The sequence below is a fragment of the Myotis myotis genome, unplaced genomic scaffold (genome assembly GCF_014108235.1).
Source record: "Myotis myotis isolate mMyoMyo1 unplaced genomic scaffold, mMyoMyo1.p scaffold_m19_p_2, whole genome shotgun sequence".
In the NCBI taxonomy this organism is placed as follows: domain Eukaryota; kingdom Metazoa; phylum Chordata; class Mammalia; order Chiroptera; family Vespertilionidae; genus Myotis; species Myotis myotis.
The window spans coordinates 74,790,528-74,862,616 of record NW_023416324.1 but is presented as its reverse complement, the minus strand read 5'-3'; the positions used below and the strand labels follow the sequence as shown (position 1 = coordinate 74,862,616).

At 40.2% G+C, this 72,089-nt stretch overlaps 1 long non-coding RNA gene and 1 pseudogene across 1 annotated transcript; both read left to right on the top strand.

The window, feature by feature from the left end:
- The first annotated feature begins 28,041 nt into the window (after positions 1-28,041).
- LOC118676780 lies at positions 28,042-58,414 on the top strand. Its single transcript, XR_004974220.1, has 3 exons — positions 28,042-28,162; positions 48,804-48,920; positions 57,639-58,414. It is a non-coding gene; the product is annotated as an uncharacterized LOC118676780 (long non-coding RNA).
- A 6,295-nt stretch (positions 58,415-64,709) lies between these two features.
- Positions 64,710-67,846, top strand: LOC118675565 (annotated as a pseudogene).
- The last annotated feature ends 4,243 nt before the right edge of the window (positions 67,847-72,089 follow it).

Sequence of the window (72,089 nt, the reverse complement as noted above, 5' to 3'; positions counted from 1 at the left end):
AGTCTGTAGATTGGTCCAGGGGAGGATACAATGGGCTGGGTCCTGCTTGTCTCCAGTCCCCAGCTTCCTGTTGCACTGTAGTTGACCTGAAGCTAGCAACTGATATGACATCATCTTGGGTGTTGCTGCACATTTTTCTTTTTTTCAGGAGATATGCAATAAATTATTTTTCCTTTTCAAAACACAAAAGAAAGAGTATTTTGGCTTTGCTTTGTAGACTCTAGAGGTATGTCTGGTGGTTGCTGATGAGTGAAGTACTGTCCTCCTATTTATTTCCTTCCAAGGAGGTGTCTGTTGAAACAATGTACATTTCAATCATCTTTATTATAGAACGGTCTGAAAAAACCTTTAGGGCAAGTCAGGAAAGCCCCCCAAAGCAACATCTCAGCCCCTGAAAGACAGGCCTAACCAGATACCAGCAGTTCTGTAGTTTTAGAGATTTCTCTAGTGATAATGAGAGATCTCACAGAATATTAAAGCATTAGGACTGTATGTGACAAGAAGTGAGTGAAATCCTCCAGGTATTTATTGTTTTCCTTCTCCAAGTACATCGATCTTAGCAGGGCAGCGGCGTAGTGCAGGATCCCTTTGCTTAATGATAAATGAAGTTGCAAAGTTCAGGTCAGCCTGGGAATTTGGGGCTCCCAGACCCTTTGTTCTTTGCCATTTCCTGGCCCCTCAGCATCGTTTTCAATATTTTGCCATCAAAGATCTCTGCTAAGAAGGCTATTAATAATTTGCGTTTCAGATGCTTTGGTAACATTTTTTTTTTTTTCTGGACTCTGGCAGTGGGATTGAATACTTTTCTAGAACGTTGGCCAGGTGCCTCTCATACCTTGCATTGTCTCATGAGCTGCTAAACTTTGCCAGTCTTCCCATATGCTCCTTCTTCACCCCTGCCAGGAGTTTTGTCCACTTAGAGATAAGCCAGTTGGACTTAAATGCCCCAAAGTAATCATAAGCAACGAAACCTGCATTTTGCTTGGATTTTGAAATTCATGCCCCCTTTCTAGTTCTGACTCTTCAGCTGCTTCCTCACAGATATTGAAAGCAAAATGATTTTTCGTTACCATATTTATTTCTGAAGTAATATACTGTATTTTATCCTTACACCACCTGTTCCAAGAGGAGTTAATAGCCTATTTGTGGCTTACATAGTCACACAAAAAAGAGAGGGGAGGGAGAAAAAAAGGCTGTTTTTTGGGGGGCGTGGTTAGGGATAGAGAAGAGGAATGCTCAGTAGGAGTGAGGTTTTGGGGTTTTGATTAGAACTTTGGTAGGAGAGTGTCTGCTGACTTTGACTTCTAGTTCATCAGCTGTTGGCATCCTATCCAGGCTGGAGTGGGCAGGAGGCAGGCCTGTTTCTGATTCCCCTTTCAGAAGTGGAGTTTATTGCTGATGGAAGAACACTGCATAATTATTGGCTTTTATGATGGTCATTTTGAAACAGTGGTTTGCAAACTTCTTTAAACAGAGGAAATTTTATGTATGGTAAAACTTTCAAATCAGTTTTCACTCAGTGCTCTTTTACCAAGGAAACATTTACATAATATGATAACGATGATAAGAATACACTTTCCATGTTTGATTGTGTCTATCCCCAGGGACTTCAACAACTCATATAAATCACTGACTTCTAACCCTTTGCCTCCAACCTCTGGACTCTTCTAAAACTGACACGTGTTTTCACAGCACTGTTTCACGTCTCCATCTAGCTGTCCAAGAGGTACATCACATTAAACACAAACATGTTCAAAACGAATCCATCCTCTCCTTTTCCTAATTCTTCCTCTTGTATTTTCTGTCTTTAGAATGTGTCCAGATTAGAGGCTGAGATTTACCCTGACTCCTTCTTCACATTCAATTGGATCACTAAGTCTTTTTGGTTGTATCTGCTAAGTATCCCAGTACTCTGTCCTCCCCTCTCTATTTCCTTGGCTAATGTGCTAGTTCATTCTCATCCTTTCTTGCTAGATAATGACAATGAAAACTACCTGTCTCCAGCATTAAACTTTATAAGGAAACTTCTAATCCCTTCTGTTTCCTGCCTCAAATCCTCCACGGTGTACAAAACTCTTCCCAAATTGGCCTTTCTAAGTCTGTCTCCCACCTTTTCCTTCCTCATCCTATGTTTCAGGTGACATAAGTTCTAGTGTTATTAGGAAATAATGCTCTTTCATATTCTGTCTGTGCATGGATCCATCATCCTTTTATTGGTTCCTCCTCTTCTCACTTCCTCCTGGAAACCGTCCTACTTACAAAAAAAGGTAGCCCAAATGTCTTCTCTGTGAAGCCTCTGTCAATATCCCTTTGTCTTTGGCCTCTTTGTTATAGCAGATGTCATCTTAAATTGGAATTGTTTATATGTCTTCCTTTCTACTGAACTAGGTATTTCTCAAGAACAATGACTATGTAATGTTTGGCACTCAATAGATAGTTAAATATTTGTTGCAAGAATGTAAGCTGAGGATGGAGGCTATGGGTGTTAAACTTTTATTTCTTTTCATGTGGATCATTGTGGAAATGCATATTTTATGTGTATTAATAATACACTTTTTACTTATTGGCATATTTTCCTTTAAAATAGCCAAATTGATATCTTGCTGGAGATGAGAGCATGATTTGGAATTAGGAAATTCATCAGCGCTGACATAATATACTTTAAATATGCCATACTCAACTCCTCCTTCATTTGACAGACTATGTCAGCCCTACCCTCTGTTCTTACTGTGTCAAACTTTATTTCCTCGAGGATTAAAATTCTCCTAAATGTCTTAAGCGTGTAAAAGCCATTCACATTTCAGGAACTGCGATCCTTTCAATCATAGAATGTCTGAACTTACTTGAGGGTAGGAGGACCCTGAACACACTGGATCAGATCAAGACATATAGGATCACAACATTGATTTAATTTTGTTTCTTAGCAAGGAAGCTTTAAATGGACATTGCTGTTAATAACAAATTACAAGATGATTAAGGGAAAGCTAGGATGAAAGAAATTCTATTGATAATATTAATACTTTTTAGTGACTTATGAGCAGCTAATTAAAGAATAGTCATTTCTTTGGAATGGGCTTGTAGTTTCAGAGTATGGCTCAAGTGGTTTCTGAATGCTCCATACCAGTACTAGGAATATATACAGTGGGCATAGTCTAGGTCTAACTTGTGATTCCTAATTACTGAGTAATTCTAGAGACTTAACTCTCTCCTGATTTTAATGTACAAGAGACTTTATTATAGATCATTTAAAAATTTTCAAAATTATAAAATATATATACATGATCTAGTTTAAGAGTATATATATTTAATTTTACTTTCCAAACATTTGGAGATAATTGCTATTATTGATTTTTAGCTTAATTGCATTATAATCGGAGAATATACATAGTATGATTGCAATCTTTGAAAATTGAGTTGTTGTATTTTTTACGGCCTATGGTATGGTCTCTCTTGTTGAATATTTAATTTACTCCCAAAGAATGTGTGCTTTGCTGGTGTTGGATGGAGCATTCTCTATATGTCAGCTAGATCCAGTCACTTGACATGTTATTCAGTTATTTGCTATCCTTATTGATTTTCTGTCTACCAGCTTGACCCGTTACTGAGAGGGGGAAGTATTGGTGTCTCCAACTATAATTACCAAGTTATCTACTGCTTTTACATTTGTCTCCTTTGCTTTGTGTGTTTTAAGTTCTGTTGTTAGGTGCATATACATGTATGATTTTTATGTCTTCTTGATGAATTAATTATTTTATTATTATGTGGTATTTAATCTTTATTTCTGGTAATTTTCTTTGTTCTGAAGTCTACTTTGCCTAATAGTAATGTAGTCATTCACTCCATTTTTCTTTTCTTTCTTTCTTTTTTTTAAAAAAAACTTTTTATTTTGAGGTAATTGTAGATTCACATGATGTTGTAGGAATAAACTATTTACCTAATTTCTCTTGATGGTAACCTTTTACAGACTATAACACAACCAGGAAATTGACATTGATACAAATAACTGATTTTTTTCAGATTTCTTAAGTTTTATATGTTACTTGTGTGTATATTTAGTTAAATGTGGTTGTATGACATATGTAAGTTTGTGTATTTACCACCACAGTTAAGATACAGAGCAGTTCCATGATCAAAAGTATCCCTCAGGTTGGCCTTTTATAACCACACTTCTTCCCCTCCCCCAGGTCCTGAAACCTAGGAACCGCTACTCTGTTTCCCATTTCTAAAATCCCCACTTCAAGAATGTTACATAAATTGAATCATAGAGCATATAACTTCTGGGAATTGGCTCTCAGCATAATTCCCTGGAGATTCATTCAGTTTGTTGTTTTTATCAACAGTTTGTTCAGTTTTATTGCTGAGTAGTATTCCAATGTATCCTATCTAATAAAAGAGAAACATGGTAATTAGCGTACAACCTCTACCCTTCCCATTGGCTAATCAGGGCAATATGCAAATTAATTGCCAGCCAAGATGGCGGCCGGCAGCCAGGCAGCTTGAAACTAACATGAGGCTTGCTTGCTTCAGTGACGGAGGACTCCAACGTTCCCTGCCTGCTGCTGCAGGCCTCTGAGCTGCAACTCTAAGCAACTATGTTACAAATATAGAAGCTAAACAAAACCCCAGAAACCTGCTTTAGTCTGCTGGGCTTCAGCCAGCAGGATCGCAACATTGTTTCAAATACAGAAGGTAAACAAAGGCCAGAAACCTGCTTTCAGCAGCGGAGGCCTAAGAGCTGGAGCCAAGCCTCAAAGCTAAAGCTGGCCCAGAATAAAAAAGAAAAAAAAGAAAAAAAGGAGCAGTTGGGAGCTTCAGTCCCCCGCCAGCCTGAAAACAGCCCTCAGCCCCTCACCCAGACTGGCCAGGCACCCCAGTGGGGACCCCCACCCTGAAGGGTGTGTGACCAGCTGCAAACAGCCATCATTCCCTCACCCAGGCTGGCCAGGCACCCCAGTGGGGACCCCCACCCTGATCCAGGACACCCTTTAGGGCAAACCAGCCAGCACCCACCCATGCACCAGGCCTCTATCCTATATAGTAAAAGGGTAATATGCCTCCCAGCACCGGGATCAGTGGAGCTGAGAGGCCTCCTGGCACTGGGATCAGTGTGACATGGGGCAGCGCCCAAACCCCCTGATCGCCCTGCGGCTCTGTGTGTGACAGGGGGCGGGGCCACAACCTCCCTATCCTCCCTGCTCTATTCATGACAGGGGAAGGCGCCCCAACCCTCTGATCAGCCCTGCTCTGTGCCTGATAGGGGGGAGCTTCCCAACCCCCTGATCACTCTGTGGTTCTGTGTGTGACAGGCTGCGGTGCCCCAACCCCCTGATCAGTCCTGCTCTGTGTGTGATAGGGGGCAGCACCCCAACCCCCTCATCGGCCCTGCTCTGTGTGTGATGGGGTAGAGCCATAACCTCCCATCAGCCCTGCCCTGAGTGTGAGAGTGGCGGCGCCCCAACCCCCCTGATCGGCCCTGCTCTGTGGGTGATAGAGGGTGGCGCCCCAACCCCCACCCCACGGTCCCTGCTCTGTGTGTGATGGGGGAGAGCCATAACCTCCCCATTGGCCCTGCCCTGAGTGTGACAGTGGCAGCGCCCCAACCCCCTGATCCGCCCTGCTCTGTGTGTGTCAGGGGGCGGTGCCCCAACTCCCCTATTGGCCCTACTATGTGAGTGATAGGGGAGAGCTCCTCAACCCCCTGATTGGCCCTGCTCTGTGCGTGACAGGGGGTGGCGCCGCAACCTCCCCATCGACCCTGCCTTGAGTGTGACAGGGGGCGGTGCCCCAACCCCCCAATCGGCCCTACCCTGAGCGTCACTGAGGGTGGCATCGCAACCTCCCAATCCTCCCTGCTCTGTGCATGACAGGGGGCAGTGCCCCAACTCCCCAATCGGCCCTGCTCTGAGCCCGACCAGGGGCTGCACCTAGGGATTGGGCCTGCCCTCTGCCACCCGGGAGCAGGCCTAAGCCAGCAGGTCGTTATCTCCCGAGGGGTCCCAGACTGCGAGAGGGCACAGGCCGGGCTGAGGGACCCGCCCCCCCCCAAGTGCACAAATTTTTGTGCACTGGGCCTCTAGTAATTTTATAAGAAACTAAACTGTTTAGTGTTTTCCAGAGTGGCTGTATCATTTCATATTCCCACCACCGACATACAAATGATCCAGTGTCTCTACATTTTTTTTCAGAATTTGATGTTGTCACTATGTGTTATCTTAACCATTGTGATAAGTATGTTGTGATATCTCATTGTGGTTTTAGTTTGGATTTCCCTGATGGCTAATGACAGTGAAGATCTTTGCTTGTACTTATTTGCTATCTGCATATCCTCTTTAGTGAAATGTGTCTTCCTGTCTTTTGCTTATTATATGATTGGTTTTGCTTGCTTTTACAGTTTTCTTTTTTGTTTGCATTGTATTTTTTCAGCCTTTTACTTATATAAATATAGTGGAAGTGAATCTCTCATAGATAGCATATAGTTGAGCCATTTTAAACATCTAATCTGACAATCTCTGAATTTTAATTGTTGTGTTTAGACCCTGTACATTTAGTGTAGTTATTTTTTTTTTTTTTTTTTTTTTTTTTTTAAATTAAATCTTTATTGTTCAGATTATTACATTTGTTCCTCTTTTTTCCCCCCCATAGCTCCCCTCCTGCCAATTCCCGCCCCACCCTCCGCCCTCACTCCCCACCCACTGTCCTCATCCATAGGTGCACGATTTTTGTCCAGTCTCTTCCCGCATCTCCCACACCCCTTTCTCCCCCAGGAATAATCAGTCCATTCCCTTTCTATGTCCCTGATTCTATTTGTAATCAACAGTTCATTCTGTTCATCAGATTATTTATTCACTTGATTCTTAGATTCACTTGTTGATAGATGCATATTTGTTGTTCATAATTTGTATCTTTACCTTTTTCTTCCTCTTCCTCTTCTTAAAGGATACCTTTCAGCATTTCATATAATCCTGGTTTGGTGGTGATGAACTCCTTTAGCTTTTCCTTATCTGTGAAGCTCTTTATCTGACCTTCAATTCTGAATGATAGCTTTGCTGGATAAAGTAATCTTGGTTGTAGGTTCTTGGTATTCATCACTTTGAATATTTCTTGCCACTCCCTTCTGGCCTGCAAAGTTTCTGTTGAGAAATCAGCTGACAGTCGTATGGGTATTCCCTTGTAGGTAACTGAGTTTCTTTCTCTTGCTGTTTTTAAGATTCTCTCTTTATCTTTTGCTCTTGGCATTTTAATTATGATGTGTCTTGGTGTGGTCCTCTTTGGATTCCTTTTGTTTGGGGTTCTCCGCGCTTCTTGGACCTGTAAGTCCATTTCTTTCACCAGGTGGGGGAAGTTTTCTGTCATTATTTCTTCAAATAGGTTTTCAATATCTTGCTCTCTCTCATCTTCTGGCACCCCTATAATTCTGATGTTGGTACGCTTGAAGCTGTCCCAGAGGCTCCTTATACTATGCTCGCATTTTTGGATTCTTTTTTCATTTTGCTTTTCCGGTTGGGTGTTTTTTGCTTCCTCGCATTTCAAATCATTGACTTGATTCTTGCGCTCCTCTGGTCTGCTGTCGGGAGTCTGTATAATATTCGTTATTTCAGTCCGTGTATGCTTAATTTCTAGTTGGTTCCCCAATATAAGATCGAGGGTCTTATTAGTTTTCTTGTAGATCTCATTAAGTTTATCGGCGGCTTCTAAACAGTTCTTGAGAGACCTTAAAAGTGTGGTTCTGAACTCTATATCTTCCATTGACAATTTTGTCCTGTTTCTTTGTCTCCGCATTTTGTTATGCTTCCTTGGTGCACCCCCTAGTGGTCTTTGTTCGCAGTCTTATAGTTAAATCTTGATTGTTGTAGTTAATTCCAGGGAGGGTTTGACCTCCAGGCCAAGTGGCTATGAGAATCAGCTGTGTCAGCAGTGAGAGAACTTCTGTCCTCTAGGGAGGTGCTAATCTGGCGTTTGCCTGAGGCTATCCGGCAAATGCCTGTGTGCAGGGCTTGGGCGGGGCGGGTCGCACAGGATCAACAGGGTGGGCCGGAGAGAGCAGTTATGGCGGCTCTCAGTCCTGTCCCCAGGGGCTCTGCCTCTCTGAGTCCCAGCACCCGCTGCAAAGCTCAGAGAGAAAGCTGCACTCACTCTGACCGAAGCCAGACAGTCCCGCTTCTCCCGTTTGAGTCTGGGTCCCTAAAGACTCGCCTGGATCAGGAGCTCAGAGTCTGCGACTCCCTCCTGATTGAAAACGCCAACCGCGCCCTCCGCCGCCAGCCCACTCCGCGCACTCCGCACCTCAGAATTTGACTTCAGCACTGTGCCTCCTCTGAGTGTCCGTATGCGTTTCTCTTTCCTCCTAGTTGTAGGACTTCCACTCAGCCAGTGTTCCTGTGGTTCTGGGTGATGTCCCTTCCGTTTTTTGGTTTCACTTTTGAAGTAGTTGTTCAGAGCAGCAAACTCCGGCGTTAACCTATGCCGCCATCTTGGTTCTCCTTAGTGTAGTTATTGATGTATTGATATTTAGGCTTACACTTCCATTTTTTTATTTTTTGTTATTGTTTATTAATCCGCACCTGAGGATATTTTTTACATTGCTTTTCAGAGAGATTGGAAAGGTGGGAGGGAGGAGAGAGGGAGGAGAAACAGTGATGTGAGAGACACATCTATTGGTTCCCTCCCACACTCACCCCTACTGACAGGTGTGGGGAGCAAAACTGCAACCCCAGGTACATGCCCTTGATTGGGAATCAAACCCGTGACCCTTTGGTGTGCAGTCTGATGCTCTAACCCCACTGACCAGGGTTCCATTATTTCTTTTTTGTTTGCTCCCTATTTTGTTGTTGTTGTTTCTTTTCTTATTTATTTTTACTTTTCCCTGTTATATTTTGGATTATTTGAATATTTTTAGTATTCCATATTAATTAATTGTATTTTTTTGTGCAGCATTTTTGGTGGTTGCTCCATGGATTACAAAAACACATATTTAACTTTTAAACATATACTTATCACTTCATTTGCAATGTGGAACCCTTATCCTATAGGTCCCTTTCCACTTCCTCCTTGATGCCATTGTTATCTTATGTGTAAGGTCTACATGCATTGAAATCCCAACAGGGACATTTTGCTTTCAACCAAATTGTTCAAGAGGGGAATAGTCCATTATATTTATCCAAATATTTACAATTTGTGTTGTTTTTCCTGTGTTCTTTTTTTTTAAATCTTCACCTGAGGAGGATATTTTTTCCATTGATTTTTAAGGAGATTGGAAGAGAGGGGGGAGGGGAGAGAGAGAGAGAGAGAGAGAGAGAGAGAGAGATTGAGAGAGAGACATTGAGGTGAGAGAGACACATTGATTGGTTGCCTCTTGCACATGTTCCGGCTAGGGCTGGGGATGAACCTATAAGCCAGGTATGTGCCCTTGGCTGTGAATTGAACCCATGACCCTTTGTCCACAGCTGACATTCTAACCACTGAGATAAACCAGCCAGGGTCCTTTGTTCTTATTAATCATGTTTCCCTCTAGTATGTTTTCTTTCTTTAGTATTTCTTTTAGAGCAGGTCTGCTGTGGATTTTTAAAGTTTCCCTTCATGTGAGAATATCTTGATTTCATTCTTATTACTATAGATGTTTTTACTAGATATAAAATTTGACTTTACAGTTGTTTTACTTATAAAAACCTTTTGTGCTACTTCTTTCTTGCATTGATGAGTTGTATGAGATATCTGCAATTATTCTAGTCATTGTTTCCCTATATATAACCTATCATTTTATGTGGCAAATTTGAAGGTTATTTCTTTTTGTTGTTTTTTTAAATAGTGATAAAATAGACATAACAAATTTACCATTTTAGCCATTTTAAAGTGTACCGTTCAGTGGCATTGGTTACAGCTGCAAAGTTGTGCAGTCATTACTACTCTCTTATTCCACACCCCAAATGGAATCTCTTTAGTCTTTAACAGTTTGTCTTAGCATGAATTTGGGGGATTTACTTTGTTTAAAGTTTGCTCAATTCTTGAATCTGTAAGTTTATTCTTTTCCCAAGAGTTGGCACATTTTTCACTCTTGTTTCTTTAAATATATTTGCAACACACATTTTTTTTTACCCCCTATATCTTCCAGGGACTTCGATGACAAGAATACTTGACCTTCTGTTATTGAATCACATGTCTCTGAATCTTCATTCGTTTGTCAAACTGTTTTTGTTTTTTCTGTATTGTTCAGATTAGATAATTTCTAATGATTTATCTGTAAGTCCACTGATATTTTTCATCTGCCATCTCCAGGTTGCTCTTGTGTTTATCCAATGAACTTTTAATTTTGATTATTGTAATTTCCAGTTCTAGTATTTCCACTTGTTTCTACTTTATTTTCTATTTCTTTGCTGGGACTTTTATTATAATATTTGTTTCAATAATGTTCATGATTGGCCATTACAGCATTTATATACTTGCTGTCTTAAAGTCTTTGTCATGTAATTTCAACATCTGTATTATGTTGGCATGGTGTCTGTTGACTATCTTTTCATGTGTGAATTGAATTTCTCATGGTTCTTGGTATGTTGAGTAATTTTGGAATCTATTCTGGATATTTTGAGGATTACATTATGAGACTTGAGTTGTGTTTAAATCCTATGGAAAAAAAATTTTTTTTCAGTAGGCAATTGAACTGGTTAGGTTAAGGCAGCAGATTCCAGCCTACCTTCATATCAATTGTTTCAACATCAATTTACTTTTCAAAGTCATTGTGGCAGCCTGGTTCGGATCTGGGTGTGCATCACACACAGTGGCCAGTCCCTGATTTGTCCAGTGGCCCATCAGCTAGTTGTGTTCTCAACCTGTTTAGTATGCTAATTACAATCTGACCCACACATTTTTAGCTTGGTGATGATCCCTGGAATTCATGAACAATATTATAGAGTCACTTTCTTGAGCATCTCCCTCTCTGCACTCTCCCTAGCACATTTCAGGTCCTTCGAGTTTATCTTGTCAGTTCTATAGGCTCTGCTGTGCACTTCCCTGGGCCCAAGCAGCAGGAGGACAAAGAGAATGAAAGAAGCCACAGGGGTTGGCCTCCATCTCTTGTAATCACACATCCACCAAATGGGTGGAAAGAGTTCCCTCCCTCAGAGTGTTCACACTTGCTGACCTTCCTTAGGGTCACTGCCATTTCTGCCATGGAATTGCCTGGGGGTGAGGGCATGAGAAAAATGAAAAAAGAGGGAAGAAAGAAAAGATAAAATTGGGGGATTTCCACATTCTCAGGAATGTTAGAAGTACTAGCTTTTGTTCCATGAACCAGTATTAGAAGGCTTCTGGAGATTTCTCTTTCATCTCAGTGCTCATTTCTAAGTTTCCAGCCATATTAAGTTCAGGTTAGAGGAAACTTCTGGAAAATAAATGGTGTAAACCCACTGCCACTTCAGATTCCAGTGGTCTGCGATTTGCCTGCTGCTCTTTACTTTGCAGAGTTTTCAAATGTCTGCTTTCTATCATTTTTGTCTAAGTTTTATAGTTTTATTCAATGGAAGAGGTGGCTGAAACATGCTTGATGCTTGCTGCATCTTACCCAGAACCAAAAGTTTCACCTCAAACCCATAATGACTTTGAAAAAGATAGGGGATGGCATCTATTTCCTCCCACACTAAAGCAATCATGCATGTAAATTGTGAGGACTGTTTTAATTTCTGTACCATTCATTAGTTTTATATGGTTTTGTAATCTAAATGATCATGAACTATAGTTAGGTTTTTTATGAATTTATAGGAATATGATTATCTAGATTAGGGCATAAAATTTTAAAGGAATATGTCATATATAAGTGTATAAATACATACACTCACATCTACACACATAATGATAATTTTGATGAGCTTAATTTAAAATCAGGCTAATCCTTCAGTTATTATTTAATTGTGTTCAACTCAAGGAGCGGCATGATATACTTAATATGTCATTCTATTCTAAAGGATTAAGCATCAGTACTCCAAAAATGAATCTCTGTCAAATGTTTGAGACAAAAACTTTAATTTTTCCACTTCATCATGTCCCGTCTTCTTGACAGTTAGCAGAGAGGAAACTCATAATAATGGTAAAAATACTAGCTAAGAGGAGTTAGTGGTAGAGTTAGAAAACTATGTTGTGTGCCCAGGCCGGTTTGGCTCAGTGGATAGGGCGTCAGCCTGCGGACTGAAGGGTCCCAGGTTCAATTCCGGTCAAGGGCATGTACATGTACCTTGGTTGCGGGCACATCCCCAATAGGGGATGTGCAGGAGGCAGCTGATCGGTGTTTCTCTCATCGATGTTTCTTACTTTCTATCCCTCTCCCTTCCTCTCCGTAAAAAATCAATAAAATATGCCGAAACCGGTTTGGCTCAGTGGATAGAGCATCGGCCTGCGGACTGAAGGGTCCCAGGTTAGATTCCGGTCAAGGGCATGCACCTGGGTTGCGGACACATCCCCAGTAGGGGGCGTGCAGGAGGCAGCTGATCGATGTTTCTCTCTCATCGATGTTTCTAACTCTCTATCTCTCTCCCTTCCTCTCTGTAAAAAAATCAATAAAAAATATATATATATACAAAAGAGCTAAAAAAAATCAATAAAATATATTTTAAAAAATAAGAAAAAAGAAGACTATGTTGTGAATAGTAAACTTCAGCCTATTTCCAGAAGTGGTTCAATGGGGAGACTCTGCTTCTTTGAAACTCATAGTCATGGGTCAGCCAAGGAAACGGAACTTACTTGTATATGTCAAGCAGAGAAGGATTGCATACAGGGAATTGGGTTACAATTGGTAAAAGGCCTGGAGGAGCAAATCCAGATCAGGGACTACAGGAAATATGATGGCCACAGCCAGAGTGTGTGCTCCTGTCCCAGTGCTGTCCGTTCAGTCACTGCAGGGCAGCTGGCTCGCTGCTGCTGTCACTGCAGGGGCCCGTGTCCTAGCACTCTGCAGGAATCCGCTGCTGGTATTGTGGCCAAAGGCAAATGGATTCTACCATCCTATTATAGCTAAGTGTCCCTCATGAAAAGAATCTAAACCAAGAATCTTGCTGGCAAAGGAGTCTGAGAAATGTTGTTCCCAGGCGTCAAGCCCCTATGATATGGTTAGAGCTTTAGAAAAATAGGGATGGTACTAATGAACATAAATGTTTAGTTGATTTACATTTTAAAGTTTCTCTTTATTGTATAACCTGTTGTCTGGTAAACAAGATTCTATGCCGCTTGAGGGTAGGAATGGGGTTCATGTTCTTTACAACTCCACAAAGCATAGCGTAGAACCTGAGCTTGCTTAGTGTTCTTTTCACCGTCAAATGAAAGAGTGACGTTATTTACCTCTGGTTGGTTCCAGAGCCGTCAACTCAAGAATGTGGGCACCCTCTTTAATCCCTGGTGCAAAAGCCAGAGAAATTTGAGATTATGTTCCATGGACTCCTGAGATAGGTATTCAGTATATATCACATTTATCTACTTTTTAAAGAACAAAGTTATCTTTCTTACAAGATGAAGATTTTGGAGGCAAAATTATGTACAGTTAGGTCAATTAGTAGTTCCCAAGTGACTTCACATCTGTTTAGGGGACTGTTTTGTGCATTTCCTACTTAGTCAGAGGGGAAATTTCTCACCCTCCCAGAAGTAGTAAAAAAAAACAAAAACAAACAAACAAACAAAAAAAAAACCCACCAAAAATACCTCTCTTATTTCTAAGTATAAAAAATAATTTTTTAAAAATGTAAACCAAAAAAGTCACATAAAACCTGACAACTTAAATACTGTAGAGATTTGGCATATTTCCAGCTGGCCTGTTTTCAGTCTTTTTCTGTATGGTTTGTTTGCATAGATTAGTGAATCTTCATGAAACTTTTTACTGCTGTGTAATATTTCACTAATTAGATATACCATGATTTACATTCCCTATTGTGATCAGTTCTTTTTTGCCATTATAAATAATACTCTATGACATATTGTGCCTAAGAAATTTCATGTTGGTCATTATTTCCTTAAGACAAAGTTCTAGAAGCAGAGCTACTGGGATCAAGTAAAAGAAGCAAGTGTGCAGTTCAATGAGTATAATTCCCTCATAGGCAGCACCTGAATCATTGCCAGGACCCTGGAGACCACCCTCATGCCTTCCCTAAAGCTAGTTTTGCCAGATGTTGAGGTGTATAATAAATAGAATATCATTGTATTTTTTGGAGCCTGCCTCCCACCACACACACACTCAACACCATGTTTGAGAGGTCTAAAGATGTGGGATCACATTTATTTTAGTCACTATATAAAGTTCTATGATATGAATATAGACTATCCACTCTGCTGTTAATGGGCATACATGGTTTCTAGCTTTTGGTATTATGAGTAATGATGTTGTGAACATTTTTACACAAATATTTTGATAGATATGTATGTACAATTTGGTTAGATATGTACACATCCACACAAACATACATGCCCTATGAGTGAAATTGCTGGGTTATGACGTTTTCATCTATTCAATTTTTATAGGCATTACCAAACAGATTTGGAAGCTAGTTGTGCCTTTTTATTAGCACTAAAAGTGCATGACGTTTCCTATTGCTCTACATCCTCGTCAGCATTTGGCGTTATCAGACTTGTTCATCTTAGTCATTCTGGTGGGTGTGTAGTAATGTCTCATCATTGATTTAATTTACATTTCTCTCTAATAGCTAATGAAGTTGACAGCCTTTTCTTATGCTTAGTAGACATTTCATTACCCTCTTTCTGAAGAACTTATTCAAATTTCTTGCCCATTTTTTATTGAATTTAATTTTACTTTTTTGACTTGTAAGAGTTCTTTGTCTACTTTGAAAGTGGGCCCTTTGATAGTTATGTGTTTTACAAATATCTTTGCCCACCCCAGTTTGCCTTTCTGCTCTCATAATGGTGCTTTTTGATGAACGGGAGATATTAATATTAATGTCCTCAAATTCATCAGTCTTTTTCTTTGTGATTAATGCCATTCGTGTGCTGTTTAAGCAATTTTTTTTTTCTACTCCCAAATCCTAGAGCTATTCTCTGATGTTTCCTGGAGACTTTATTGTTTTATCTTTCACATGTAGATGTACAATCCACTCAGAATTGACTTTTACGCATGCTGGGAAATAAAGGGCTGTCCCCAGATAGGTATAAAAATCGAACCAGACGCTTGTTGAAAATACCATTCTTTCCCAAATGCCCTGCAGGGCTACCTTCATCATAAATCAACCTCCCATATTTGTGGGCTCCTTCTCATCTCAGGGTAGCACATGAAATGCTATTTATGACTCACTTCTCAAAAGGCTGGTTATCTCTACTGCTCCCCTGCCCTCCGGCTGGGCTCCATACATTGGTTATCTTTGCAACGTTTTACTGCAGGAGTTTAGTTGGAATATCAGTACATACCTCTCAGACCCAAAATATGTAGTGCTACCACTTCTGCCTGGTTCCTTTTGAATTTTGCTTGCATTCAGGTTATGTCACTGTATTATCTCAAAACGATGATCATAGTAGGCTTCTTTAACAGTTCTGTAACATGTGTGCTGTGTGATTCTTGAAATTAGTTCTTATTATTCATTATACATGTCGGGACTCAAAAAATTTTAAGTCATAATTCTTAGCTATTAGTTACTTCTCTCCCCGACCCCCTGCCAACATTTCATCAGAACTGTCTCAAAGAAGAAAGATGGACTAATTTAATGTGATTGTGCCTTCCCATTACCTCTTTTCATGGTTTGTTTGTTAAAGGCAGTTCACAGTCAGTAAAATTATCAACAGTGAAAGAGGAAGGGATCCTTGTGAACAGCTGGTGAGGAAAAGGAGCAGAGAATTTGACTAACCCACAAAGTAATTAGCCTATGCTTAAATATGCTCTGGCCAGCTTTGAGAGTGGGTTAGGAATGCTAAGGAGGGCTTATTTTATGAAACTGACCTTAAAATTAATTTATGTCATGGCTATATTTGTATTCTCTCATTTTGCTTTTGGAAATCTTCAGGTAGCCTTTCTCACAAGCAAGAATTAATGTTTCATTTCTTCTCATATCCTGAAAACAAAGCTTCAACAACAAAACATTGTCCTGAATTTGCTACATTTAAAAAATAATGTGGGATATTAAATAGAAGCAGGGATAAACATTGCACATAGTGCTTTAAAAAGAATCATTAACATCTTTACTCGGAACTATCCGGCCACTGTGCACGCATACTTTTGCTAAAGGTTAACTAAATTGTTTAGACATCTTTAATGGTTGGACATCCATATGCTGGTATGTACCCAGCTGATTAATGTGCTACGTTTCTGGAGGAAATTCCTTTAATTGTGTATTATGTACAGAGAGTGGCTAATTTTATGAAACAAAATTACTCTATGAAATTCTTGGTAACCCAGGGAGTGAACAAATACCAATCTGTACAAGGAAAAACAAAAAAGAGCTCTTGATTCTTTGAAATGAAGAGGAACTTAGTTCTGCAACTACTATTGATATAACCCTGGCAATTTATGTCACTGTTTTGCCTTTTATTTGCTCCTACAACTGCATAGCAGTGCTTCGAGGACAGGGATATTATGTTTTTAAAAAGAAGGAAGCAGAAGCTTAGGGTTTTCAAGAACTTGGGCCCAGAGGCATCAATTGAAAAGCTCCTAATAACAACATCGAAGGTTTATTGAGTGCTTTCTGTTTTCTAAGACCTTTCCTAAGTGCTTTGCACATATTAAATTTTTAAATCTTCACATTAGTTCTATTAAGGAGGTACTATTATTATCCCTGTTTTACCCATGGGGATATGGAGGCATGAAGATAAGTAGCATAGTCCAAGGTCCTGGGTAACTGCAGAGGCGGATATAAACCCAACCTGGACTATACCACTATTCTAACTGGCTGGGACCCATGCACTTTTTAAAACTGAAGAATAATTGACTTACAGTAGTATTAGTTTCCGGTGTACAGCATAGGGTTTCAACATTTGAGTATCTTGTGAAATGATCACCACAATATCTAGTTACCATTTGTCACCATACGAAGTTAATACACTAAAATGGACTCTACTCCCCATGCTGTGCATTACATCTCCGTGACTTATTTTATATCTGGAAGATCATACCTCTTGATCTCTCTCACACATTTCATCACCCACCTTCCACCCCACAACCACCAGTCTGCTCCCTGTATCTATGAAATGAGTCTGGTTTAATTTTGTTTATTAGATTCTACATATAAACAAAATCATGTGGCATTTTTCTTTTTCGGCCTCACTTATTTCACTTGGCACAATACTCTCTAGGTTCATCCATGTTGTCGCAAATTGCAAGATTTCATTCTTTGTATTGCTGAGTAGTATTCCTATGAGACACACACACACACTACATCATCATCTTTACCCATTTATCCATTGATGAACACAGATTGTTTCTATATCTTGGCTATTGTAAATAATGCTGCATATATATTTACAAATAAGGGTGCATATACCTTTACAAATGGGTGATTTCTTCTTCTTTTTTTTTTTCTTTTTTTCAGATAGGTACCCAGAAGTGGAATTGCTGGATCGTGTGGTAGTTCTATTTTTAACATTTTGAGGCACCTCCATACTGTTTTCCGTAGTGGCTGCACCATTTTACATTCCCATCAGCAGTGCATGAGGGTTTTCTTTTCTCCACAGCCTCACCAACACTTCTTTCTTGTCTTTTTGATACTAGTGAGGTGATATCTCCTTATGGTTTTGATTTTCATTTCCCTGATGATTAGTGATGTTGAGCATCTCTTCATGTGCCTATTTGCCATCTGGGTGTTTTCTTTGTAAAAATGTATATTCAGATTCTCTGTTCATTTTTTAGACTGATTTTTGTTGTTGTTTTTGAGTCGATGCATTTTAAAATATATTTTGGATGATAACCTCTTATCAAGATGATTTGCAAATATATTCTCCTTTTCAGGAGGTTGCCATTTTGGTTTGCCGATAATTTCCTTTTCTGTGCAGAACTTTCAGTATGATGTAGTCCTATTGGTTTACTTTTGCTTTTGTTGCCCTTGCGTTTGGACTTAAATACAAAAAAAAAAAAAAGTCACCAAAACCGACATCAAGGTGTTTACTGCCTATGTTTTCTTCTAGCAGTTTTATGGATTTAGGTCTGACATTCAAGTCTTTAATCCATTTTGAGTTAATTTTTGTACATGGTGTAAGATCATGGTCCACTTTCATTCTCTTGAATGTGGCTGTCCACTTTTCTCAACACCATTTATTGAAGAGACTGTTCTTTCCCTACTGTATATTCTTGGCTCCTTTGTTGTAAATTAATTGACATATATGGATGGGTTAATTGTTGGGTTTTTGATTCTGTTCCATTAACCTCTGTTTCTGTTTTTATACCAATAACTAGATGCCCAGTGATGATTTTTGTGGATTGAGATACCCTACTCTTAAATCCTGAATTGGAGTTCCGGGTCCTGACTCTGAATCACTGTGTCTGTTCCATTCCCAGGATGGTGGTAGGGATTTTTTAGTTTACAATCTCAGGGAAAAGAGGTCAGTGCCCCTGACTAAATAGTCAGGAGTTGCATGCTTTAAAAATTCTTGTGGCACATCGGTTGAAAATCACTGTTCTAGAAAGTTCTGTTGGACAGCTGTAGTCTAGAGGTTTGCTTGGATTTGGGTTCATTTTTTTTTTTTTCTGAGGAGTGAGAATTATTTATCTGTGATATTTTCTTCATCCATTCAAAGGCTTGTGATGTCCAGTTATCTTTCTTTTTATAATTGTAGCAGCCTCTGATGATTATTATCCAGATACATTATTTCATTGGAGTTTTCAAACTGGTGATGTACTAATTTCTCAATTATTTGCTGTGATACTTCAATAAAGAGAAACTATGTAATTTTAAATTTTATTGGCATAAATGGTCAGGTACTCTCTTACTTGTAATCTCTGCTGTGTCTTTTATCATTTCTGATATTGTTGTTTGTTCCTTTCCTTTTTTTTATTACCTTCTCAGAGGGTTATATATCTTAATATTTAAAAATAACATTGGCTTAGTCATCAAATATTGTTTTTACTCACATAGTTTATCTTTATCATTTCCTTCCTTCTACTTTGTGAATAGTATTTTCTTTTTCATCTTAAGTTGGATAATTAGCTCATTAGGTTGGATTCTTCTCTTCCCATATAAATACTTTTTATTTTCTGTTTTAATAATAAATTTTGAGAACAAGCTCTGCATGAAATGGACTCTGAATTTTCATTAAGACATCATTTGTGACAGCACAGAGTCAATCTTAGTAATTGCTTTATGTGTATTAGAAAATCACAGATACACTCTCCTTGCTGACTCCAAGTTTCTAAATGTATTTGTTGAATAGTTAATTTTGTTTAATTCTCAACATCATTACTGATATCTGACCTCTTGATTTACAGTGTTTAACATAGGTGTGTGAACATCTCATTAGAATTTTGGATTAATAAAATCTCATAATTCCATTAGTTTTTGTTTTTCACTTTTAAGGCTATATTATTTAAAATACACAAGCAATAGATGGTTACATATTCATGGATTTTTTATTGTTATGGCAAGTTGTTCTTTAACTTTTAGGTGTTTTTGCCTTAAATTCTCCTTTTTCTGATGTTGATATTACAACAGCCTTACTTTCAGTTATTATTTGCCTCATATCTTTTTTAATCCTTTATATTTAGTCTTTCTTGGAGTGTTTTAGATTTCTCTCTCTCTCTCTCTCTCCTCACCTGGGGACATGGTCATTGATTTCGTTGTTGTTGTTAATTCTCACCCAAGGATATTTTTCCCATTGATATTGAGAGACTGAGAGAGAGTGAGAGAGAAACATCCATCAGTTGCCTCATCTATGCTCCCGGACTAGGGATGAAACCGGCAGCTGGGTATGTGCCCTGATCAGGAATTGAACCAAAGACCTTTTGGTGTGTGGGGCGGTTCTCCAACCAACTGAGCCACACTATCCAGGGCTACATTTCTCTTCTTAAAGTCTCCCTGAGATTTTCTTTCAGTAGGCGCATTTTATGAATTTAACCTTATTGTGATTATATGTGTATTTTGATTTATTTCCACCTTGTTACCACATATTTAGTGAGTCCTATTTACCTTTTTTTCTCCTAGTTTCTTTATTTCTCATTTCCTGATAATGGTTCCATAAAACTTCGTCTTAATATTTCCCCCCTACCCCACACACACACTTGCTGGATTGGAAGGCACAAATGAAATTTCTAATGTTTTTCAGTGATTGCTTTTAAGTGTTTAAGATCCAATGTTTTATGGAAGCATAAATTGTTCTAATAAAATATATAGTTATTCAGTATGTTTAGTACTATCCTCCTGACTATGAAAAGGACTGTAGCATTAGTACCCACTAAATAACCCCATCTTGGTTTTGTGGCCTAAAGTTTTAACTTTGCCCCTTTTAACATAAAAAATTGGTTACGTTCTCAGTTGATTAATCATGTTTACTAGTACTTTATCAATTTCTTTGTTTGTTGTTTCTTATATTCCCATGCATTTAAAAAAATTCTTTATGTCACTTTTTTATGCTACTGAAGTACATCCTTTAATATTTTGCTTTTTGTTTGCCATCACTTTCCTAGGTCTTTTTCCCCTTTTCCTGAAATTGAACTTTAAAAAATTGGTATATAATATTTGATATATACAATTAATACACACACCTGCACATGTACTGTATAGGTAAGTTGTATGTTATAACTTACTTGTAGTAAATGAATGCCAATTAATTCACCACCGGCATTTCCAATGCACTTCACTTTACCTGTATATATAACCACTTACTTCCTCCCCAGAGAAAAAATCACTAATCTGAATTTAGTATTTCTCACTTTTGCTTTTAAAGAAACACACATTGGGTTTTAAAAAATAAGTTTAATATATTTAGATTTGTTTGTATTTGAATTATGTAAAAAATATTATCACATTATAGGTAGTCTTTTTGTGACTAGCTCTTTATTCAAGATCATGTTTCTAAGATTCACTAGTGTTATCTGGAGCAGCTATTTTTCTGTTGTAGCTGTGAATAATATTACATCATTGGCATACATGACAGTATATTTATCCATTCTCCAACTAGTGGACTTTTGTGGTTTACTTTTTGCCACCAATAGTGGTGCAGTTGTGAACACTCTTGTACAAGTCAACTGATGCACACATTCAAGAGTTTCTCTAGGGCACCTGGGAGTGGAACTGCTGGGTGTGGACTCTGCCATCAGGCATAGCTCACAGACACTACTGGCTTAGGGAGCTCGGATTCCAGCATCCTGTGGCTTAGCCCTTCTTGCTAGTTGGCATTTCTGGTCTGTTTCTGGTTCATGAAAATGTTTGTGATTTTTGTCCTTGGGTACTTACATTTCTTTTATTCTTTGCAATGGGTTTGGAACACTGAGATGTGTCACTTGTGAACTTAAGGCCTGTCATGATTTGAACTCATGATCATTTTTTTCTTACATGTTAAGTGGTCGGTGTGGAGACATTTTCTGGAATTATAAGGTTGTGTCCCTCATATGGTGAAGTAGCTAGAGTTTTCACAAACTGTGTTTTTGTCTGTAAGGAATAAAGAGAAGCAGCTTTACTATTCTGAGTTAAGTATATACCACTTTTGTTCAACTGAGGGTGATTTTGTTTCCAGGACATTTGCCAATGCCTGGAGACATTTCTGATGGTCACAAATAACAGTTGAAAATACAAACATAAACTGATGAACAAAAACAGATCCAGAGACAGAGAATCATTGATCAGAACATCAAACCTCAGAGGGAGGTAGGGGAGGGTGGGGGTAAGGGGGAGAGATCAACCAAAGGACTTGTATGCATGCATATAAGCCTAACCAATGGACACAGACAACGGGGGTGGGGTGGGGTGAGGGCATGAGTGAGGGGTAATGGGGGGATAAAGACACATATGTAATACCTTAATCAATAAAGAAATTTAAAAAATAGAAAAAAAGAAAATACAATACTTGCATCTAGTGTCTGGAGGTCATGGGTGCTGCTAAACATCCTGCAGGACAGTGAGCAGGACAGCCCCCCACAGCAAAGAATTAATTGGACAGATGTATCAATAGGGTAAAGGTAAGAAACCCTGCTGGACATAATGGTGATCCATCATTGTGTCCTGCAAGTACCAACACTAATATTTCATGTAGTCAACATTTTTTGCTTTTTTTTCTCCTGCCACATCTTAGGAAGTGTGCCTTTGGAATGTCTGCATAATAAAGAGAATGAATGAGTTGTATAATTTCAATGAAGTGTTCAATTAGTGTGAAATGAAAGATAATTATCAAGAAGTAACATGGGCTGATCCACTCAGTTGTATGAAAAAAGCCAGGTTTAATGTCTATTAATACCTGTAAATAAAAATTTGTAAGCGTTGGTGGGTATTTTTCCTCTCCTGAGCCTCTTAGGACCACAGAGCTTGCCAGTCATCTCAACTCTTAATCAGGACTGATGGGGAGGGAGGCATTCGCATACACATCAGGAATAGTTGAGGGGGATTTGGTCCATGGATTTCCGTGATTTTGGGGAAAAGAATCGGACATACCTCCCACTACTTGATTGGCCCAGCTCACAATGGGGCTCCCCAATAAATGCTGATGAACAGGAACTCCTGTCATGGGATTTGCTTCCTTTCTGTTCCAGGCCTCCCTGAGTCCACCAAGTGCTGAAACCTGAGAGTGGGCTCTGACAAAGGGAGTGAAGGAGGGGGATGGAGGAGGAAAAGGCAGATAACAGCAAAGTGTAATCAGCATTTTATTGCCGTTCTCAGGAAGTAGGAATGGGGGGGGAAAAGTAGGTTGGAGCAAGGAAAGTTAATTATGTGAGGTTATTTGACAGGAAATTACTAAATACAAACAGACAGAAGAAACACATTTTAAAGCAGGGTAGGAAATCTCAAGTTACTTCACTGTGTGTATTCAAAACCCCAAAGCAAATTCTCAAAATAGCAGTTCAAACAAAAGCTATCTTATCTGATAAAAGTATTTCAAACACAAAGGAAAATTTATATATTGGACAGGCAATCTTAAAATAAACCGATTTTGTTGATAGCACAGTGAATTTAATTGTGGGAAACCCCCCTCAGATGTCTGCATTTATGCTGTAAATGTTATGAATTTATTTTGAATCTGGCATTTCAGTTCTATAAAGGTGTGTCTGTCTGTGTATGTGTGTCACCCTGGAAAATTATGCGTGTGTGAAATGAAATGAAAGTACCTATATGTATGCTGCTTTCAGTATTAAATTTTTAAAAAGTTCATTAATAGTATTTCCAGAAGAGCATTATGTCAATAAAGCACAACGAATTGAAAAGTGTTGTCTAAAAATTTTATTTACAAAGCTCATATATTTTAAGTGTTTTTAATTATTTTGAAATTTATATAATATTATTTGTTGTTCCTTTTCAACAGTTGGGAAAGTTTGCAGAATTTTTTAAAATTAGCCACACATATTTGGTAGTGTTTTTCTTTAAAAGATTAAGTGGTTAAGGAGCAGGACTTTTCCTACCCTTAATTACTTCTGGTTCGCTAATGGGCTACTGCTGAGTAGTCATTGTTAAAGGCTTAGAAAGGAAGGCCAAGTGGCTGTTGAATTTCTGGACCTTTTATTTAAGGCTGCCATCCACCCTTTCCCCCTTAAAAGGTATGTACACACATGTGTGTATTTATTCATTTTCATTTATATGTGGATTTTCTAAGGAAATGTAGAAGAAAGTCTATTCTCTAGCTCTCTATTGTGGGATTTTTCTAAAGATTTTTAAAAATAGTTGAGCTATTGAAGAGTCATGTCATAGAAACAGTGTCTGGGTGAATGTAAAATTGCAGTCTGTGGATAAAGTTACACATTCCAAGTTCAAAGAAAAAGCAATATTTTGAAAACATAAATGGAGCTCAAAGTCTGCATTCCTTTTAAAAGGCCAACACCTGTGGAAGGAATGCAGGTTGTTTCCACTTGACCTTCAAGTATGGAGCTGGGCGAGGTGCTTTAGATCTGATGGTGGTCGAGTAGGAGTGCCACTCTATACAGCAAGGTCTCCCGGGGCAGCACCTGTCCTGTCTGTTGTCAGGAAGGGGAAATATGGCAACAGTCAGGAATAGTTAGAGAGTGCCTCCTAACCCCTGCTTTGAAGAGCTTGCTTTGTATGCCACAAAGTCCCACGGTGATGGATGAGTGGGTGTAGATAATGTGAAATAAGCCATAACCCCTCCAAGCAATCAGGCTTGCATTTTACAAGTCCTGGGAAACCCCGGACAAACAGTATGAGTACACTTAGGCTGAGTCCTCTGTGAGTAGTAGTTGAAGATAAAGACATCATTGATGTTCCAGACAGATTCTCATCATGCATAAATCATTCCTTAGGATGGAATCAGCTGCCTTGAGTGGTGCTCCGACTCCTTGAGGCTGCTCACATTAGTTCTGCAGTTTATGGTGGTGTCTGAAGGACTAAACGCACAATTCAACATTGGGAAGAAAGTTACACACAGAACATTCTTTTTGAATAAGGTTTTTATAAGTGCATACAACTTTTGATGGGAAAGTATATTGGTCCGGCTCATTTGTTGTTTATTCATTAATTCTGTAGTTGTTTATTCAACAAGTATTTCTTAATTGCCTCCTGTGTGCCAGGATCTGTTCTCAAGGCTGGGAATACAGTGTTGAGCCATAGCTGACATTGTCCCTGCTTAGAGCACATAGTTGACTGTCGTGTAGTCATGCCTCCTCTACAATTGGGCTTTGTGATCTTGGGCAAGTGACAAGTTCTCTCTACCTCAGTTTCTTTGTATAAATTAAATGTTATTTTTTCTCCCAGTTGACACATAAGATCCTGTTCAAAGCTAATATCCCCCCCCCCTTTCTTTTAATTTTTATTGTTTAAAGTATGACATAGGTCCTTTTATCCCCATGGCTTACTTAGTTTGGTGTTCTAGCAAGTGACTGAATATGGTGGTTCTGACTAGATAGGTGTATTCAGATCCGAGTCATTGATTGCATTTCCATGTGAAAATATACTTTTTCTGAGTATATCCCTCGTTTGTATGTGCCAGCTGTTTAAATGTCAACATATGCATGCAGTTTCTGAAAACTCACCATTATTTTAAAGAGAAAGCATAGATTCCCATTTTTGCTGGGAACATTTCAACAGTTTTGAAGCTTGATCTTCAAACACAAAGGATCATTGTCATTAATATTCTGCCGAAACACTAGCCCAGGGCAGTTGAGTTGTGTTTAGTTGAAATTCAGTGCTAACAAAACTGTGCTTGGGATAGGGTTGTTAAAGTTTGTTGCTGTTCACAATTTAATATTATTGGTAATGCTGATGAACTCAACCATTGATTATATGACCTGATTTTGTAAATAAAGTTTATTGGGACACTTCTTTACGTATTATCTATGGCTATACAGGCATAATTGGGAAAAGGTCCATGTGACTCATAAAACCAAAATTATTTAGTGTTCAAAAAAATTTTATTTTAGTCAATGACGAGAGAGAGAGAGAGAGAGAGAGAGAGAGAGATATCAAATTGTTATTCCACTTATTTTATGTTTTCATTGGTAGATTCTTGTATGTGCCCTGACCCCAGGGATCAAACCTACCACCTTGGCCTATCAGGACAACACTCTAACCACCTGACCTACCAGGCCAGGGCATATTTAGTATTTTTACTAGAAAGTTTGCTGATGCCTGGATTATAGAATATACTTGTAGAATTTAAAATCTCAAGCTCCTAACGTTGAGTGTGAGTGACCATAATGTACTTTTTTTTTCTTCCAGGAAACGTAGTTTATATGCCTTCCCCCCCCCCCCCCCCCAGTATGCTTGTGAGAAATGAGCCTTGTTAATTTGTAACTTTTTTGAGATAGCAGAATTTGATAACTATATACCCCACAATTTTAATCTTTTTTTTGGGGGGACTTCTAGTTTCCATGAGTTGGATCCACAGTGGCCTTGTTTACTTTAAAAGCTGGGAGACCTTATTGCTAAAGCATTTTTATTCTGTTAAACAATTGGTCCTGTGGAGCTTCAGATCCTTACTTTCTTCACATTTCAGCTGTGAGGAGAGATTAGACAAAATTTCAGCAGTGGGTAAGCACTCAGAGATACAGTTATAATCTTTCCTACAGTTTTCCTGTGTAGTTTTCGGGGCTTTAGGGCTGATGGGTCTGGCCCACAGGAGTGCTGAAGTCAACATTTCAGAAAGCTGGCCTCAGTCTCAATCCAGACCATTCATCCAGAGGGCTAGGCCCCAGGTCTGGAGTGTAAACACAATGTTATACAGCTAGGACTGCTGAGCACGCTCGGAGGAGGACCGCTGGAGTTGCTCCCCAGCATTTTCTCAGGCGCTCAGGAGGGGTTGCGTAGACATTTCAGCTTCATTTTTAAAGGATTCACATGTCTACCACAACAGAATACATCCCATTAAGGGGAAAATAAAGAAGTTTTAGAATCCAGCAGCGCTGCTTTTATGGGTTCACATTTGCCTGTGACTCGTCCTAGCACATAATTTCTGAATAAATGTTGGTTTATTTAAAGTACAGGCTCTCTGGTATTTGAAGCGAACCAATGTAACATTTGTTTGGAGATTTCATGTTTACAACCATATTACCGAAAATTCTTAGTTTACTTCATCAACATTTAATGAGTGCCTCTTATACACTAAACATTTCCTGACTTCTTGGGGCTTGCATTCTATTGGGAGTGACTGATAGGTAAAATACTCTCCTGAAAAAGTAAGAGCTGCTCCAATAAGGCATGCACTTGGACCCTAAGCATGTGGTGAGGAGGGGGATGGAAACAGGGCCGTTCTGAGAGGGTTCCCAGGGCAGGACAATTTATTCTGATTCATCCCTAGGGATATTCTTTTCTTTAGAAGGGAATACATACAGTGGTCCCCCCTTATCCACAGTTTTGCTTTCCGTGGTTTCAGTTTCCCTCCATCAACTGCCATCTGAAAACATTAAATGGAAAATTCTAGAAATAATTCATAAGGTTTATATTGCACTCTGTTCTGAGTAGTGGGATTTAAATCTCCCGCATCCCACTCCATCCTGCCTGAGATGTGACTCACCCCTTTGTCTGGTGTCTCCACACTGTATACGCTCCCCCACCTGTTAGTTTGGAGCTGTCTTGGTTATCAGATGGACTGTCTCTGTGCAGAAGTGCTGTGTCCCAGTAATCCTTATTTTACTTAATATTGCCCCAAAGCACAAGAGCAGAGGTGCTGGCAATTTGGATATGCCACAGAGAAGCTATAAGGCACTTCCTTTAAGTGAAAAAGTGAGTGCAGTACAATAAAACATTTTGAGAGACCACATCACCTAACCTTTATTACAGTATATTTATTACAGTTATAATTGTCCTACTTTATCATTAGTAACCTCTTTCTGCGCCTAATTTATAAATTAAACTTATCGTAGGTTTATATGTGTAGCCAAAAAACATAACATATGTAGGGTTCTGCATTGTCCTTAGATTCAGGCATCCACTGGGCATCTTGGCACATGTGTCCTTCAGATAAGCAGAAACTAGTACACGTATAAAGCACGGATACAGGCTTCTAGGACAGGCGTGGGGGCAGAAGGATCTTGGGGCATCTGCGGCCACCACAGTCCAACTGCACAGTTTTTCCCTCTGCCTGGCCCTGCCTCTGAGGTCGAGACATGTGCGAGGACAGGTTGTGTAAGACAGACAGCTTCCATCCTAAGCATGAAGCAGGGGGAGGGATACACTGTGAAACACACCCAGTAGCCCCAGCCATCTCAGTGCCCCCCTCGCCAACCCCCTCCTCAGCCACCCCCCCCCCCCCCCCCCCTGTTCTGGATGGATTCTGCTCCTTGCCCTGGCCCTTCATAGACTCTCTTCCTTCTTCCCAGGAGATTTTATAATTAAATGAGATAAAGGCAGGAAATCTGTAATAAGTACTAACTTCCATGTATGCCAGGTTTTTTTTTTTTTAAAAAAAAGCATGTAAAAAAAAAACCCAACCCAGGAGGCAAACCCAGTCTGGTGGGAAGAGATCAAAGGGCAGCCGCGTGACCTGCTGGCAAAGGGCTCTTTTCCCAGGAGGCCCACATCCTGCCCTTCAGCGCGGACAGCGGAGGAGGAAGTGGTGTGCAGTGGCCTGGGTCTGAGCGAGGGCGGTTCTCAGGGACCTGGTCTCAGTGCCCGTGAGTATGGGAAGGGCCAGCACACAGCTCCTTGTATTCATAAACACGGCTGCGGGAAGCGCGGTTTTAAATTACCACTCCCACCACTGCTCCCCGCTCTCCCCCCTTAATCCTGCAGAGATGTCAGGCCCAGATAGACCTTGGGTGGGGGACAGGCGGGGAGAGCCCTTTCTGACAACCCCCTATCGAATAGCCAGAGAGCCTGCGGATTGGGTTGCAACAGGAATACCCTAATCTTGATCTCATTCTTTTTCCTCTCCCGGAGAGGGTGGGATTGGGTTTGGAGGTGGCTGGAGAGTGGGCCCTGGAGTTGCTGACACCATGTAAGGAAAACCTCCAAGGCTGCTACTCCCATTTGGAGGGCTCAGCAAAAGGGCCGGCAAACAAGCCAGCCTCTGTTTTCTAATCCTTCCCGCTTCTGCTGGCGAATCCTACAAAGGCAGGCAGGCCGGCAGCTGCGCAGAGGCGCTGTGCTGCTCTGGGGAAGGGAAGCTGAGCCTCGGCTTTGCTGGGCTCTGAAATTATTACCTGTGAGTGCAAGCAGGCCAGGCCGCTGCAGCCAGACCTGGGGGTGTGGAGACCCCTCCCCTGCCCGGCTGTCAGCACTCTGAATGTCCACAGCAGGGGATTTATGCCTCCTCCCCGGCCTTGGGCCTTGCAAGGCTTCTGTGGATATACTTAGCCATGACAATGCTGGTTTGGGAATTTCCCTAGGATGGGCCAGGACTTGTTTCCAAAATAACACCTTTCAAAGCATGCAGAGACTTAGAAATTAGATAATTGTGTGATATTTATAAAATGAATTACGTTGTGTTAACAAAGTCAGGACAGCTGTTTCTGATGCTGAAGTAAATAACACCTTATGATTCATTAAGGTTGGGGGCAAAGAGGCTTTTTAAAAAGTTGCTACTTTCCAGCTGAGTCTTTGCAAAAAAAAAAAAAAAAAATCGAGACAGCTCACAAAGTAGGTAATACAGTTTCAAGTTAAAATGTTTATGTCTGCATGTGCATGGCATGGTTAAGTTGTCCTATTTCACTCGTAAAACACTTAGTGAGCATCTAAAATATGCTTATACATGTATGCAGAGACACAGGGATAATACTTTACTGCTCCCGTCCTCCATGAATTCTCAGCCTAGTGAGGGAGACAGATGTATAAACAGATAATTGCAATTCAGTGAACTAAGTGCTAACAGAAGGATAAAAGGAATGCTATGATGGTATGAGAGGTATATCCATTTACAGTGCAAATGGAAAAGAGGGAACGGCTACACACAGGAAGTGACATTTGAGCAGGATTTGATGGAGGAGGGGTCACTTCGAAAGCAGAGAAGGATGTGGCCTTGTTTCGGCTCCTCTTCTTCACCAGCCTCCTCTTACCTCAGGGCCTTTGCACATCCATTCGCCTCTGTCTGGAAAGCTGCTTCCATCGCTCTTCCTCCGTTCAGTCCTTTAAATCCCAATTCCTGTGTCACTTCCTTGGCAAGCCTGACTTTCTAAGTCAAATCCTTTTCTCTTATGAGTGCTCACTCATCACACACCCTCCTTTTGAGCAGTTATCACAGCTGCACTTTCACACTATTTGCATGGTTATTTGAGTATCTGTTTTTCCCACTGGACAGAGACTGGGTCTTTTGGTTCAAGTTTGTTTCTTGACGAAAGACATACTTGTTGAATGAATTAGATGAAGATGCAGGTGTGAAAAAAACAAACGTGTATTCAGACAGCAGCAAGTAGCTAGGAATGCTGGCTCTTGGGGTATGTGAATTGTGAGAGGCAGGGGATTGAGTCATTTAAGGAACTTGGACGATCTAACTTGTTTATGTGCTAGCCTCATTTAATGTTTTTCAGCATAAAAATACCTTTTTTTAAGATCTGTCTCTTAATTATTCCATTATTAGTATCGGATGGGTTAAGTTGAAGATGAAGTATTAAAAATAGAAAAGTGGTTGTTTGCATGTGGTTTGGGGGCTCAACTATACTTTTTAAAAATTATGATTAAGGTGTACCATTCAGAAAGAAAAATACACAGTGCATCATCGCACAGCTAGATGAATTATGACAAGGTGAACATATATGTAACTCCCACACAAGTGACGAATAGGTGGGCTTTCTGGAGCCTGAACTGTAAACATCAGTGTGTGTACTGAGCCAGGAGAGGAAGGATGAGATGGAAGAGTCCCTGTCAGACTCTAAAAGGGCAAGCTTTCTGGAGAAGACAGGAGGGGGATTCTCTTCCAGCTCACTCGTGAACTTGAGAAGTGGTATGAGAGCAATGCAAACCTCACCATTTCCCCATGCATCCCCAAACAGGGCTGGAGCAGCCGTGGGCAAACTACGGCCCACGGGCCGGATCGGCCCGTTTGAAATGAATAAAACTATTGAAATAAAAGACCGTACCCTTTTATGTAATGATGTTTACTTTGAATTTATATTAGTTCATACAAACACTCCATCCATGCTTTTGTTCTGGCCCTCCGGTCCAGTTTAAGAACCCATTGTGGCCCTCAAGTCAAAAAGTTTGCCCACCCCTGGGCTGGAGAGTTCAGGGCCAAGGTTGAGCTGAGATGCAGAGGGGCATGAGGATCTTTTGTTTTTTGTTGTTGTTTTTTTCCCCCAAAGAGTCACTGGCATCTGTCTGTCTCCTCACAAGGAGCACTGTTTTCTTAGCACCTTCTTCGGTGTGGAGCCCAGGAGCGGAGTTTAGATCTTGTTACCCCAGCATTCTGCAGGGAGCAGTGTTGACTTAGAGCTTCCATCACACAGGTGACTTTGGAGTCACCTGTGACACAGTAGATCTGGAATACCAGGGTCTGAGTACTTGGTCTGTCACTTAGTAGCTGGGTGTTCTCTAGTCATTTTTAGTTAATTTTTGTATCTCACTTTCCTTATTTATTAGGTGGAGATAATAATGCAATTGACTAATAGTAGAGTTATTATGAGATTGATGCATTCGTACATGTAAAGTGCTTATAACACAAGCATATAGTAAGCACTAAGTAAAAAGAAAGAGACTCTAGTTAAAAGGACCTTCTTGTTTTTGTCTTACAGTGATGTAGATATCCCTAATGGGATACCAAAGTAATATGAGGACTTTTGAGAGATAAGATCAAAGGAGACACAATAGTATAACTTTGGTAGAGGAAAAAGGATGTGTGAGAGGAACAATGGTCTTTGTAAATAATACTAAAAACAGGACCTGGTTTTCTAGACTAGAACTTTATATACATAAATGGTGGAGTCATGGATAGGGATGGAATGTGTCTCAGGATGAAACAAGAAGAATGCATCTTGAGAGGGGATATCAGTTTGATCTTAAAGGTCATAAGCTAACATTTGTGTTGGTAGTTGGGTAACGGGATACCATAAGGAGACTGTAAGAATGGGGAAAGCAACAAGAATGATCTAGGAAGAACAACCTCAATTCCTCAAAGAAATGTTAGGGAAAGGAGATGAGTATTTATGACTCAGATATCTAAACTGAATGCAGATTATGGCTTAAAGAATAAGAGAATTGGAAATTAACCTAGATAGGTCAAGTAACTTATCTAGGTGGTACTGAAGTAAAGAGGTACTTGTCCTTGGATACCGTAGTAGAAAGAGGGAAGAAAGGAAGGATACACCCACACACGTATGTATGTATGAGCAAACATCTTTCTTCCATGTCAGGTACTGTGTTTAGAGGGTTCCGCTTATTATTTAGTTCTATTCTGTAAACAATTCTGACAACTCAATATCATTAGCCCCATTTTGCAGATAAGGAAACTGAGGCTGAGAAAGTTAACTACTTTGGGCAACGTGTTAAATACTAACTGGGGAGTAGACCTAAGGCCGAATTTCAGCCTAAGACTCCTATTCTATTATATTGATTCTCTTTTATTTATTAAGGAGAGATTCACCTGTGTTTAAAAGCAAATTTTATTTTTATAGATAGAAACAGTGAAAACAGCATTTGGGGAAGAATAAAAAGGCAAGCGAAAGAAGTGATAATATTGTGGTCATACACCAAAGAGTGCCAGACCACATGGAGGAGTGTTTGTATGATGTTTTTTAAAGCTGGAGTTACACAATTAGCATAGTAAGATGACATGAGGGAGGTGAGACTTAATATGTCTGGACCTTTTGCAGTGAATCTCATTTTTGCTAGAACAGCATATGGTAAAATCGAGACTTGCCTTTTGAACAGTTATTATCCCTTGAATGTTAAGTAAATAACCAAGACTCTCAAGTGCAAAGTTTAATTTAACAAATATAGAAACTTCAAAATTGTTTTGGGATGGCAGAAACCTGGGGAAAAGTTACATGATTTCAAAGCCCAGAACACGGGAGAAAAGAGTTAGGTACAGTTACAGCTCTACCTCAGAGGCCAAATGGCTAAGAGACTTTTGGTTGAAAGCCAGTTCTCAGTGTGTAGCTGTTCCTTGTAGTGTTTTGTTGTGAAGACTTTTAAGACCATGAGTTTGAGAAGTCAGTTTCTGTGGGTGTTTGAACAAGGAAGATGGCTTCATATGTGCAAAGTCTGACCTAGCCTTTAAGAGCAAGATTCAACCTGAAGAAGACATATGAACTAGATTAGAAGGTTTTTATTAGCTAGTATGTTGAGGTACTTTGTTCATATGTCAGGCTTTTCCCCACCCAGTGCTGCTGCAGTTTATTTTTAAAATCATAAACGAAGGCTTCTCTGTTTGTTTTCGCTAAACTCCATTATGCAAGTTAGGACCATTGCTCTCTTGTCTCAAGATTTGATTCAGTGGATACGTATGTAAAGGCCCTGGTGTGCAGAACACTGTGCTAAAGAATGTAGAGAGGTCACTGGTGTGGGAGTCTCAGGGAGTCTGTGGCGTAGTGATACATTATAAAATCACACAACAAAAACCAAATGGCCATCATGGATGATCTCGGTGTGTGTTTGTGTTAGAAGAGGGATAGAATATATTCAGTTGTGTGCAGTCAGGAGCGATAGCCAGATGACCTCTACACCGAACAATGGGTACACTCTGTCTTTCAGTGCCTTATACAAAATCGACAAGAATAGGCACATAATAGATGATCAAGTGTCTTAGGGGAAATTTTAAAATAGGTCTTGAGGGAAGTCAGAGATTTTGTTGTTTTAGAAATGATGGGATGGGAATGTAAGATATTCTAAGGGCCAGTACAGGTAAATACAGAGCTCCAAATCAGAGAGCACTTCAGTAAAAATGAATTGCTTAGTGTTTGGGGTCTTTGGGGGCATGCTTTTGAATTGTAAATAATATTTGCAATTTCACATTTTCTGCATTTATTTACTCTTAATGCCATTCAAGTCATGGGAATAAATATTGAGCAGGACAGATCAAGCAGAGACTAAAGATACTCTTCAATCTTCAGATCTTCAATCTGATATTTTCAGATGCTTAAATGCTCGCTGGGAAGCATTCGCAGCAGGCTTTCATCTGGGGTTATTTTCCTTCTGCCTAAGAGCTCCCTTTAGAATTTCATTAGTTCAGGTGTTCTGGTGATAAGATCGCTCAGATTTTATTTATAGGACTGTATTTCCAAAGGGTATTTTCACTGGCTACAGAATTCTTGGCAGTTATCTTCTTTCAGTGCATTAATGATATCATTTCTGATACCATGCCTTGTGGTTTACCGTGATTATATTGGGAGTATGTTGGTCTTATTTTTGTCATTTTAAAATGCCCTGTCTCCCCCCCGCCCCCTCCACTTTTAACCCCCTCCTCCTTCCTGCAGCTTTAATAGTGTTCACTTTGTCTTTGTGTTCCAGCAGTTGGAAGGTTTTATTTTTGTCTTTGATTTTCAGCAGTTTTACTCTCATGGTCTAGCTGTGAATTTCCTCAGATTTACCTAACTCAGGGTGTGCAGCACATCTTGAATCCGTGGCTGGATTTCTTTGATCAGTTTTGGAAAATTCTCAGCCATTATCTCTTCAGATATTGCTTTTGCCCCATTCTCTCCTCACTTCTTCTGGGAATCTAATTCCATATATATTAACTTGGGTTTCCGATGTTGCTTTTCCTTTTTCTCTCCATGCTTTGATCTGGACACCTCCTCCTGATGTAGCATCCAGTGATCTTTGATGCAGCCTCCCTGATACTGGCAGGGATCCGACTATTCCAAAGGTGGCCTACGGTCTTCGTGAAGTGGCTCAGCGTCTGGTTTATTATGCTTACTCCTTTGGTTCAGACCTTTGGGATCCCAACAGAAGGTCTGGGTTGTTTTCAGGAGCCCTTTTCCTTAGCAGGCCATGACCTTCACTTTTTGCCTGCCCTGCTCTGTGAGACTGTGACACTTCTTAGTCTTTTGAGTCTTTGCAATAGAATCCACAGGTGTGTTAAAGAGGAGGCCAATGTCAGGCCCCCTTGTCTCCACAGTCATGGCCCTTCAAGTCTTTGTACCTTCTTAGTCCTCTCCTGCCTTCAAACAGAGTCTATGTAATATTGCTTTCCCTGGTTATTTAGTTATGCGTTGGAAGGTTGGCCTGATCTAACGTGGTTTATTATGTTGAAGTAGAAGTTGAGATACTTTAAGGTGGTCTAATTCTAGGTGTTTTGATACCTTGATACTTTGTTCCAACAATTTCAAATGCTGGCTTGCCATTAACCTGGCTGCCCTTGTCTGTCAGAAGTTTTTGATCAAGTTATTGGAAATTTTTCTTGTGGTCATAAAAACATCACCATGTCATATGTTTGCATTTAAAGATCGCATTTATAAATTTTGCTTCTATAATCTCATTTGATCTTTACAACAGCCACATGGTGTCAAACATTAAATTGAGTCTATATTAATTTATCTCTAGTTAGTGAAATAAATATTCTGGAAAATGGGGATAGAGAGAAGGGAGTATTTGAGGGGAATTTAAAGTTAGAATTTTACAGGACTTAGTGACCAACCAATTGTGGAATGAGAAGGGAGTGATCATTTTTCTTGGATAGACTGAGAAGGTGGTTCTGCTTTAAAGAAAAAGACTATATTAAGAGGAGAATTAAGGTTTGGCAGGGTCAATAATGAATAAAGAAAATTAGTATTGAATTGTGCTCCCAGAAGGGGGGAGTTACTATGGTTGAGTGAAATTGCTGTTGGGCATGTTAAGGATGAGGAAAGGAAAAGAGGAGGAGGCAGGGCAGTGTTGGGGGAGGGCCAAAAGTATCTCTCTTTTCCTTCTCTGTCCCCTCCTCCGTCCCCCCAAGTCCTATTTATTGAGGGCTTACAAAGTGCCTGCTTTGTTTGTATATATATTCTTATTTAATCTTGAACCCTATAAGGTAATTACATTGTGATTCCACTTTATAGCCTCGTCCATATGTCAGGTGTTGATCCAATACCTTAAATGAAGTCAAATGGTGAAGCATGAGGTTATGAGATCGATGCCTAGAACCGAGTCTGAGTGAGTGCTTTAGCATTTCAACCTGAGCACAATTGGCCGAGCAAAGTGCATATTTTGGAAGCTTGTATAGGCAATCAAGGGTGAGTGAGGCTGGATGGGAGGTGGAGAGAGTGGAGCAGGGGGAACCGTTGGGGCTGCTTCCGTAGCTGTCGTGTAATAAAGTCCTCTACTGAATGGAACCAGCAGGAAGAGAAGATGCGTGGCTGTGAGATTTCAAAGCTAGAAAGGTCAGGACTCAGTGACTGTGAAGCTGTGAAAGGTGGAGGAAAAGAATGTGAAAAAGAAGGTTTTAAGCCTGGGGACAGAAGCTCCTGCTTACTGCTCTTTCCCCGGTGATGTCCTCTGTGCTTTCCTACTCTCCTGACTCCTCAGTGAATGCCTCCTGTCTTTAAGACTCCATTCAAATGCCTGCTCTCAGCCAAGTCTTTCCTGCCACCTCTCACTCCTCCTCCCATGCTAGGATGTAGCTCATCTCTACTGTGGCAGCTTTCCTTGAAAGCTGTACTTCTATACAGTCGTGAGGTTCTCTCTTCATTTCTTCCCTTCTTTCCGCCCGTCTGTGTTCTGTAAAACAAACAACCCTTCCCAAAGCTACTTTTTAATAAAATACATAGTGATGAGCAAAAGTAGGTTAATAATAACAATAAGTAATACAATATTTAATAAACAATAATACAAGAAAAAACTTTTGCATACTCACAACTATGAACCTACTTTTGCCCATCCCTGTATTCATTGAGCACTACATTGAGCTTTTTTGGGTGCAAGGGCATTGATTTCTTTAAGGTTTTATTGCTATTATCTAATATGTCGGATATGTATTACATACTGAATAACTGAGTAAACAAATGGGAAATTGTGGTGCTAATTGTAGAAATACATATAAATGAACAAAGCTCACAGCAACATAGAATGGAAGTCAACTGTAAATGATAGCATTGCCAAGTGGTGATCCTTCTTTTTGTCTTTTTACAAAATAAAAGCCCACATGGGTTTCAGTGTACTTCATTTGTCACTGCTCCATAGAATAACAGTCAACTTCACAAACTATATTTTGTGACAAAAATATTTAAGAAAGAGAAAGTCAGCAAAACAGGCTATATCATACTATTATCTATGGTTTTCTATTCTCTGTGTTAATTAACTTCCTTTCCTTTGTCCAAATATTTGCTTGATAAGGTTCTGCTTGGGAAAGGTTCTGATGAACTGTAAATGCCCAGATACTGGACAGTAGAAGGGAGAGAAAAAGAGGAAACACTTCATTGAATGACTCATTTGCTCTATGGAGTTGAATATAATAGAGTCCTAGGAAATGACTGCCAGTTTTGGGAAGTAGACAAAAATGGGATTGCACAGAGCTTGGAATTTAAGAGCAGAGCTGTGGAATGAAGGTGCAACAGAATTCATTCATTTAGATCTAGCTGAAGAAGTTTTATATTAGGAAAGAAATGCCAGTAAAAAACTCTTGCCACCTCATCTCAAATCCAGCATTATGTGCTTAAAATTATGACCCTGCGGTCATTAGCCGGCAGTCAAACCTTCCCAGTAGGTTCACCTGTGGTAGGAAACATGCACAGCCATAACTGCAGTATTTTTATCATCTCTTGGAGAGTCTCTTTCAGCTCTGTTTAGTTATTTGCCTATCTCTAATAATGCAGGAAGGTTAGCATGTGCTTAATAATTTTCAAGCTCCTGGGACTAGGCAGGAATTGATTTTATCTGCAATTTGTCCAGTGACAAGCACACTGTTGAAGGAAAATAAATATTGACTATAATTTTTATTGGATCATGCCCAATCGTAAATCAAAGCTGTGAAAAGAGTTTAAGTAGCTCTTCCGATCCCTGGGATTCATAGCTTTCTGTTATTATTTGACCAAAGGTGGTAGCTGGACATCTGTGCTACCCTAGGGTGGTGAGCTTAAGGGAACTTAGCCTTGCCCTTCCGTCTCGTTTTAAAATGTGACGCTACTCTAAGGCTAGGGAGAGTAGACTTTTCAGTTTAAATCTCTCCTTTTCCCCCAGGTAGGACTCCAAATTTTAGATTTTATGGATGAATAGGTAACCTTAGTGAGTGATTTGAGACTACAGTACATAAAAATGTGTCAATAGTTCAGGATGACTGATTGCTCCTCTTGTAACCAAAGCCACCTGCAATTTTTTATAGTCCTGAAGCATAAGCCATCCTGAACAGATAATCAATTCTATTGCACAGACAGTCACTTCTGTTTACCAAGGAGGCCCACTTTCTCTCCCCAAGCAGGACTGTAAAAAAATAACCTACATAATCCAAATTATAAAAACTTCTGAAATATTGGGGCACTGTAACTCTACCTATCTGCATCTCCTCTCTATACTTTGGCCCTGTCTTCCATTATGAGTTAAGGAACAGTAGCACCATTTATGCAGCTGTAATATAGATCCATGAGAACTTAAATGACATGTTCATCTGTGTACATGCAAATGCCACACATGAATATTTTAGTCCTGGTATTATTTTGTGTCCAGCTTTTTTTTTTTTTTAATCCTTACCCATCGATATGTTTTTATTGATTTTTAGAGAGAGGGGGAGGGAGAGGAGGATGGAAAGGGAGAGGGAGAAGGCAAAACATCAATGTGAGAAAGAAACATGGATAGGTTACCTCCTGCACTCACCCTGACTGGGGTCGAACCTGCAACCTGACCTGGAATAAAACCTGAAAACCTTTCAATGTATGTGGTGATGCTTTAACAAACTGAGCCACACTGGCCAGGTGTGCCCAGCTTTTGCCCAGAATTTTGGTCTTTAAAGGATTCAAAGAAAAGCAATTTTTCTCCTTAAAGAAGTATCAGATTGGCCCTGGCTGGGTAGCTCAGTTGGTTAGAGTGTTGACTTGATATGCCAAGGTTGTGGGTTCGATCTCTAGTCAGGAAACATATAAAAGTCAACCAATGAATGCATAAATAAATGGAACAACAAAATGATATCTCTTCCCCCTCTCTCAAATCAATAAATAATTGAGCAATAAAGGTAATTTTTTTAAAAAAGAAAAGGAGATTATAATGCAGACCAAGGGATGACCATGTAGGGACACAGCAAGAAAGTAACTCTTGCAAGCCAAGGAGTGAGGTCTTGGAAGAAACCAGATCTGCAGACACTTTGATCTGACTTCTAGCCTCCAGAACTTGGAAAAAATCAGTTTTGTTGTTGGTACTTTATTGTAGCTGCCTAGCAAACAAATATCTCATCCTTCAAGATCCATCTCTGTTTCCAACTTCTCCTGTCTCCTTGGGGCCTGTTATTGTTTATCTGCTTATTTGTTCTCCTGTGTGGTTTCTGGAATTCTGTCTGGTCCCCACTATAGACTATGTTTTAGTTATCTCTATAGTTGTCATTGTGTCTAACTCAGAGCCTTGCAAATGGTAGGTATTCAAAAAGTACATACTGGATGGTACAAAAAAAAATGAATTACATTGCAAAATAGTTCATTTAAGTATTACTGTGTTTTTTTAAAGAAAGGAATAAAATGAATGATAAAAATTAAATCCAATCAATATAAAGGTTTTTAATATTAAAAATAAAAGAAGAATCAGATTGCTTGGAAACATAGCAGGACTTAATTTTCCTTTAGCTACTTTCTGCATTTCATTCAATCAAAAATTGTTAGAGTTTGAATTTGAAATCTGTATTTCATGAGGTGTTCACTAAAAATATGCCTGTGAATTAAAGTTTTTTTTAATTACAGCAGACTATACTTACAGATAAAAAGTTCATCTATTTTTTCTCATCTATTAAAATGCCATTATACTGTAGAATTAGTGAACCTGTGTTTCTTATTCATTTCTTCAGTGTGATACACACAGTGTCATATTTGCCATTAAAATATTGGATGGTATTCAAATACAAGTGAAGTCATTCATTTATTTCACAAATATTTATTGAGCTTTGAGTAGATGACAGGCTCTGGTTTTAGATGGTGGAACTGGGGATACAGTATTGATAGGATAGTGAAGGTCCCTGTCCTAAGAGCAGGCTGACAATTGAGAATGTAGGTTATCAGAGTCTAATGACTTCAAGTCTAAAATTTTCTTTATAGCAGTTGGGCCACTAACAAATAACAATTTTGAAGGAATCACTAAACCTCCAAATTTCACAAAGGGAAAAAAATCAATAGTAAATGATTCTGGCTTATTCATCATAAAACATTTTTTTCATATCTGGATTTCAACTTGAGGCATAGTTGTTATTACTTAAACTCAGGTACTTTTGTAGTAGAGTGCAATGTCAAGGCCATTGGGTTGTATCTTTTCCAGTTTCTAGCAGACAGCTTAGAAACCCTATAGAACTCTCACAGTTAGACCTTTGTGACCAATTCCAGGTGAAAAGTCAACTTGGAGCCACCTTTTTTTTTAAATGTTAACTGGCCCTAAAAGGACCCTTCAATGACCTGGCAAACTGCTCCCCAAGTCACTGAATTCGAGTCACTGTTTGCTGGCACCTTGATCGCCTAAAGCAGCAGTTCTCAATTTGGTTCACGAGACACCGAGGTCCCTGTGACCTTTCTGGTGGATCTACAAGGTCAAATATAATAACACTATTTGTAATAACTTATAATAACACTGAGATGTTATTTGCTTTTTCATCTTACTTCTCTCACATGTGTACTGTGAAGTTTTCCGTTGTGCATTTGGAACCTCTGCATGACTCAGTGAATCATTATTCTCTAAATGACCAATGATTGCTGTTACAAAATTGCACATGGGTAAAGATCAAGTGCTAAATAGGTCAGTGAATTTTAATACATCAGCGTAGGAAAAGTTCGCTGATGTGGGCCTAGAGTCCTGTAAAAACTACAGTTGTTGCATTTTAGTGTAGTGTCAAGGAAAAAATAAACAAATTCTCTGAAAAGGCTATCATGCTATTCCTGTTTTTAAACTCCATATCTGTGTAAGAATGGGGTTTCTTTTTAAAAATTTTTAATTAAATCTTTATTGTTGAAAGTATAAATCCCCCCCCCCCCCCCCATTGAGCCCTTCTAGCCCATCCATGTCCACCACCCCAGGCATTCACCACCCTACTGTCTATGCTCATGGGTTACCTATATATGCATACAAGTTCTTTGGTTGATCTCTTCCACCTACCCACCCACCTCCGACTTCCCTCTGGGATTCCAGAGTCTGTTCCATGCCTCTATGTTTCTGGATCTATTTTGTTCACCAGTTTATTTTGTTTATTAGATTCCACATATGAGTGATATCATGCGATACTTATCTTTCTCTGACCGGCTTATTTCTCTTAGCATAGTTTTCTTTATGTACTTTAACCAAAATATCACAACAGATTGAATGTAGCAGATAGGAGACTTCAGCTGTCTTCTATTAAGCCAGGCATGAAAAAAAAAAATTGCAACAATGTAAAACAGTGCCACCATCTCACTACAAGTTTGGGAAAATCTGAGCATTGTTAATAAAAATTTATTTATGTTAGTTCTAATGGGTTTTTAGAATATATTTTAATAAATTAATAAATATTAAGTGGTTATTAGCTGTAACATGGTAAATATTTTTAGATGTGACCTATATCTAGGAAAAAGCTCTTTGGAGTCCACAGCAATTGTTAAGATTGATAAAGAGGTTTTGATATTAACCATTTTAAGAGCCTCTGATCTAAAGGAATGCGCTAGCAAATGCACCTTCAGAAAGTTAAGTGTAGAAGTAAGAATCTGCAGCAGTTACATTGCCTGAGATCGAGTTCTCATTTTAAAGGGGCTGCAGGAAGTTTAGATTGAGTCTCCTTAATGGCTTAGGGCTTCCCATTCTGTGTGCAATGGCAGAGGAGGAAGAAAAAAAAAACACACAGTACAGTAATTTAGTCAATAGAGTCCATTTTTAATCTCCAGTCTCCTATGTCTCAAAGTCATGAAATGCTCTAGGTCCATTTAAGAGTTTCAAGCTACAGGTTCTGAAGACAGAGCCTTTTATAAGGCGGGCATGGCATTTATTCTTGGAGATGAAGCTTGCAGCTCCGCATGCTAAAAGGAAATCAAAACTGCTTATCTGAAACATCCTCATCATCCATTTAGAAAGGAGGAATTCTGCCCGCTCCACTTGCATCCCCGCAGGAAGCTCCACCCAGCCGCCTTCTGAGTCTGGGCTCGTTCTCAAGGTCACCTATGTAATTTTCCCCAAGCTTCAGTGTCCTTAGTATTCTCAGAGATAATAGCACCAAGCCCATCAGTCATCATTTCCTTGTCCTCAATTTTCTTTTTGGCTTCCTGCAATTTTAATCCCAAGCCTCTGCAATTCCTTTCCATGGAGGCTTAAGTGGCCCCATTTACAACCAATTTTCAGCTAATATTTGATGTGTTCTTTAAAAATAAACCCAACTTCCTCGCTCTGCAGGCTTTGTACCTTTGGACCTAATGAAATCAAAGGCCCAATAGTGGGTTTTGCAGTGATGTTTTTCGTTTCATGATTTTAAAAAGAAAAATAGATCTTTAGAAATGGGAGGTAGACATTAGTCCCTGATGGGCTAATTTCACAATCTAGTGCTGTCATTAATAGAGGGAGAGAAATTACTCTTTCATCTGTGTTGCGCATGGCACCAGTTCTTACAAAGGGGAGAGGCAGGAGGGAGTGAAGGTGTGGGAGATGAGTGAAGAAATCGTACAATTTTCTGGGGGCTGCTTCCTTCTAACGTTTTTTGGGCCGCCTTACCTCAGGCCCCTGCTGTAAGCTGATCCAGCTCATGTCTGCCTGACACATGACCAGGCAAAGCTTGTTTTTAAAGAGATTTTAATTCCTGCTTGACAGGCTAGGCTGAAGCCTATGAGTGACAATGGGTGTTTTTTCTTTCTTTCTTTTTTTCTTTTAAACAAGAGGGAAAGCCACAGTGCACCTGGTATTTCATTGAACACTAGACATTTTTTTTTTTTTTCCTGGAGGAGAAAAAAACACACAACAGTTTAAAAAAGCTAAGCTTTAAGTAGTAAACCAGCTTAGTTGGCCAGCAGTCACGTACTAAGGAAAGAGAGCTACCAGTGTTTGGCTGCCTGAAGACTGTTTCTGTCCCTGATCCCCTTTAAATCTTTTAAGGGTTTTATCGTTTCTGCGGCCTTTCCATAAAATCATCTCATTTCTTTAATTTTGTTTATCCTAGTCTGAAATTCCATTCTTCATTAGCCGTGTGTGATGAAGTGTCAATATATCATGGAAGATAAATGACATCTTCAGAACCAAGATATTTGGGTAAACTGATCATGTCCAGCACCCTCGGGGAGGGGCGGGGGAAAGCTAGAAACTGGGATCCCTCCTTAAGGATTGTGTGAGGCCAAATCCAGAAAAACAGTGAAGTGATTTAGGAGTTGCCTAAATGTCCTCTTGCAAATATAAAACGGGCTCTGTTTTATTTACAGCCATAGCAAATTTCAAGCAGCTTTCAATTCCCGCCGGTAGTGTGCACTGCCAGCGATGCTAGGGCCCAAGAGTTATGTGGAGGGCTCTGGGAAGGGAGAGCTCATTGGCCTGGCGGCGCTGTGCCCAGGCTGGGGCCGGAGGGGAGCTGTCCTTTATGAACCAAGCACTGGTGCCAGGCTTCATGCTCAGCACTTTACATACTTGACGCTCACTGAATTTGCATACCAGCTCCGAGAACTCTGCGCTGTCATCTCCATTTTGCAGAGGAAGAGCAGGAAACTAGGCCACCAGAAGTTGGAATGACCTGCTTAGCGCTGTGCTTCATGTGCGTTGGTGCCAGAGCCGATACCTTGCTGCACAAAGTTGGTTTAATCAGCTTTTTGACAGAAGCTATTTACATCAAGGGGAAAAGAGCCACTTAGAACAGTCTAGTCCAGCCCCATTTACATAATATTTTTATAAGCACGGTCTTAATCTTTCCAGTATGCTGATGAGGTAGATGGCCTTATTATCCCTATTTTGCATGTCTTCATATGTGTGGCACTGTGGTGATTGATGCGGGTTATGATGACTTGGAGCAGGGGTGGGACCCTTTTTCTGCCAAGGGCCGTTTGGATAGCATCATTCTCGGGCCATATAAAACTCTCAGTTTAAAAATGAGTCTGCTATATTTGGTCAAACATTTAATTAACTCACCCCCAATGCCTTGGCAGGGCCAGATCAAATGATTTTGTGGGCCTTATAAGGCCCGCAGGCTGGATGTTCCCCACCCCTGAGTTTTGGAGGAATCTTGGAATATTAATGTAAGGAATAGTGCCTGGCTATGTGAACTCTGTTTTTAGTTCAGCATTTGAGTGTTTTGTTGATGTTCCCATGGAAGAGATTGTTCTCTTCCAATTTTTTAAAGTAGGCTCGCTACATTCACAGCTATACATTTTTCTCACGAGGGCTCCCAGTACCACATGTTTCTCAGTGGACAGATCTTCAAATGGATGTTAGTTATTTGGAGAATGCTTCAAAGATAGTATGACATATTGATTTGCAAACTTAGGAACCTAAAGTCGTGATTGGGAGCTACTACTAATTAGCTCCATGACCTTGAATAAGGCCTGTGACCTTTGTGGGCCCACTTTCCCCATCTTAACTCTACGGGGACTAGAGGCTCGGTGCACGAATTTGTGCATGGGCGGGGTCCGGCTGGCCCACCCCGATTGGGGTGGGGTGGCTGATCAGGGTTGGGGCCAGCTGGGGGAGGGGCCACAGGTGGTTGGCTGGCCCTGACCCCTGGTCGAACTCCCAGTCAAACTCCCAGGTGAATTCCCGGTCCAGGGGACAATTTGTATATTAGCCTTTTATTATATAGGACTAGAGGCCCGGTGCACAAAATTCGTGCAGGGTGGGAGCGTCCCCTCAACCCAGCCTGCACCCTCTCCAATCCTGGACCCCTTGGGGGATGTCCGACTTCCCAGGGATCGGGCCTAAATGGGCAGTCGGACGTCCCTCTCACAATCCTGGACCGCTGGCTCCTAATCGCTCACTGGTGTGCCTGCCTGGTCACCCCTAACTGCCCCCCCTGCCAACCTAGTTGCCCCTAACTGCTCCCCCCCACTGTTAGCCAGATCGCACCAACTGCCCCCTCCCTGCCGGTCTTGTCGCTCCTAACTGCACCCCCGCTAGCCTGGTCACCCCTTACTGCCCCCCTCTGCCGGCCTGGTTGCCCCCAATTGCCCCCCTCTGCCAGCATGGTCACTCCTAACTGCCCCCCTCCGCCAGCCTGGTCACCCCTTACTGCCCCCCCCCCCCCACTGGCCTGATTGCCTCTTACTGCCTCCACTGCCGGCCTAGTTGCCCCCAACTGCCCCCTCCGCCAGCCTAGTTGCCCCTTACTGCCCCCTCTGCCAGCTTGGTTGCCCCACACAGCCTGCTGTTCAGTCATTTGGTCATCCTTCACTAACCCCACTGCTAGCCTGGTTGTCCCACGCACCTGCTTATTCAGTCATTTGGGAGTCCCTCACTAACCCCCCTGCCAGCCTGGTCATAGGCAGCCATCTTGTGAGGGTGTGAGGGTTAATTTGCATATTACCTCTTTATTATATAGGAGGGGATGGCCAGTAAGGATATATTAGAATTTCTATTATCTGTTTTGAAAAAGTTAGTGACACCTTGCTCTTGAAATTTTTATTAATAATACAACATTTACAGATGTCAATTCTTGTTATAAATATAGGATCAATATGTATATCTTACCCACAATAAAAGTCAGGTGAGAAGCCATTGGAAAACAGCTTTAAACTCTTTTCTCTGTGACAAGGGAATGAGGTGCTAGGTTGATATATTTAGTCTTAGGGCCTATGTTATGGCTTTAACAGATTACTAAATCTCAAAAATTTGGTATTGCAAGCCATTCTTCCTTGCTTGCTTGCTTAATTTCTTTCTTTCTTTTTAAATAATTTAGTCAGGAAGCCATTAGGAAGGTCTAAATAAGAAATCCCAATGAGGCCAATGAGCAAATATATTGAAGGTAATGGGAGCCAGGCTCGTGCTGTCAGAGAAGAAAGTTACAAATATAAAAAGGGAGAAAGCTAGAGTGAACCCTGTACTAAGAACTGGGATTTGAGGTATTGGTCTGAACTCAAGAATTTCAATATGGAAAAATTATATAAATAAAAATTTCAATATAGGAACAAATAGAAATGTGATAGTATATGGGTATATGTGAATATGTACATACATCTATATACATACACAAATGAAACATAACATATTTCCTAACTCTGCTCACTGAAAGGGCCAGGATGTGGTGACATCCCAGTGAACATAAGCACATTTGTTGTCCAGATCTTAGTCTCTAAATACCAGTCTTTGCTAAAAGGAACCATAGTTCTTTGAAAAATTTTTGGTTCTAGGGCTGGGGGAGAGAAGGTACAAATGAGTTTTGGAAATCTTGTGCAAAAAAAAATATAGATGCTTTCAAAGAATTATGGGAAGATGACAAAAAAACACAGCAACCAGCTTGAAGGAATTCCCACTGAAAGCCTGGGATTATCTAAATAGCAAAACAATAATGATGTTATAGTCTATCCACTAAACAAACCAGACACCCATGGGACTGTACTGATACAAATAAATGCATGAATAAGTGGGGGAGAAGAAAGTTTTTTCTTAAAATAGGATGCTGTCTGATAAATGGAAAGAATTTAGAGATTTGCAAGATGGTAATTTGGCAGTCATCATCATAATTCAGGTAAGAAATGTCAGTGGATGCTAAAAGTAGTCAGTGAAAGTTGGATGAGGATCAGGATATTTGTATAACCACAAAGTATCTGTCTACCAACCCTTATTATCGAGGGCAATACAGCAACTCTACTGGAGAAACTGGGAAGATTCGACCTTATTCAAGTGATCAAGTTACCGTCACCAGTGACGTGACAAACTGACATCATGTGTCACTTGATGGGATGTAATTAGAAGCACACAGCATTAGTTCACAAAAATATAATCTTTGAATTTTCTCATGAGAAAACCTGACTAGTACCGATGAGGGGCATTCTGCAAAATAATTAACCAGCAGCCTTTAATAATGTAAGCACAGTGAAGGTCAAGGAAGAGCTGGTCTTGCTCCAGATACAATGAGACTGAAGAGAGAGGACAGCTAAGTACAAAGTGTGACCCTGGAACAGATGTTTGGCTAGAACGACCATTATTAAGTGGTGGGCTCAGCTTGAATGGAATGTCTGGGTGAAGAGAACATGGACATTTTTTTTTTTTTGAGCAGTTACTACAACTTTCCTGCAAGTTTGAAATTCTTTTGAAATAAAAAGTTATTAGTACAGAAATGCCTACCTTTTAGTTTTCTTCCTCTAGGCTACAAGTTAAAAGAAATAGTTTCTGAAATGAATTTTATTTTTTTATTTTATTTGTATAAGAATCTTATGGAGTTTAACCATTCAATTAGACTGAATAGTTTTGGATTTTTGTGAAATTGTTGTATAGAGAATAGTATAGTTTCAGGGCTTTTCTGGGTGTGTGGTATAATTTGTATACCTATACAAAGGCACTCAATTTTGACTGAGAGAAAAATCAGAACATTAGAGTGTCTTAGGGTCAACACTGAAAATCGTAACAATGGTGAGGCATTTTATATTAAAGGGATTATGAGTGGGTGCTCTGGACTCAGACTACCTGGGCGCAAATCCTGCCTCTGTCAGTTACTAGCTATCTGACATTGAGAAAGTTCACTAACCTTTCTGTTTCTCATCTTGTTGGTAAACTAGGACCTATGTCATGGAGTTATTGTAAGGAGCGTGATACTGTTATCAGTAACATGTTTAAAGGATATTTGGTGCAGAGTAAATGCTATTAACGTATTTATTATTGTGTGCTACTGTTGCTACTGCTACCACAATACCTATAATTTATATAAATATAGAGAAGTTAGTTAAAAGAAATGCCATTTGTTAGTTGAACATTTGTTCTCTCTTCACATAGGTGAATGCTAACATCTTGTACGCATCCCTTACGGTGCTTCTTTGATACCCAAAGCCAGCCCCTGCCCTTAGGATTTCTTTACTGTTTTCCAAGGAGGAGGCAACACATTTTAAGTGTTTACAAAGCAAAGTGGAAATAATAACAGGAGCAAAGAAAAATACAAAGAAAACAGCATTGGAAAATCAGAGAACCAAGATAAAAAATATTTACTTTGGCAGAAATACCTAGGAAATGTAATGACTGCAGGTCTTATTTCAAGTTCACGTATTGAATCTCAACATGTTTACACATTTGCAAATGTAAGTAAATTTATTCACCAAATGGAGCCAGCTCACACAGAATATCCCTGAATGGAGGGGACTGTATGCTTGGCACTATTGTCCGTAATATACTCAGCATCCTGCCACCTGCCCCAGGCTCTTAAGGACTTCCTGTCCCCAAAGGGTTTCCAGTTGAGTTCATGATATATCATACATCATGCTTAAGAGAATTTAGTATTATGCAGTTTTATTTATTTGTGCTCTGCTTCTTTCCTAAAAGAGTTTGAAAAAAAATGGTCTTGTAACCTAATAAGTGCCAAATTATCCAGGATAGACCAGCATTAGCAAAGTATACAATGAAAGAAGAGTCCAATTGGCAGAGTGAGAGGAGAGAGACTCTGAGCAGTGCCTGCAGGAATGGGTAATGAACGCCTAATCAGATAGACGAAAACATGCTGCAGTGGAAGAAGGGAGGGCTTCACAGAATATATGCATTTTTCTCATTGCTAGGGAATTTTAGAACTATACACACATTAGTGATCAACTAGTTGAGCAAACTCCGGCATAACACATAACCCAGTAGTTGTATTTCTGCTTAAAATTTAAACCCACCTTTCCTCCCCTTAATTCAGCCTCTTTATAATTCATCCTGACTTGTAATATTTAAAATTTTGAATCACACTTATGTATTTTGAGAAAGACTAGCAACCTCAGGGGAATAAATCAACTGGAATTCCTCATACCATTTAGACTTTAAGAGTCTTTGGAGTATTGTACCTGGATGTATGTCAAGGCAGTACATGTATGATTAAGAACTTAGAACCTACAACCAGAATCCCCCGGTTCAAATCCTGGCTCTGATATGTATGAGCTGCTACATTTTTTTTCATCTGTATAACAGTGTTGGAAGAAGAAGCAAATGAGGTTACATGTGCAAAAGTACCTGCTGCATAGGAAGCTTTCAAAAAATGTTAACGTAACTAGTGTATATTTGTCTAATGTGTAGAAATTAAACACGTTAGTACTTTTTGAAGACTTGGGACATTTATATGACTCAGCAGTAACCATACAACACCTTCCCATAATGTTCTAATAAATCATTGGCTGTTGTCCACAGGTACTATCATCTGGTGGCATTATTCTATGTTTATATTCCATGGAGATCTAGATCTTGATTTGGAAGTTTATGACGAAATGATCAGCATCTGACTTGACATCAATATTACCAGTGAAGGTAAGTTAATTTTATTCATTTCAAAGCATAGAAAATAAGTATTAATATGTTTTGATCTAGACTCTCAGTGGTTCTCAACCTTCCTAATGCCATGACCCTTTAATACAGTTCTTCATGTTGTGGTGAACCCCAACCATAAAATTATTTTCGTTGCTACTTCATAACTGTAATTTTGCTACTGTTATGGATCGTAATGTAAATATCTGATATGCAGGATGTATTTTCATTGTGCGCGACCCACAGGTTGAGAACCGCTGAGAGCATATCAAATTAGATTCTGGTTTTTTAAAGTTGAAAGAATTATGAAAACCAATTTAAAAAATAAGATACGTGAATAAAGAGGAAACACTTGTTTTCCCTTAAGGCTATGAAAAATTTCATAAAAGGCATCTTCATATCAATTTTTGAAGTCTCTAGTACCTAGTTGTTGGAACAATGTAAATATGAGGAGACCACAAATACTAAACCAAGAAGCTGCTTACTGCATGACATACACAGCTGATAAGCTGACCAGGAGAACCTTGGAGATGCAGACGAGGCTGTACACAGTAGCAGGAAGTGAGAGGAGAGCCTCTCACACTCTATTCCAGTGGTTTTCAACCTTCCTAATGCCGCGACCCTTTAATACAGTTCCTCATGTTTTGGTGACCCCCAATTTCATTGTTACAAATTAAACATAATTAAAGCATAGTGATTAATCACAAAAACAATATGTAATTATATATGTGTTTTCCGATGGTCTTAGGGTCGTTTGACCCCCAAAGGGTCGTGACCCACAGGTTGAGAACCGCTGCTCTAGTCCAAGGACTCCGGAGGCTTGACAGAGAGAACATCTTTCCTGAGACCCCTGCTCATTTGGTGCCTAAGTTGATTGCTCTATTCTCTCAAATATGGAAGCTTTTTTTAAAAGCAAATCTGGGGAACTTTCAATACATCTCTTTTCTCCTCTCTATAGAGGTTGTTCTTAACCTCCTCTGTTCACCTCAGACTTCCTGCCCTGCCAACTTGTTGCTTACTTATCTCATGGTCAGAAGAGAAGCATTAGATATCAATTCCCTTAGCTTCTGAATCTACAGCCGTACAAGTAGGCAGTGCTCGCCTCTGTGCCTTTGCCCTAAATGGAAGATGGGCCACCCCTCAGTCCCACTCCGTTCCGTTCCCTGCTTCCCATGCTCTGGAACCTACATCAACTTCTCCCTCCTCTTTATCACCTATCATTTTTGCCACATTTTCCTTTCTTTCCATCTGCTCATTCTTATTTCTTCTTTTTAGTTGAGATATAATGCATATGTCTCAAAATTCTCCATTTTAAAGTGACAATTCAGTAATAGTATACTCACAGAATTGGCTTTTGTCCACAGGTACTATCACCATGATGTAATTCCAGAATATTTTCATCACCACAAAATATTTTCACCATCACTTTACCCATTTATAGTCACTCTCCATTCCCCTTTTCTCCTCAGCCTCTGGAAACCACTAATCTACTCTCTGTCTCTACAAATTTGCTTTTTCTGGACATCTACAATAATAAAAGTGTAATATGCTAATTAGACCAGACAGCCAAACGACCTTCCAGACGACCTTCTGGATGAAGATGGGGCTGTGAGGGCTGAGTCCCTTGCATGAATTTTGTGCATCAGACCTCTAGTTTCATATAAATGGAATCATACAATGTGTGGATTTTTGTGACTGGCTTCTTTTAGTGTAATGTTTTTAAGGTTCATCCATGTTCTTCTGTTCTTTTAGTATCAATGGTTCTTTCTTTTTTTATGACTGAATAATACTCCATTTTGGAATGTATAGCACATTCTGTTTATTCATTCATCAATTGATGGACATTCATCAATTAATGGTTGTTTCCACTTTTTGGCTATTTTGAATAATACCACTTTGAACATAACTGTGGATGTATGTTTTCAGTTCTCTTGGGTGTATATCTTGGAGTGAAATAACCGGGTCATAGGGTAATTCTATGCTTAACATTTTTAAGGACCTGTCAAGTTGATTTCCAAAGTGGCCGCACCATTTTACATTCCCACTAGCAATGTATGTGGGTTCCAATTTTCCACATCCTCCCCAACACTTGTTATTGTCAGTCTTTTTTTATTATAACAATCTTAGCCTATGCAAAGTGGATACTTACTTCTTAGTCTCTTTTAGGCATCACTTCCTTTGGGGAACTCTCCTATACACTCCTAACTTCTCCCCTCTTCTGGGGGTGGTGAAAATCCCTCCAATGTATTTCCATAGAACCGTGTGCTTATCCTCATATCCTCATGACACTGAATTATACTTGTCTGTTAATTTTATCTCCTCTGTTACATGTGAACGTGTTAAGGGAGAGTACTAAAACACTATTTCCTGTGGTATATCTCAGCATTAATATGTGTCTGATGCAGTTCTTTAATTTTTCCTTGGGAGGATAATGGAAATATTCATTGGTACTCCTCTATTTGTTAGTTGATATTTAGTGGTCTAGGAGAGAAGACAGGATTTTTTAGCCTGTAGGTTTGGTTATCTAGAAAGGTATTTTTTCTTTACTGTTGTGTTAAATACAGTCTTCTTTAATTTACCAAGAAGTTGGAAGCAAAGAACTGAGGATACCAGACAATATCACAGTAAGGGGAAACACCTAGGTGGCTTTAAAATATAAATCTACTAGCCATTTTTACTTTGACCATTTTGAAAAGCATAACTGATTAAGAATTGACTGTGTTTTAAAGAAACTACTACCACTTACATACACTAGACTAAAACAATTGCAAATGTAGATAGATGTGCAGGAGACTATCATGAAATTCAAAAACTAATGCTCAATTCTGATGCTGTTTAGTTACAAGTATCAGAAATCTGGGATTCATTAGCATCAGGGTTGAGCAGATAGGGATCAGTGCTGGGGTTAAAAGCTGGAAGTAGAATTAACATAATTAAAGACTTTTTTAAAAGTTTGAATTAAAAAGTACAATTTGAAGGTTGACTCATACTAAATTATAAAGCCCTGTGCATAAGTACGAATTGAATTAGTTCTTTTGAGAATTTGTCTCTAAAAATATATTTCTTTAAAATGAATATCTTAAGTAATTTTATCTCCAGTTGTTATTTATGATCCCATAAAGATTCTTTTTATTTTAGTGTTTTGGGTTATTCTTAGTTGAAATGAGGTTATCCTTGGACTAGATAGCCATTCCTTTATTTAATAGTGTTTTCAGTATATTATTGGAAACTTTATCCAGCTTCTTTGCTATAGTTTTTGTATGCTTCTGGAATGAAGAGGAAATGGAGGAAGGAAAGAGAGAGAGAGAAACAAATGTAAGCTGGCCCCAGATCAGTGAGATAGTATCAAATGAGGCCAAAATGAATTTGGCAGATGCTCTTCTCATGTTTCCCACTTGAGCACACACATATTGTAACTTGGAATACCACTTGCATTTCTTTCATACTTAAAAGAGTTCTCTTCAGCTTCAGTAATAAACTTTAACTTCAAATAGGAGCCAGGAATGAAGATTGACTCTTTTTTTTTTAATGTCTAAATGTGCTTAAACTGTATATTTTGTTATTAAGGGGTGAATGGTCAATAATACAGTGGATGCATTTTAATCATAGAAATGAAAGTGTGGAGGGGCAAACATAGTGAAAGGAATAATATTTTTAGTGTCATGTAGATCTGAGTTTGAATCCACATTTTATCACTGAACTAGAGGCCCAGTGCCTGAAATTTGTGCATAGGTAGGGTCCTTAAGTGGCTGCTGGCTGCCGGCTGGGGCCTCCCTTCCCCAGCTGCCAGCTGCCAGCCGGGGCCTCCCTTCATTCCGCACCACCCCTTGGTGGTCAGTGCACATTATAGCGAGCGATTGAGCTCCCAGTTGGTCGAACTCTCGAGGGGACACTTTGCATATTAGGCTTTTATATACATACTAGGGTCCCGGTGCACAAAAATTTGTGCACTGGGGGGGTGGGTCCCTCAGACCGGCCTGCCCCCTCTCATAGTCCGGGAACCCTCACGGGACGTCCTACTGATGGCTTAGGCCCCCTCCACGGGGGGAGCAGGCCTAAGCTGCAGTTTGGCCTCCCTCTGCAGGAGGCAACTGGGCAATCAGGTATATACTTTCTGAAGGCAGCACAGACTCCTTCCTTATTTCTTGCCTCTGTGTTCGGAGAATAGGGGACTAAAAGGTGGAAACAGAACTGTGGCCATGCCTGGGGCTTTTGTAGGCAGTGGAAAGAGGGAGAGGGCTGGGAAAAGTCTAGACACGTTTCCTTTAATTGTCCTCCCTTCCTCCGGCCCCTCCCTCCATTTTTTCCTTCTCATGGTGGACGCTCGGGTCTCGAAATGACAGGAGCCCAGCAACGGAGGGGTTCAGCCCCCTCACTTCTCAGCTGAATGTACAGTCCCCTCACATTCCAAGTGGGACTGTTTTCAAGTAGCTAAAGCGCTGGGAATTCACACCTATTGGCCTTTCCCCTCTCGGTTTCCTCCTTGGGTCAGTTGCAAATTTCACCTAAACACTGAAGCAGCTCTGCCCTGGTAGTTCTGCATTGGCCCCCACCAGGCACTCTTCCTCAAGGTCTCCGGGTCCACAGTCTGTGCTCGGGGAGGTCACCCAGAGCCCGTTCCTTCGGGCAGGTGGGGCAGGGGAGCTAGCTTGGAGAGCTGGAGGAAGATGGCAGAATAAGAGTTGATATGAACCAGCACCTGCTCAGCCAGACTTCTTAAGCTGCCCACCGGGCCCAGGCCAGGCCCCTTCCCCACACCAGGGGGATCCCAGCTGAGGTCCCCTCCCTGCACCTAGCGCTCTCCTCCCTGTTCTACCACCAGGGGGCGGGAGCAGCTCGCCCGCTCTGGACCCTGTCATTTCTTTCATACTTATTATTCCTTTCACTATGTTTGCCCCTCCACACAAGTCCCCACTGCAAGTCCCCGCCTAGGGCGTTGGTGGCCACGAGCCTCCTCCCCATCCCTGAAGCATGGGGCGGGGTTGCGGCAGCTGCTGCTGCCCCCAGGTGCCATGCATGGAGACACTGCTTGCCGTTGAACCACTGTCCTGCCTGGGACCTGTGGGGGCTGGGATGGCCTTGGGTTCCTGCTGGCCCCACCGAAGCCGCACTCGGCTTGGCCGGCCACCCCCGCCACCCGAGGGCTGTGTATGCCCCGCAGGCCTTGTCGCCCTCATGAATTGCCACGGCCCAGCCATCCCGTCCAAGGAAGTGGCCATCCCGATCGCCATGGCTCACTCCCCAGTGTAACTGGGCCTGCCCGGCAAGCACATAGGCAGGAGCTGGGCCGCTGAGGGGAGGAAGGAAGGATGCCTGGGCCGGGGCAGAAGCAGGGAACTTGTCAGTGTAAACACAGCCCCCTGATGCCACGCTGGCCCCTCATGCCACATTCCCAGACCCCCAGGCACCCCTGCCCAGTGCCGCACTCTTAGGCCTGGGGTGGGGGCGAGGGACTTGGGGCTATGGCCTGGAGGCAGCCCTCGCTGGCTTGGAGTTCCAGTGGACAGTCAGGGGGGGGGATGCGGGATGCCATGAGGCAGCCTCATACAAGTTCCCACTGCAAGTCCCCGCCTCTCTCTCCCCGAGAGGTCAGCAGTTCAGCCCACTCGGCATGCTGCCCACGCAGCCTGGAATTCGTGCAAGCCTTTGGTCATTTTGGATGTTACGGACACTGGCTCTTTATATATAGATAGATAGTTGTGTAACTTCTGCAAATTAATCTGTCTAGCTTTCCTTATATGTGAAATGGACATATTAATTTTTATTTAATAGTGTTGGGATAGTACATGAATTTAATGACACAATAAAAGTCACTCTACAAATGATAGCTGTTTCAAAATTATCTTATTTATTGGGGAAAAAGTGGTTTAGCCATTCTTAGAAAAAAAGTAAATATTCTTATCAAACAATCTTTTTCATATCAGCTAGACATTTTATTCTCATGATGTTCAACTTAAATATAAATGGTAGCTCTGTTTACCTAGTTCCCATATATAAACATGGTACACAGTGAAAACCTTGAGTGTTGGAGGAGATAAACTTGAATAGGCAAAATAGTACAATACCATGTAGGAATATGTATTTAGTGAAAGTTTATTAAAGTTGAATGAGAATAGAAGGCAGCCATTATTTTATTTCTTGTGCTATTTAGGTCGCTGAAAACAACTGAGAATTAACCTTTTAAAATACATAATTATGGGAGCTCCAGTGGCGCAATCGGTTAGCGCGCGGTACTTATGAAATACATAATTATGAGTATATCTATATATTTTCAGAAGAAATATATACTTATCTCCTGTATATCTCAGATATATATTTATATTTGGAATACATCAGAGATATATAGGTATGTTTAAGACATATCTCTAATATATCATACATTTATCTCCAAAGGAAAAGGAGTGAGGTAAGCTTCCAAAAAGTTCATTCCCCTTATTTTTAAAAAAATTTCCTTAAAAGTAAGTTTAGGTCACAAGAAAGCACAAAAGTGAATAGAGTTCTCATGTAGCCTTCTCCTAGCTTCCCCCATGATTGTATCTTGAATAACCATAGTAAAATAATCAAAACTAGGCGATTTTCAGAACTTAACCCGTTCTACTCTTTTTAAATAGAAGAAATTCTTTAGTTCTCACTTAATTGAGCTGCCGAATCATCACACTTAGTGTAAAGCCATTTGGAAGTAAGAACGTCTTGGAAGAAATCTTGGCTCTGCCACTTACTCATCCCTGTGTAACTCTGAGGACTTTTGTTAGCATCTATGATAGTCTGTTTCTTCATCTGTACGAGGGGATATCATTTACCTTGCAGAATTGTTGTAAGAATTGGCAGTTGTGTGCGCTAAAGAGCCTTTTCAAGAAATGCTAGTTTTCACTCTTAATGTTCTTTTGCCATGTTTTCATCAAAATTGAAAGTAGCTGGTCATTCTCTTTAACATAATAGGTGTACTTTGGCAGTTTATGAATACCTGTGAGTTAAAGGACCAGTAACTGGTAGTATACTTGAACAACTTCATGGTTCCTCTGAGCCCATCTCTTTAATGTACCTGCTATATAGTGTATTGGCTTTCTGCCCCTTCCCCCTCAACTTACCTGTACAGCCAGCTCATCTCTCTCTCTACCTTTTTCTACCTCATAATCCAGAAGTCATTCCTCTCATTATACTAATTATATTCCTTCTCTGGATTCCTTTTGTCATATGGATTCTCTGTAACCTAGCAATTTTTAGAAATATGTGGGTTTTTAAAAAAAATTTGAATAGCACCTAACTTAATTCTGTTTTATAAGTAGTTGATTATAACCCTAGGTAGAGAGGCTCACTTCAAACACAAGCTCATACACCCAGTTCCTGGTTAGCCCTTCTCAAAAGTTGCCCTCCAAGGAACATTGCTCCCAGTGGTGTGATGGGGCTTTAATGCTGCTGCCTTGGTGTCTGCAGAGAGGGAATGGTGTGCTGTCTCTAACCCCATCCACACATTCTCATCGCTCTGCTTGGGCATAGCTATAAAGGCACAACGTTCAGTGCCATAATAATGATCTTTATTATACTTTTTCTCTTCATTTAGCTCAGAAGTGCCTAATTCTATTTAAATACTTTAAAATGACTACTCTCCATATTGGCCCAATAAATGTGTTTTCTGGTAAGATCTTCTGATATAAGGAGGACCTAAAGCTGTCCTCAAATGCCAGTTTTCAGTTGATTTGGAATAGGAATTTTTTTTTAACTTGTATTTACTGAGCTGCAGATTGGGAGGAGCCCGTGGGCTTTCCTACTCTCTTCTGTAGCTTCCCCATCTACTCTAATATAGTTTACTGCTCTCTTGAAGTCTGTGTAATCTACCCTATTTCCACATTTTTCGTTTTATTTTTTTCCTTAGAGCTACCCTTTTTAGATTTTCCAGCTTTCCATTTCCAAGAGAGCCCATATTTCCTTATATCTCCATGTTATTCAAATGTGTTTCAGGAATGTTTAAAATGTTCCTTTATGTTTTAAAATACCTCTTTGTGCTTTAGCAAGTGGCATATCATTTCCTGCTTCAGTTTTGGCCTTAGTCTGACAAGCCAGGGCTGAAGAAGGGGTGAAAAGTTCACTCTCCGGAAGTGCCACTTAGGGCGGAATCACGTGAGGCGGAGCAGCCGACTGGTGGGAATTCCCTCTGGATGTGTTTCTTGGAGAAGGCAGCACAGAGGGTCTTTTTCTCAGTTCTCCTTTATGTGCTTGAATTTTTAACGAGTGTATGGCACTATTATTATTCCAGGAACTCACTATAATGCCCTTATTATTGCCTAGATCAGTGTTTTAAAATGGAAAGTCGCAACCCATTGGTAGGTTATACAATCACCTTTATAAATAGAGACCAGCATTTTTTTAAAAAAGGAAATAGAAAATGTAAACAGTGCATTGTATGAAGTAAGAATGTGTTGTTTTGTAGAACTTTTGTTTGATGTTACATAAATGCAAGATAATAGAAATATGAATTTTCATAGGGCCCTGCTTGTGTGTGTGTGTGTGTGTGTGTGTGTGTGTGTGTGTGTGCGTGCTGACTTCAGACCCTCCCTTTTATCCACAGTTCTGGTCATTCAGGAACCTCATTTTCAGAGTACATGCACTTGTCAGTGAATATGTTCTTACAAAATATACGGTTTCATGTTTTGGATTTATTGTACCTGCATTTTAACTTATGTGTGTTATATATCCTCTTTTGTTTTTATTTTCTCTACCCAGGATTATATTTTGAGGCCTATGGATATTGCTATATATACATCTACTCCATTGCTGCTCATGGTCTGTTACAGTGTGCCTAGAACACAATTTACTTATATTCTCTGCCATGGAAGGACTTCCATATTGTTTCAGCACAAGCAAGGCTCTGTGAACAACCTAGACATGCCCCCTGTTGGAAAATGCCAAAGGACATTTACTTAGGATCCAGACTAACAGAATTGCTAGGCTGTAGAGCATATGTATGCAACTCAGATACCATAAACAGTCTAATTTCAGAAGTCCTCTCAGATTACCACCAGAAGGATTCACCAGTTCACACCTCCCGCCCCCCCGCCAGCAGTATGAGTGTTTGTATACCAACCTCTTGCTGATATTTGGCATTAAGTTTTCTAATTTTTCTCATTTCTGTCTAATGGGTATAAAATAATATTTTTTAGTTTCATTTTACTTTTATCTGACTACTGATGAATTTGGTCAGCTTTTTATATGCTTGCTGTCTTTCGGATTTTTCCCTCCTGTAAATTCCCCTTCAAATTCATTGCATATTTGTCCACTGGGAGTGTATTTATTTATTTTTATTGATTTACAGAAGTTCTTTGAATATTCTAGATAGTTGCCAGCTGGTTTTAGACAAGTAGCTTGTTAGCCTGTCACTTTACTTTAACTTTGCCCATTATGTCTTTTTGTGTGTGTGTGTGTGAACAGAAATCTTAATTTTTATGTAATTCAATTTATCAATATTTTACTTTGAGAGCTTTGTAAAATAAATTATTTTCTGTCCCTCTGTTACAAAATTTGTTTTTATTATCTATTATATTAACATCTTTCTTATTTAGGTATTTGATCAACCTGGACCCCATATGTATATATGGTGGTAGGTAGCAGCCCAGTTCTGTGTTTCCATGTGGTATCCTGTTTCCCCAACAAGTTGGTACCACTCTTGTGCTCCATTGGTCTCTTCATTCTTTGCCATAGTTCATGCTATTTTGTTAATAAAGCTTGGTTGTGTATATCAATATCTAAGCAAAGTAAGTCCTTATTGGTTTTTAATTTTCAAAAGTAATGTGAACTTTTATCTTACACATGAATTTTGAAAAATTTATTAAGTTCCACAAAATTCAACTGAAATTTTAACAAGGATTATATTAAATTTATAAATTAAAACTGAAAAACTAACATATTTTTAGTAAGTTGTTCCATGCAGGAACTTTCACTGTCTCTCCAGTTATTCTATCATCTTCTATGAGCCTTATTACAGTTTGAATTATTCTCCTTAGAGATATAGGTATTCTTGCTAATACTTGGAGTCAATAGAAGATGAAGATAAATAATAAAAACAACCTGGAAAAGTATTCTAAAGTGGTTATAGAAGTCAAGGGTTTAGCAATTTGTTATCATAATAATATCCTTTGATCATGGGTATTTGTGCAAGAAGAAATTTTAAGAAATCATAGTTACCCCAACATACTATAAATAAGAAAATAGTCCCCAGTGAATAAATGACTCACTCAGGGTTGCAGAGGGAGACAATGAGAGAACCTCAAATTGAAATCAGGTTTCTGATTCCTAGTTTATTACTTTTGCCAACAATCCATGCCCATAATAGCTATTTATCTCTGACATCTTAACATTTAGTGTATTATTCCCCCCTGGTAGAATAAATGTTACAGTTGGCTTATGTATCCTGAGAAATCAGCTTTTTTTCTCACTGATGCTCACAGAAAGAATGGTTGACCTACAAAAGCCATAGGACAGATAACACACACACACACACACACACACACACACACACACACACACAAACACATGCGCGCGCGCGCGCGCCTTTTGAGCAGTATATTGTTTTCTTATTAATAATGGTGAGTTAGCACTTAGGTCCCTGCATTCTAGCTGTGGTTGATAGAGCCTTTCAAAATCATATACAGTGGTACTTGCACAAAATAATCGTCACACATTAGCATGTTAATGAAGTGTTAGGGTGTTAAGCATGGCTGGCACGCTGGAGAAGGAGAGAAAGGATCTGTCTTCACTCCTGCATCAGCCAGACTGCACAGTCAGTGGAGGCAGGGCTCTGGCTGAGTGGCAGGGCATTATTCACTCTTGACATGCACTTTCTTCTTCTCCCCACATGCACGTGGAAACTTGGGTTTTGCTGTCTTTAACCCATCTAATGTTCCCCCAAATAAGTTGGTTAGGCGACATAAATGAGTGCTCTTCATTTTTCAGACAGACAGACGGCAGAACTTACAAGGGAATAACGAAAAGACTAAATTCTCTGTTTTAATGACATCGATTGAATAACATTAAAAAGTCAAAGCCCACATGATTTCATAGCATTTTAACTTGGCACATTTGAAGCTAAATAACATGCCATTTGCTTTGAGTTTGTGTAGAAGGGCCATTAACTGAAAACCCTAAATTGTGTGTGTGTGTGTGTGTGTGTGTGTGTGTGTATGTGTGTGTTTCTAGGGCTAGTCACAGAGGTGGTGGCAGAGAGAATTCTTGCATGTTTTCTGAAGGTTGGCAAGATGTCAGTCTGCTCTTGAAGCCAATATAGACAGTGCTCTCCCACATAGGAAACCGTAGAAATGCTGCTGAATTGCCATATGGCCCAGCGATTCCAAAGCCACATGTTAGGGCTCAGCCTTTCTTCTGGACTTCGGTTTCTTATTCCCACCCACCTGTCAGGATTTCTTTACCCAGCTGTTCCCTGCCTACTGATCCCCCCCCCTCCCCCCACCCCCAGTCAGATCAACACATCTAAAACCCAGTTCATTGTCTTTGGCTAAAACCCAGGCTGGCTTCGGAGTCCTCTCTTTCTGGAAGTGTTAGAAGCACTCTCCCAGGCTGGTAGGCTGACCCCTCCATGTCTACCAAGTCCCGATCACCACTGCTGTGTAGTGTCACTCATGTTTGTGTCTTTTTCCATGCCAGCCACTCTCCCTTAGTGAAGGGCTAATCACTCACATCTGCAGGCCTGGGCTTTTCTCACGGTGTTTTTACCAAACTGCCTTGCAAGTTCCCAGTTCAAAACTTCCCTGGCATCGGATGTGACCATTTATTCTCCTTGAGCAGCTTACTTTACAACTTTTATGAATCTATTTTCTAATAACAGTAACAACTTGAAGAATTAGTTTGAAGATTAGGAGATAATAAACACCAAGTGCCAAGCATAGTGTAATAGGTGCTCATCTTGTATTGCCATCTGCCTTGGTTTCTTTCAATAGTGATTTATTTCTTTTCTAGACAAACAACAAGTTCCTTTTATTTGTCTGCCTTGATGGGCCTTTGTGTTTTATACTTCGAACAATCACCCTAGGGGTAGAGAGTATAAAGAAAGACCAAGTAACCTCAAAAAATTAACTTTTTCCCTTTGTTGTATCAAACAAACTTTCTTATGGCTGTCCCATTCCTGACCTTGAATTTCCTTCTTCCTTGCCCTCATCCCTGCCTGGGATGCACCTGCCTTATCCATTATGAGGACCTCAATCCTTATTTATAATCCTACTTCAGGCTGCTTAACCCAGCTTTTAGTGACACCTTGCTGAATGCTTGGCGTCTTCCTGGCCAATGCTCCTTCCCAGCCTCATTCTCAATGTGTGTGACCTGAAAAAGGCCTGCACCATCAGTCTCTCATTTTCTCCATTCAGTGGACAAATAGAAAGCATGTGATTTGTACATTATGAAACTGTCCTGTTTCAACTCCGGTGTATTAAATCAGAGTGGACATAGCACACTGGCCCAGCCCGTGATGTGTGGGGAAAACTCTGTTATCCTCGTCTCTATGACCTCTCCTCCCAGACCTACATTCACATTTCCCTGCCTCTGAACCTTCCTAGTCTGCCACTGTGGATATATTTCTCTGCTGCTGAGCAAAGTTCAGTGCTTTCCCATTTACTGTAAGATGAACGTGAACTTCTCAGCCTGATGTTCAGGGCTTGCCCAGCCTGGATTCCACCCAGTTTCCAATCATGATTATTAACCAAATCACTCTGTCCTGCGTTACCCAGGCCCACCAGATGTGCTTGCATTGAAATAGTTTGCTTTGTCACAGCTATGTCTGTTTGGAATGACCTTCCTACTCCTTCATGCATGTCAAGACTGAGCTGTATTTCAGGAGACAATTCAAGCCCTGATGCTTGAGGACGCACATCCAACTCTTCCTGGTAAACTTCACCCTCCCTCCCCTTGAACTTTTCTTTCTCCTCGCTGTACCCTTCATGTAGTGGTAGCTCCTGCTTCTCAAAGTACCACTCATCTCACTGGGCTTGAAAGCCCTTTGGCTTGAAAGAAATCTGATTTTCTTCCTTTAAAAAACACGTTGACAATATTATCATTCTTCTCAGTTGTTGCGAAGATGATCATGATATTTGCCATTTCTCCAGGCACTGTCTTTCACATATTGTGCTATGGTTTACATGTATTATCTCACTTAATTTTCCAATTACTCTGTGACATAAAACATGTGCTTTACAAGGGAAGACACATTTATTCAGCTAATAGTTGAGGGAGTCTAGTTTCAAAGGTCTGTCTGATTTGAAAGCTTGGCCTCTTCCCACTCTCCAGGATGGTGGCCCAACATTTTAGGTACTTGGAACTTTGCAATAGATATCAGAAAAGGAGAATGAGATTTCCAATGTGATCTGAATACTGTGGAACGTGTTACCACTGAGAACGGGTAGTAAAGATAGGGAAAGACTCAAAGCCTGTCAGCGGGACTAATACAGCCACACATGAAATTCTTGTTTACCCAGCAGAAGATGAATGGACAGCCAGTTCAATTGAGTTGGTCATGGGAAACATTGGCAAATAGATAAGACAATATCATTTGTAATATCTGAAATGTATTTTAGCCATTGGCTTTCAACATTCTCTTAAACTTATTTTCACTAGAGATGTTTACAAGTAAGAAAATAATTGATTTTTGACTTTTTTTCTTCTATGATTTCTTGGGAACAAGCTTGCTTAGTGGAAGGAACTCAGATTTACAGCAGGACCATAAGGGTTTAAATTTATATTGAATACTAGAGGCCCGGTGAATGAAATTTGTGCACTGGGTGGGGGTGGGGAAGGTGTCCCTTAGCCCAGCCTGCACCCTCTCCAATCTGGGAACCCTCAGGGGATGTCCGACTGCCGGTTTAGGCCTGATCCCACAGAGATCAGGCCTAAAACGGCAGTTGGACATTCTTCTCACAATCTGGAACTGCTGGCTCCCAACCGCTCTCCTGCCTGCCTGCCTGATTGCCCCTAACTGCTTCTGCTTGCCAGCCTGATCACCCCCTAACCACTCCCCTGCCAGCCTGATTGACATCTAACTGCTCCCCTGCTGGCCCAATCACCCCCAGCTGCCCTCCCCTGCCAGCCATCTTGTGGCAGCCATCTTGGACCACATGGGGGCGGCCATCTTATATGATGGTGTGATGGTCAATTTTCATATTACCTCTTTACTATATAGGATAAGTATAAAGGGACCTGAGTGTAGTTTCTAAATAATTTGTTGGAAAACTGAAGCAATACAATCTCAGACTTTGACTTTGTCTTTTAACATCCGGCAGGTGATATATCATTCTTCCTTTTTGTATGCTTTTTACATTCTTCCATGTTTTCATCCAAATGATTGACATAGGACATTCACTTACATCCTATGGGGGAAAAAAATAAATAAAGGTTTAAAAAGGTTAAGTATAATCTTAGTAAGAACAGTGGTTGGTATTAATTTTTGGATACACATTATCATCCTATATAATAAAAGCCTAATATGCAAATTGTCAACTTGGGTGGTCACTTGACCTGGAGTTCAACTGAGAGACCAGTTCAACCGCTTGCTATGATGTGCGTTGACCACCAGGGGATGGCGTGGAACATGGAGGGTGTTGGTGACACACTGCAACCTCTCACCAGCTATCTGGGGCGGGGGTGACTGGGACAGAGGTGCAGTGAAAATGTGGGGTGTCCTCCAAGCTCGCTCTCACTCCTCCTGCTACCCTCCCCCAGGATGCCAGGGCTCATGTGCCGGGGAAGCCCCTGTACTCAGGTGTCAGGCACCAGTGAGGAGCCCGCCTCGCACCCATGCAGTGTCTTCTGGGTGAGTTGGACCACAGCCACCGTGACCACAGGGACCGGTCGGGCTCCCTGTGGGTTCACGCAAGAGCCAGTCTGCAAGGCCGGCCGGGAGAGAGTGTGCTGCCCCCCTGGCTTCCCTGTGGCACTGCTGTGTGGCCCAGAGGCCCATGCTGTGCCTTTGCCTGCGCTATGTGGCCATACTCACTGCATCTCTGTATGGGAACTTGGGTGCCATGACTCAGGTGGAGGAGGGTGTGTGGGGGCCTGGAGGCCCAGGTGCTGCCCAGGGCCCAGAGGTAATCTGGGACCTGCCCTTCCATACCAGACGCTCACAGTTTGATTGCTGGCCAGGCTTAGGGGACCGCACCTATGCAGGAATTTCATGCACTGGGCCTCTAGTCTATATATATAAAAACCTAAGCGACCAGCTGACCGTTCGACCATTCAACCGTTTGACCAGTAGCTATGACATGGACTCACCACCAGGGGGCAGACGCTCAATGCACAGGCATGGAAACATAGAACAGACTGATGAATTTCAGAGGGAAATGGGGAGAAGGGAGGGCGGGAAGGGATTAACCAAAGATCTTATATGCATACTAGAGGCCCAGTGCATGGATTCGTGCACTAGTGGGGGGGTCCCTCAGCCTGGCCTGTGGGGATTGGGCCGAAACGGGTAGTCCGACATTCCCTGAGGGGTCCCAGATTGTGAGAGGGTGCAGGCCAGGCCAAGGGAGTCACTGGGTGTAAGAATCTGTGCATCAGGCCTCTAGTTTATTATAATTTAATTATTAATATCATCACCTTATGCATAGAACCTCTGAGTGCTAAGTAAATATTGCTGTCAAATTTTTTGGGTTAACCCTCACTGGAAGATATTTTTTCCATTCATTTTTTCGAGAGAGTGGGATGGAGGGAAGAGAGGGAGGAAGGGAGAGAGAAACATCGATGTGAGAGAGATACGTCAATTGGTTGCCTCCTGTACTTGCCCCTGACCTGGGGTACAGAATGAACCTGCAACCCCAGGTATGTGCCCTTGACTGGGGAATTGAACCTGCCACACTTCGGTGCACAAGCTGGCTCTAACCATTTAGCTACACCGGCCAGCGCTCATGTCAATGTTTGATGCAATGTTGTAGGACAGGAAGAGCATTGGAATATAATTTTTCTGATATTTGGCATAGGCAGTTAACACTCCTAGGGCCTAAGTTCCAAAAAACAAAATTAGACGTTGAGATGAGATGGTCTCTAAGGTCTCTTTGGCTTAACATTTTTTAGAATCTATGACTTTGTGTTCACTTCTGCTCTCATTGATCTCTCTTCCAAAAGAAAACCTAGTGTCTGGCAACATCTGAGGGATAGAAACAGTATGTTTGTAAGCATTGGAAAGACTGTTGTAACGAAGGGGTTACTTTATTCACTTTGTTAAAAATAGCAATGTCTTAATTGTCAAGAAATGAACAAGGTGCATGAAAGGGACTCCTTGTTCTATATGATAAGTAGTTAAAAATCTCCAAAACCTGGATGATAGGATCCTATCCATCCAGATATGGCTAAGGAGTGTGTTGGAACCGGGCTAGTAACTGTCCCACAGCTTTTATAATTTGAAGTAGTCTAAGTCAATCTTATTGTCATAATTAGACTAATGAATAGGCATTTGTTATTTGTTTTCTATGTGCCGGCTCTTCCTTCCAGGATGACTTAGTGTTAAATCAGTATTATTATTCCCATTTTTGAGATAAGAAAACTGAGATTTAGGAGATGTGACTTCCCAGTGGTCACACATAGACTGGTAGATCCACTGTCCAGTTGTGTCTAACTGTATTTGACCACTGATCCTGGGTTGTTTCCACTGGGCTCATTACTATCAAGACCAGAGAATCTGCTGGAGTATGGTTTACAGGCTCAAGCTCTGCATGTGCTAAAACTCACTACCAGATCTCTTCAGTGTTATGACTTAATTAAATGTTGAATAATAATGAAGGCACACTTCTCTTGGAAGTGTGAACACACTGTTTACACCTGACAAAATCAACTCACTGTTATGTCTATCAAGGCACAAGAATGCAAATTGCAAAGTGCTAGACAAAGGCCTTTTCTATCATCTTATTCTTAAAATCAGGGGCAAGTAATAACAATGGTGTGAAATGAATATTTTTTCAATTGTACTTTTCCTTCCTAAAATAATCATGGAGCAACCTGATAATCATTTTTACAATATTTTGTTGCCTTTTTTTTCCTTAGCAGATTTTAGTATTGAATGAGAAATACTGTAGTTTATTTTTTAAAATCATTTTATTTTAAAATATTTTAAATTATAGACATAACATTTTAGAATACAGACTTTTTAAAAGATTGATGATCCTATGATGATTTTTACCTTTGTTCCTAAAGTAGCTCCTTCAGAAAACCCGTTAAATATTTGGTCTGTTAAAATTAAATTATAATTTCAGTTGAAAATTTATTTTTCTATTACATATTTTGAATCAAGACTCAAGCCATGACTTGTTTTCTACTGAGTGAGCCTTCTAGAGCTGTGTTGTCCACTAGGGAAGTCACTATCCACATGAGGTTGTCAATTTAAAATAAAATATAACATTAAACAAAATTAAAAATTCAGTTTCTCAGTCATAATAACTGCATTTTAAATACTAGCTACAGAGTCCTAGAGACTACTAGGTTGGAAAGTGTAGATGCATAGCATTTCTCTCATCCCCAAAGTCCTATTGGACAGTGATGATCTAGGGTCCTTTTAATTGTTTTTTTTTTAAATTCTTTTTTTTTATGATAATTAAAAAGTAATACTAATTTTTAGAGCAGAGTTGGGTTCATAGCAAAACTTAGGGGCAGGGCTTGTGGGTGAGGTGGTTCCACAAGCGGTTCAGGCATCGGGGGCCAGCCACCACCTTGATTCGGCTGGAGGTGAGCAACTGCATCGTCAAGGAGATGCTCATGCTCAAGCTTGAGAATGTGGCCGCCGGAAACAAACCAGGAGCAGCACGGGTAACATTTGCAGATTTTGATGGGGTCCTCTATCATATTTTATTTATTTATTTATTTATTTATTTATTTATTTATTTATTTATTTAAAACAATACATTTTATTGATTTTTTTTTTTTTTTGAGGAAGGGAGATGGAGAGGGATAGAGAGTTAGAAACATTGATGAGAGAGAAACATCGATCAGCTGCCTCCTGCACACTCCCTACTGGGGATGTGCCTGCAACCAAGGTACATGCCCCTGACAGGAATTGAACCTGGGACCCTTCAGTCCTCAGGCCGATGCTCTATCCACTGAGCCAAACCAGTTAGGGCCCTCTATCATATTTTAAATCCTAATGGAGACAAAAGTGATGGTCAGTATTTCTTTGAAATTTTACAAGGAACTTCAGGCACACGGTGCTGATGAGTTACTAAAGAGAGTGTATGGGAGCTTCTTGGTAAATCCAGAATCAGGATACAATGCCTCTTTGCTATATGACCATGAAACTCTGCCTGCACCCAAGGGTTCCAGGTGCATCAGGCTGGCATGTTGAAACGAAATTGCTTTGTCTCTGTTTTTGAGAAATACTTCCAGTTCCAAGAAGAGGGCAAGGAAGGAAAGAACAGGACAGTTATCCATTATAGGGACGATGAGACCATGTATGTGGAGTCTAAAAAGGACAGAGTCATGGTAGTCTTCAGCACAGTGTTTAAGGGTGACGGCGATGTGGTCTTTGGAAAGGTGTTCATGCAGGAGTTCAAAGAAGGACACAGAGCCAACCATACGGCCCCACAGGTCCTCTTTAGCCTCTGGAGCTGAAAGGCACCGATGCTGCTGTGGGTGACAACATTGGCTACATTCCCTTCATGCTGTTCCTCGCCACACCAAGGCCAGCGCTCCAGACAACTCCATCAACTGATCACACGTTCCGGGACTACCTGCACTACCACATCAAGTGCTCTAAGACCTATATTCACACATGTATGTGGGCAAAAACATCCAACCTCCTCAAGGTGCTGAACCGCGCATACCCAGATGCTGAGAAGAAAGAAATGAAAACCATTCCAGAGAAGACGTTTTCATCCCGCTAACTCTTGGGAACAGGAAGAGGAAGTGGCTGGCAACTGAAGGCTGGAACACTTGCTACAGGATAATTGTAGCTTTTAATGTTGCACCTTTTCAGGTTTTCAAGGGATTCTCCATTTTGCACACGTTTGGAAAATAATCTGCAGAAATGAGCTGTGCTTGCAAGGACTTGATAGTTCCCAAGAATTAAAAAGGAAAAAAGAAATCCACTTGATCAACTTAATTCCTTTTATCTTCCCGCCATCACTCCCCTTGCCTTCCACCCTCCTTCCAAGCTCTCTTGCTTTGCAATATGTTACTGGTAATGAGCTGCAGGATAATGCAATCTTAACTTGTTTTCTCCTGAGTATTTGAGTTCAAAACTCCTGTATCTAAAGAAATATGGTGGCGGTCATTAATAAAGAAAATCTTTCTATCTTAAAAAACAAACAAACAAAAAATACCCAAACAAACAAAGAAGAAAACTTAGGGGCAGGTATGGAGATTTCCTGTGCACACTCTGCCCCACACATGCACAGCCACACCCATTCTCAACACTCACCATCACCCACAAGAGTGTGTCTTTGTTGCAATCAATGAGCCTACCCTGACACATCATTATCACCCAAAGGCCATAGTTAATATTATTAGTAACTAGAGGCCCGATCCACAAAATTCATGCAAGAGTACGCCTTCCTTCCCCCAGCTGCTGGCACTGGCTTCCTTTTGGCACCTGGGACCTAGGCTTCCCTCGAAGCCCTGGTTTTGTCCAGAAGGTAATCTGGAAGGACATCCAGAAGGATGTCTGGTCTAATTAGCATATTATGCTTTTATTAATATAGATTCTTAGTGTTGGGTGTTTTATGAGTTTGGACAAATGTATGATCATATGTGCCCATCATTATGGGATAAAGAGTATTTTCACTGCCCTAAAAATCCTCTGCATTCCACCTTTTCTCCCCTCCCCACCCCTCCAGTCACTGGCAACCTATGATCTTTTTACTGTTTCCATAGTTTTGTCCTGTCTTTTCCAGAATGTTATAGTGCTGGAATCATATAGTATGTAACATTTGCAAATTAGCCTATTTCATTTAGTAATATGCATTTAAGTTTCCTCCATGTCTTTTCATGGCTTGACAGCTCATTTCTTTCTAGCCCTGAATAGTAATCCATTGTCTGGACATACCACAATTTCATTATCCATTTTCCTACAGAAGGACATCTTGGTTGCTTCCAGGTTTTGACAATTTTGAATAAAGCTGCTATAAACATCTGTGTGCAGTTTTTTTGTATGGACATAAATTTTAAAACCCCTTTGGGTAAATATTAATGAGCACCCCTTCTGTACAGTAAAAGAACGTTTAGGTTTATAAGAAACTTCCAAAGTGGCCGGACCATTTTGCACTCTCACTAGCAATGGTTGAAAGTTTCTGTTGCTCCACAGCCTTATCAGCAATTGGTGGTTCTGGATTTTGGCCATTTTAATAGATGTATAATGTTAATTCATTGCTTTCATTTATATTTCCTTCATGACAGATGATGTGGAGCATCTTTTCGTATACTTATTTACTATCTGTTTACCCTCTTTGGAGAGCTGTCTTAAGTTTTAAATCATTTTGTATTTTTATTGTTGAGTTTTAAGAAGTGGGGTTTGTTTCTTTTTGGCATATTTTGGATAACAGTTCTTTACTGGTTATGTCTTTTGCAAATTTTTTTCTCCCAGTCTGTGACTTGTTTTCTCATTCCCTTGACATTGTCTTTCATAGAGCAAATGTTTTTGAAGTCAAGCTTATTATTTCTTTCATGGATTGTGCCTTTGGTGTTGTGCCTAAATATTTATTCCTGAACCCAAGGTCACCTAGATTTTCTCCTATCTCCTTATAGTTTTGTATTTTACATTTAGGTCTGTGATCTGTTTTGTGTTAATTTTTTGTGAAAGGTGTAAGATCTGTGTCTACATTTTCTTTTTCTTTGTTGAATGTGGATGACCAGTTGTTCCAGCACCATTTGTTGGAAAGACTGTCTTTGCTTTATTATATTGCCTTTTCTCCTTTGTCAAAGATCAGTTAACTATATTTATGGGAGTTTATTTCTGGACTCTATTCTGTTGCATTGCTTTTTCTTTTCTTTTCTTTCAGTACCACACTGTCTTGATTACTGTAGCTTAATGGCAAGTCTTGAAGTGCGTAGTGATGATCTGCTTTTACTAATCTGTTTATTTGGATTAAGACAGCATGAATTAGGTTATTGCCATAAAAGGTAGCCAGATCTCAAAGCCAGTAGAGGTTCTGGTATGGATAGTGTGCTTTGTAAACTCTGAGAGAGAGAGTTCTAATTCCACATAGCCAGCTATGTATTATGTTGTTTGCTTTAATGCATGTAATAACGTTGGCCACTGTAATTTCACCTTGTTTCATAATTGGTATTCTAAATAACTGTAATTTTATTAAATCATTGTGCTGCTGGTTTTGATAGATTGTATCTTTGGTGAGTGGACCTGGTAAGGAGCAGCCACAGACTCAAACTAATTTGGTGTAAAACCCTAACACAGAGAAACTTAAGTTACAGAACTACTTGTTTATGTTCATTTTGTAGTCAAGAGATTGTCCTACAGAAATTCACTCCTGAAGGCCGCATGGAGTTCAGCAGACTGTCTGGTGGCTGTCTGTCCAAGTTCCTTGAGGCAAAGAAAAGAGACAACAGGTCTTTGTTCTTTGACAGCTTGATTGAATGTATTCAGTCCTGGGTTTTGAATAATTTTTTTAACTAGACATATTTTGCACAGTGAATAAAACTTCTTTGGTATGAAATTTAATCCTTATAGTATCTTCAGAATAATTTGAACACTTTTCAGATCTTCATATCTATTGCCCAGCTCTGGGTAGGTGTCCAAATGCCTTTACTATTTGAGAATAAAACTACTTTCTGATTTTTTAATCCTTGGTAACAGCTAGGAAGTATAGAAAACATCTGTTTAAAAAAAGATACAGAAGATTATTGGTTTTACTATTTCTCTTGACCTTGCTCCCTGCAAGCATACAATATTTGACTGATTTTCTCTAATTCTTATGTTTCTCATTTACTGATTAATGACTAAAATAATGTATAAAAAGAATAGATAAATTATTACACATAATAATGCACAATTATCTCAATGGTAATTTTAAGAAATGGCTGGACAAGCAGACTTCCAAGAGCTTATATGAAAAGGAACATGAACTTGGAGAACAACTTGTTCTCAACCAGTGCTGGTTGTTCTTTAAAACTTTTTTGTGATCATAAACATCTTCACTTAAAATTATTTACTGTAGGTTAGCTTAATATGATACTTTTTGCTTTATTAAGGCTTTGTTCTGATTTTGTTCTGTCCTTTTTTCCCCCACTAGTCCCATGCATAGTATAAAGGTGAAGGAAATGTTACTCGCCTCTGGCGCCCTAGCAACCTGCCTCCTTTCAGAAATCTGTACTAGTATATGGAGAGGGCTTAAAAGCAGGGAGGAGTGAGTGGGTGTGTTGGCGCCTTCAGTGATGTAATCTTAGCTTACTGTGTTTGGGAGCTTACAAGGGTGTCAGCTGTTTATCATCCTTCCACATTATATCCAATTCAAACTGGTCAGGTTAACAGTTAGAAAGTTTCCATCGTCAATGAAGAGTGCGAGTGAAAGAATTGACCCAGCATGTGGCTTCACAATATTGGCTATCCTAAACGTTTTTCTCTGCTTAAATAATAACCTCATCTCTTATGCGTGCCATGCTTGAAATTGTTTCTTTCTAAAGTGGCAGATTGTTTAGGTTGTATTTGTTTTACAATCTGGTTTGGTTTTAAGTAACTCAAATAATTTAGTTAATATAATTATTTCTATTCACCTTTGTGCATGGGCGTGTGTGTGTGTGTGTGTGTGTGTGTGTGTGTGTGTGTGTGAATGATTTACTTAGACTTGGCCTGGCCGGTGTTGCTCAGTGGTTGAGCATTGACCTATAAACCAGGAGGTCACAGTTCCATTCCAGGTTAGGGCACATGCCTTGATGCCCAGTAGAGGGTGTTCATCAGGCAGCTGATCGATGATTCTCTCTAGTCATTGATATTTCTCTCTCTCTCTCCCTCTCCCTTACTCTCTGAAATAAAAAATAAAATAAAAGAGTACTTAGACTTGAATGGCAACTGAGCAATCTTTCTGGACTAAAAGGATGGGAAGTGTTTATTTTGCTGTATGGCGGTCCTAATGTGTTTGCCTCATTTGAAGGCTCAGAACCAGAATATAAAATCAGTGACACCGGCTTTCAAAGAAGCAGTTGGCCCATGTTAAGCTGGAATGCTTTCTTCATGTAAGGAGTTTAGAA